The sequence below is a fragment of the Ochlerotatus camptorhynchus genome, unplaced genomic scaffold (assembly GCF_037179485.1).
Source record: "Ochlerotatus camptorhynchus isolate MF236.1 unplaced genomic scaffold, CSIRO-AGI_Acam_v1.1 ptg000018l, whole genome shotgun sequence".
Classification (NCBI taxonomy): domain Eukaryota; kingdom Metazoa; phylum Arthropoda; class Insecta; order Diptera; family Culicidae; genus Ochlerotatus; species Ochlerotatus camptorhynchus.
This window is the reverse complement of record NW_027040510.1, coordinates 211994-284082: the sequence shown is the minus strand read 5'-3', so window position 1 is coordinate 284082 and position 72089 is coordinate 211994. Positions and strand designations below refer to the sequence as shown.

The following is a 72089-nucleotide window of genomic DNA, read 5'->3' as shown; positions in this document are numbered from 1 at the left end:
CCATTCACTTGTCTTTGAATGTAGGTGTTAATCTATGGAAACTTCCGCTACCAGATAAGTATCGTAACTATTATTTGTTGGGAAAATTATAGAATTCCTTCCAACCATTTATCGTCGACGGTTTTACATCCTGGACAGCTACTGTCAGCCAACTGAACAGCTGGAATCCAACAGCCAGCAGAAGAGCCATTTTGGGTAGTCAGCATCCGACAGTTTCACATCTCCCCTTCACCGTTTATCTCTATGCCATGCTCAATTATTTAAATTGCATCACAAAGAACAATGTTATTTTGGCTCTCGGCTACAGCAGCTACAAGGTTATAAAACTATTTGAACTAATATTTGAGTTTAGATAGCATTTCGTCTTGGCAAATGAACTCCAACTCGGCGTGGAAATAGTTGGTTGTCTTCTACTTGAATGAGATGATGATAGTTAAACATGGAATTGACCACGTCTGTTTGAGATTTGATCCAGGCAAAGTTTACGCCACAATGTAATGTGTTCTTGTTTGGACGCAGAATTTCCAACGAAATAGCCCCCCACCGCTTAAACGCATCTGTAGAAGTAATACCAAACTCACAATTAAATCGTTTTTGCTGAAGGGGAAGCTTTCGATACCGATCTCCCACACTGGCATTGGCAGGCAAGCAGATGAAAATCCCACATCCTTTCGAAAGCAGTTTTACGACCGAGCGCATCCATTCAGCTGCGATATGTGCCTTTTGGTTTGTATGTATTTTCTCTCGCTTAAAAGCCTGTCACGTAAACTGGTTGAATTATGTCAGCAATAACCTTCTCCCTGCCCTCGCAAACACCCATCCGAAGCGATCGTTGGAGGAGCACCGCCCAATTCGGTGGAGAAGTTTATATGTTAATCATATTCGGTTGCCCTTATCTTGAGTTCCCTATCTAATTTTGGGACGTGTGAAAAAGGATGATCGGGCGACAATTTGTGTCTTCCCAACAAGCCTATCGTCTTGAGCATCATCGGTACATTTCGTACCCTATGAGGGTTTGATTTTATTAACTTTTGCGATAAAAATATTAACTCACTTTTGTTCACTCGCGATAGGAAATGGAATGGTGTGAAACGATTCAGTTGGATCGTAATTTGAGGCCGCTTTATAGAAGGGTTTCCCAGGCTTCGATTCAATGTTTGACTGTTATTTGAAAAGTTTTATTAAGCATGGCATAAATTTCTCAAACTTTGAGGGCAATTAATGACTATCATCAATCACGCAACTCAACTCCTTAAAGACAATTGGAGATTCGTTTCTGGATTGATGGAAGGTGAGAGCAATATGCACACGTATCTACAGACTTCGATTTGGCTCCCGCATATCGACGGGCGATCCCATTAATTAAGAGATAATTTAAATTCAGAGCTCACCATGGACGAAGTAGCGCGCAATCGTCTGGGTTCAACCGCCCAAGCTGGAATCAATCGACGACGCACAGGGGATTGATTTCGATTGCTGCTTCTTCTCCTTCCCCCTCTGTACCAGTGGCTGATTGCTTTCTGACCAAATTAATCAGGCGCATGATGTGGTATAATCAAAACAAACATCAGAACCGTAACCACACCTCGATTCAAGCCCAACCGCACGTTCACATCGCTTTGTTATTTCATCGCTTTTCAAACCGACGACGACAAGTCGGTTTGTTAATTTGTTTATTTTTTCTGTATTTTCACCCGTACAGGCTACACTCTAAGGTAGGATCGCAGTAGGCTCAACCCACAGACGATTGGGTTTTCATGGGCTGTCTGTCACGAATTTGTCTGTTTTTCCACGGAGTGATTGTTCAAGTTCAAATTAGTTTTTTTTTAATATGTGACAAGTTTTTGATTGGTATTGTAGTGAATCTTATGTGTGCGTGTGCGCCGGTCGGCGAAGTGCTGTCAATATAATTGTGAAAGATTGGACTAGAAAAGGAATTTTGGTCGTTGCCAACTTGAATAGAAGCAGGAAGAATCTTATCATCAAGGCAGTGAGCGGCTGATACAAAACAAGTGAGGAGATGAAAAAGTTTGTGAAGATCAGTCATGCAAACCATCCGTTTTGGTGAGACCGTTTCATTTTATATAATTTGGGAGTTTATTATTTATTATGAAGGATGACGTGTTTGTGCCTTCGCTCCGCGTTTGTTTTTTCATCGATAAAATAAAGTGCTGATGTTTCCGTTAGTTAGTGTGTTAGTGTAACTCATTCTGGAAAAAGTTTGAAACATTATGGTTACTTCAGATATCCCATTTAAGGTCCACATGGTCCATCAAGTCAAGCATAACTTTTCAAAAGGACGTAAGTCGCAAAAATTTTTGACGTAGAACTACGTCTTTGTCGACTATACTGGGGTGCAAATAAAATGTAAAGGGTTGTGTCTTAGACACGACCGCAGTATGACGTAGAACCACACAAAATTGATGTTTTTCATGCATTTTTGACTATTATACTTTATCTTAAAATTTTCAAGTATTTCAATGTTTCGGTTATGGTTGAGTTGAAACAATTTACACATTTTTCTTGAAAAATATCCATGTGAAATTCCACATGATTTTCATTTGACCACACATAAACAGAATCCACTCAGAAGTACACATGAAATTTACACGCAAATGAATAGTATGTGTGGTCACGCATGGTTTTTATATGTACATATATTAAGTATGTGGCCGACACATAGATATATATTTGTCCTGGAATGTAATAAATTATGAAAGTTCAAATGTATGGTCCTAAACAAGCCGTTACATATTTTGGTAACTATTTGAATTTCCATTATATGCAATTGAGTTTTAAAATCAACTCTTTTAATTTTATTTGTGGCCCTTAAAAGGGCCGTTTGATGTTGTGGTTCCGAAAGAACCGTTGGGTGATGTTGATATTCGTCCCTTCTAGGATGGTATGTTTAAAATTAATTTCCCGGAAAAAAGGGATCGTCAAAGTCTGTCTCGCTTTCGGGTTATTTTTTGTTGTGGGGGGGGGGGGGGGGGGGGGCAGTGATGCCACATATGTATACAGATTTATCTGTAATCATACAGATTTTTTTCAATATTTTGATACAGATATCTGTATACACAGATTACAGATTTTTGAAAAATATATAGATTTTTTCAAATAAAGGGAATATATTTTGCATTATTTTTTTTTTATTTTATTAATTCCGACAAATAATCGTTTTTCCATTCTGAGCATCAAACTCTAATCGTATTTTTTACTAAGTAAATTATACTTCAGATGGACTTGGAATCTTTCGAATGGACTTCTGATGTTCAGATGTTCTGATTTCTCGTTGGAAGGAGTATTAGCTTCTTTTTCTATTCCCCCTTCAGATACGAAGTTATTTATATATATATTTTGTCAACTCGGTAAACAAACCATTTTAGAAAACCCCCAAAGTGGTTGATTACAGTTTGTGAGTCGAAGAATCAACTGGATATTTTTATATTTACAAACGTAATTATAGAAATAAAGAATATTGCATGCAATTCGACTTAACTTCCTGTAAAAGTTCTGTGTTATGTCCAATGTCCAGATAAAGGTTTGCGTAATCTGAGACATAAATAAATCAAATTCTAGGGAATTGTGATAGTTACTTCATTAAGGAAATTTTCAGTCGGAAAAAGATTTGTCTCTTACAACTTAAAGTTTTGTATTTTCAGGCAGTAAAAGAGATACGAAACACTACAAAAAATCAAGATTGTAGGATTTCAAGATTTTTAAAATAGACAAATTCTTTAGAAAGCAAACTTTAGTAATTTTTCATGATTCTAAACATTGAACAAACTCCTTCTGAACTATGAATTTGCTCAATGGAGATTTACGTAAATTTGCACTGAGACCATAATATAGAAATTATACAGATTTTTTCAAAGATTTTTGTCAGCCAGATACAGATTAAAAAGATTTTTTGCGATGAAAATACAGATTGAACTTTGAAAAAATGTGGCATCACTGGGGGGCTGTTAGGAGAGGTATTTGAGGAGGGGGGGGGGGGGGGTTAGGAGAGGTATTTGAGGGGGGGGGTAGGAAGGGTTTGATGGTGGAGAGAAGGGTAGGAGAGGTTTGATGGTGGGGGGGGGGGGGGTAGGAGAGGTTGTTGAGGGGGGGCCGAGAGATTGTTGTGAAGGGCGGAGGGGGTTTACATTAATGCTTTTCCTCATTGTGGTCACGCCGTGATCCACCTTAAGCCGCTGATTTGGTCCAGTTTACTGTAGGACCAAGCGCCACGCCGTCCGAAGCGACAATAAGCAAAAGCATGACAGCAGCGCTGTTTTATATCTTTTCAGGTTCAGAACCTGATAGGATTTCCCGCAGTTTTTTTATGAATGGGGTGGAGCAGAAAGTTTATTTTGTTCAGAATATGTAAAATAGGATGGACTTTGGATGTTAATATAATTGCATATATAGAGGCACCAGATATGTTTTACCGTCAGTCATTCGCTGCCAGACTGTTGAGCAGTTCAGTCGATTTGAATTCTCTCTAGTTTCGTTCGTTCGTTCGCAAGTCGAATTAGCTCCGCGTTGTATAGTGACGCTCTCGCTGACCCAGCCATGGGTAAGAAATCGCGCGGTAACGCGAGTGCCGGCTTACCGGGAAAACAGACTCTCCCAGGAGACGGCGCGACCACCGAGCCAGCTCAGAAGAAGCAGAAGAAAACCCCATTGCCCGTCCCGACAGGCGTTGCGGACCCGCAGCCGGGGCCTCCCGGAACTAAACGACCCAGACCTGAAGACATCAGCGCCACCGCATCGGCAGCAAAAAAGCTGCTGAGCAACAATCCGTTCTCCGCCCTGCAGAACGGAGCCCAGCCGCAGTCGGACCCTGAGACGGTGCCTAAAAAAGTTAAGTTGCCACCCTTCTATGTGAAGGGCTTCCCTCCCGGGCTATGGGAGCAGCTGGATTTCTACATTAAGCAGGGCCTTCGCTGCACCATTCAACGGTGCACGGAAGGCTACAAACTGATGGTCTCGGCCGAAAATCACTACAACGCAGTCCAGGCCCTCTTGGACAGGATGAAGCTGGAGTACTTCTCCCACGACGTCGAGGCCACCAAGCCGCTGAAAGTGGTGCTGCGCGGGCTCCACGACATGGACACCACCACCTTAATGGACGAGATTAAGGCGAACGGCCTCAAGCCGGTCGAAATCCACAAGATGACCCGCAGCAAGGCCATCAAGTATCGTGACCAGCTCTACTTGGTCCATCTGCAGAAGAACTCCACAACCGTGAAGGATCTCCATACGACACGCACACTGTTCCACATCGTAGTGAAGTGGGAGCGGTATAAGCCAACCCACCGTGGCGTCACTCAGTGCTCGAACTGCCTATTGTTCGGGCACGGCAGCAGGAACTGCCGCATGGCCAGCCGCTGCATCAAATGCGGCAAAAACCACAAGATCGACGACTGCGACAGCATCGAGGAAGCCGCTCCCACATGCGCCAACTGCGGTGCTGCCCACAAGGCCACGAGTAAGGCCTGTCCGAAGCGGGCCGAATACGCCGAGATCCGGAAGAAGGCCTCGTCCAACAACCAGCCCGGTCGCAAGAAGGTCCCGGAAAACAACGCGCAGAACTTTCCTCCGTTATCACCGGTCCAACCACGGCCAATTCCAGTGTTGGCGCCGCTCCCGCTCAACCAACAGTTGGCTGCTGCCCAGTCGGCTGCCGCTGCAGTACCTAGTCAAGCCTCCGGCCCATCGACGGATCCCCCTGCTCCGGGATTGGCCGGTACAACCGGTGAAGCTACAGACGATTCTCCGCTGTCAACGGATGAGATCGTCACACTGTTGGCCCAGGCCATCATCATCAAGCGCACCTGCGCAACAAGAACACAACAGCTCCAAGCTATCATCTCCTTCGTCGCTAATTATGGACCGTGAACCCATAAAGATCGCCAACTGGAACGCTCGCTCCGTAGGGGCGAAAAACATTGAGCTTGCAGACTTCCTCCGCAAGCACGACATCGACGTGGGCCTCCTCACCGAGACCCACCTCAAGACCGGTGACAGCTTCTGGCTGCCCGACCACAGCATTGTCCGGCTTGATCGCACCAGCTCCAGGGGGGGGCGGTGTCGCGGTCATCATCAAGAAAGGCATCAAGTACTGCACCCTACCCCACTACCGCACTTCCATCATCGAGGCCGTCGGCGTAGAGGTGGAAACATCGACCGGAAACATCCGGTTCATCGCCGCCTACTGTCCCCGGCAATGTACCGTTAGCAATGGTACAGCACAGCAGTTCAAGAACGACCTTGCCATCATAACCCGCACCAATGCCCGCTTCGTAATCGGAGGGGACCTGAACGCCCGGCACGAGGCCTGGCGGAACTACCAGCAGAACCAGAACGGCCGCCTGCTATTCGACCATTCCCAGCATGGTCTCTATTCCGTCTGGTTTCCGGACGAACCAACCTTCACATCACCGACGGGCAACCCATCAACGCTGGACCTGTTCTTGGCAAACACCAGATTAGCCAAGCCGGTTGCCGTCAACGACCTGAGTTCGGACCACCAACCGGTGCTGACCGAGCTGGGCTACAACGTGGCCCCTGCACCGTGCCAGCGGAAGGACTACCATCGAGTCAACTGGGTCCAGTTTCGACGCGTGGTCGACCGCCACATCGACGACAACCCACCGCTCGACACAGTGGAGGACATCGACCGGGCCCTGGAGGGTCTCCATCAAGCCATATCCGTGGCTGACGAAGAGTGCGTTCGACGAGTTCCTGTGAGGGGTAAGTTTCAAGCAATTGATTCCCACACCAAACTCTTGATTCGGCTCAGAAATGTTCGTAGACGCCAGTTTCAGCGGACTGGGGATCTGCAGCGTAAATACGAAATGGTCGATCTGAATCGGCAGATCGCTTCCAGAATGGTCTCAATCCGGAACGAGAGTTTCGGGCGGCTCGTTCAGAACCTGGACGACCGTTCCAGACCATTCTGGAAGGTTGCCAAGGTGCTGAAGTCTCACCCCAAGCCCATTCCACCACTTAGAGTCAATGACGAACGGCTTATCACCAACGAAGAGAAGGCCAATGCGATTGGGGAGCACATTGCCCAGTCGCATTTGCTTGGCTCTAAAATCCCAAGTCCACTCGAGAACCAGGTTGCGCAGTGCGTCCTGACGTTAGATGCCTCCCCTTGTGCCGTCCCTCCAGAAGAACGGATTACAGAGGAACAAATTTGCTCAGCGCTGAAATACAGTAAGAACATGAAGGCTCCCGGGTTTGACGGAATATTCAACCTAGCGTTGAAAAATCTCAGCCCGAGGGTGCACTCGCTGCTAGCTGCCACCTTCAACAGATGCTTGGAGCTGCACTACTTTCCAAGCATCTGGAAGGTGGCAAAAATCATCCCGATCCGCAAACCTGGGAAAGACCCTTCACTACCGTCAAGCTACAGACCGATTAGCCTGCTCTCAGCGCTGAGCAAGCTGTTCGAAAAATTGATCCTCAGCCGACTAAACAAGTTTGTGGAGGAACATGACATTCTTCTTCCGGAACAGTTCGGGTTCCGTAAGGGGCATTCCACCAATCATCAGCTAGTGCGGGTGATGAATAACATCCGGAGTAACAAAGCTGTATCCAAGTCCACAGCCATGGCCTTGTTAGACGTCGAAAAGGCGTTTGACAATGTCTGGCACGACGGACTTATATACAAGCTTTGTAACTCCAACTTTCCACCATACCTTGTGAAAATCACCCGTAACTATCTCCAGCAAAGGTCGTTCAGGGTGTCGTTGAATAGTTCCCTTTCGGGACAATTTCCGATCCCAGCAGGTGTTCCGCAAGGGAGTCTGCTGGGACCACTGCTTTACAGCATCTACACGTCGGACATCCCTCCTCTAGGAGACGGTTGCGTGTTCTTTCTGTTTGCAGATGACACCGCGATAGCCGTCAAGGGTAGGATGCCTCGTGAAATTACGAACAAGCTCCAACGATGCCTTGACACCTTTACTGATTATGCCACCACGTGGAAAATCAAAATCAACGCCTCGAAAACCCAAGCGATCATGTTCCTTCACAGACAATCATTAAAACTTAAACCGTCTCCCTCCTGTACCGTAATAATGGATGGTACAAGGGTCGAGTGGACATTCCTCGTTCTGCTTGCGAATGAGCAACATCAAGGCCTGTTGTCTCGTCACATGGCATAGCTTTAAAAGTGTTTTCACCGCGAAAAGTTTTTTTTCTGAAAGCAGTTTTTGTGCCTCAGGTGACTCGCGCACTACATAAGGAAGCAGCCGATCCTGGCGAAGCCTACGATCGGACTGTCCATCTTTAACCCGCTCGAAGATATCAAATTGATTTTATCGGAGCCATAGTCAGCAGCAAGAGCCGTGTAATACACATCGGCAAACGACAACCACACGGACGGTGTGTACGACTGGAAACAATAACCAGCAGAAAGCAGTGAGCCGCCGCACGGACGGTGTGTACGACCGGCATCTATTGTGGCAGAGCAGCAACAGTATAGCAGTAGAAACGGTAAGGGCAAATAGCAGCACGTATCTGTTTTTGTATTCCCATTCCTCTGACTGTTTGCTTGTGGATCGTCTGTCTCTCCCCCAGTAGAATCGTTCCACATAGGGTGGTTCGTTAATAAAAAAAAAGTCAAATAATAATTACTTTTTGACGACAATTTTTAATTTCTAATGGATGGTTCAAAGGGGGGCAGTAAGCCTCCCAATGATAAACTTAGAAAGCGCCATTATCAGGCGTCTTCTGCCTCGCCTTGGGTTGTCTATTTTCGGCAGAAAGAGAAAGCCCTTAACTTCTTAGGGATTAAAAGAATATTGACGCGTCGTTTCCCGGGGACCGAATTTCATCAGGTCAATCGGAACAAACTGCGTATAACTGCACCTACATATAATATCGCAAATGATATTGCTGACGACGAGGGTTATAACAAAGAGTATTACGTCTACATCCCATCTCGAGATGTGGAGATAGACGGCGTGGTCTCTGCAGTGAGCCTGACGTGTGATGACGTCATGGAAGGTATGGGGCGCCTTCAAAATGCTGCTGCATCTACCGTGGACGTTCTGGGTTGCAGGATATTGTATTCAGCGACCACGGTAGATGGTCAAAAGACTTATTCCCCTTCAGGCTCACTACAGGTGTCTTTCGCTGGATCGGTTCTCCCAAAGTTCTTAGAAATTGAAAATGTTTTTTTCCCGGTACGACTTTTTGTACCAAGGGTATATAATTGTACCAACTGCAAAAAGTTGGGACACACAGCTGCTTTTTGTGACAACAAGCCCCGTTGTGGCAAATGTAGCCAAGACCACATGGAGGGTGCTTGCCAACAGGAAGCAACTAAATGTGCTTACTGTGGCAAAGAACCTCTTCATGCTTTGCAGGACTGCCCCGCGTACAAGAAGCGTACCAACAATGTGAAGCGTTCAATAAAAGAACGCTCCAAGCTGACGTTTGCAGAAATGGTTAAGTTGCAAAATGGATCCTCTGCTTCGTTGGCATCAGCCGCTCAAAATAAAAACACTTTTGAGATTTTGTCTTCCGATGAACTGGACTCTGACATAGCAGATGAGAGTGAGTCTCCGGAGGTACACGCCCCCGGTAAAAGGAAGCCGACTAGCTCCCCGGGAGTGCGCCGGAAAAAAAATAAAACCACTCTCAAAAGCATGCAAAAATCTGAAGGTAGCGGGGATTCATTGAAAAACCCGAACAAATCGGTAATTGCTGCTCCATCTGATCCTTGCTGCAGCTTTTCCACCCCGCCGCTACCTAATAAAGGTAATCGTAAGAGGTTACCAAAAATAAACACCACGTCTACTCGCAATTCAAAGAAAACTCTCCCGTCCAAGCGAGGAAAGATTAAATTTAAGGACATTGTGGATAATATTTTGAATGCCCTCGGCTTTCCCGACGAATCGCCACTTAGAGGGCTTATTGACCTGCTTGTTCCTATAGTCGGAAACTACTTCAAGCAATTGACTGCATCATGGCCCCTCATTGGTGAATTCATATCTTTCGATGGATAATTCGTCGAGTGAGGATCAAGATATGATCACTTTATTACAATGGAACTGTCGTAGTTTAATACCTAAATTAGACTCGTTCAAGTATTTGATTCACAATTCTGAATGTGATATATTTGCACTCTGTGAAACTTGGCTTTCTTCTGAAGATGAACTAAACTTCTACGATTTTAACATTATCCACCTGGACCGAGATGATTCATATGGTGGCGTACTTTTGGGGATCAAAAAGTGCTACCCCTTCTATAAAATCTCAATCCCAATAATTTCAGGCATTGAAATTGTCGCTTGCCAAATAAATGTGAAGAACAAAGATCTTTGCATAGCTTCTGTATATGTCCCTCCAAGGACTTCCATAAACCGCCGTCAGCTTTGGAGTTCAGTTAATATCCTTCCATCTCCAGTTCTAATACTGGGCGATATGAACTCACACGGTACTGGTTGGGGCGAATCATACGATGACAATAGAGCGGGTATTTTCTATGATTTGTGCGACGATTTCAACTTGACTATCTTGAACACTGGTGAAGCAACACGTATAGCAAACCCTCCTGCTCGAGAGAGCCGTCTTGACATTTCTTTGTGCTCTAACTCACTATCATTAGATTGTCTGTGGAAGGTTATCAATGATCCCCATGGTAGTGATCACTTGCCAATTATTATTTCAATCAAAAGTGGTCGTCTAAAAACAGATCAGTCAATTCAAGTTCCTTTTGACCTCACGAGGAACATTGATTGGCAAAAATTTGTATTGGCGGTAACTCTTGGTATTGATTCTACCGATCCTCTACCACCACTGGAAGAGTATCGTTTCTTTACCGAGCTAATCTACAAAAGCGCATTAGAAGCTCAGAAACGACGTGTTCCAAGTGCATCGCTCAAAAGAAGACCCGCCACCCCTGGATGGGATGACGAATGCACAAAGTTGTATCTTGAGAAATCCGATGCCTTTAAAGATTATCGTAGACATGAAAGATCTGAGCTTTTTGAAAAGTATCTAAAGCTTGAAAAAAAGCTTAAAAACTTACTAAAAGCAAAGAAACGAAATTACTGGCGTACTTTTATCGAGGGACTTTCTAGAGAAACCTCGATGACAACGCTTTGGAAAAAGGCTCGCTATATGCGAAACCGCTCATCTTCCAATGAGAGTGAAGAATACTCCTCCCAATGGATATTCGACTTCGCTAAAAAGGTTTGTCCAGATTCTGTTCCAGCACAACCAACTTTACGGGATACAGCCCGAAGTAACGGTTCTCTGGATGAACCATTTACAATGCTGGAATTTTCAATGGCACTTCTTTCATCAAATAACTCTGCTCCGGGAAGCGATATGATCAAATTTGACCTTCTAAAAAACCTCCCCGATATCGCTAAAAGACGATTACTTAACCTATATAATTCATTTATGGAATTCAATATAGTTCCACCAGCATGGAGACAGGTTAAAGTAATAGCTATTCAAAAGCCTGGGAAACCAGCGTCTGATCACAATTCTTACCGTCCGATCTCTATGTTATCATGCCTGAGGAAATTATTAGAAAAAATGATCCTATTAAGACTTGACCATTGGGTTGAATCAAACAATCTACTTTCAAATACGCAATTTGGTTTCCGGAAGAGTAAAGGAACAAACGATTGTCTAGCGATGCTTTCATCTGATATTCAACTGGCCTTTGCGCACAAGGAGCAATTGGCTTCAGTCTTTTTGGATATTAAGGGCGCATTTGATTCGGTTTCCATAGACATACTGTCAGACATTTTTCACAGTAGTGGATTACCCGGTATTTTGAATAATTTTTTGTATAATTTGCTGTCAGAAAAACAAATGACCTTCAATCTAGGTCAACTGACAACTTCTAGAATTAGCTACATGGGCTTACCCCAAGGTTCATGTTTAAGTCCCTTACTTTATAATTTCTATGTCAAAGATATTGATAACTGCTTAGATAATCAATGCACGCTTAGACAGCTTGCAGATGATGCCGTGGTTTCCATGAGAGGTCCACGTGCAGAAATCTTGCAAAGACCATTGCAAAATTCCCTAAATAATCTGTCTCTCTGGGCAAGAAATTTAGGGATCGAGTTTTCACCGCAAAAAACTGAATTGGTAGTGTTTACAAGGAAGCGGTTTCCAGCCCAACTGCGTCTAAACATTTTGGGCAGAGACATTACCCAATCTTTAACCTTCAAATACCTTGGAGTCTGGTTTGATTCCAAATGCACTTGGGGTACCCACATTACGTATTTGAAACAAAAGTGTCAACAAAGGATCAACTTTCTACGATCAATTTCCGGGACATGGTGGGGTGCTCACCCGGAAGACCTCATTAAACTATATAAAACGACTATTCTTTCAGTTCTTGAGTATGGCTCTTTTTGCTTCCACTCGGCAAGAAAAAGCCACCTAATCAAATTGGAACGTATTCAATATCGTTGTTTACGTATTGCCCTTGGCTGTATGCATTCAACACACAATATGAGCCTAGAGGTCCTAGCGGGCGTAAAACCCCTGCAGAACCGATTCTGGGAGCTCTCATTAAGAATATTGATTAAATGTAGTGTCAGTAACAACCTTGTGATTGAAAACTTCGAAGAAATGCTCGAATTGAGCATCCAGTCTAGATTCGTGCGAATCTATCTTAATTATATGTCATCGGATATTAGCCTTCCTTGCTATACCCCCTCTCGTGTATGCTTTACTAACTACAGTTCCCCCATTGACTACGATCTCTCCATGAAACAGGCTATTCAAGGAGTTCCAGATCAACTTCGACCTATCTCAATTCCCCACATTTTTGCTGAAAAGTACCAACAAGTCAATTGCAATAGAAGATTTTTCACTGATGGATCACGCATTGATGGATCCACTGGCTTCGGCGTCTTCAATGAATACTCAACCGCCTTTCGGAAACTTCAGGAACCTTGTTCCGTTTATGTTGCTGAGCTAGCAGCAATTAACTTCGCATTGGGGATGATTTCCGATATGCCCATAGACCATTACTTCATCTTCTCGGATAGTCTCAGTTCGATTGAGGCTATTCGGTCGATGAAACAAGGTAGGCACTCATCTTATTTCCTTTCAAAGGTAAGGGAGCAGATGAGTTTGCTGGTCGAAAGATCATATATGATTACCTTTGTATGGGTCCCCTCACATTGCTCAATCCCAGGCAATGAGAAGGCAGACTCTCTCGCAAAGGTGGGCGCACAACAAGGCGAGATTTATGATAGAAGAATTTCACATGATGAATTTTTCCCATTAGTACGTCAGAGTTCTCTTTTAAGTTGGCAAAACGATTGGACAAATAATTCTCTTGGGCGGTGGTTACATTCCATTATTCCAAATATTTCTTCGAGAGCGTGGTTCAAAGGTCTGGATGTAAGTCGGGGATTCATTCGAGTGATGTCAAGACTTATGTCCAACCACTACTCGCTAGACGCACATCTCTATAGAATAAACCTCGTTGACAGCAATATATGTAGGTGCAGAACCGGTTATGATGACATCGATCACGCAGTTTGGTATTGCCCGGGTAATGACGCCTCCAGAGCACGACTATTGGATACCCTAGTGGCCCGAGGTAGACAACCCTTCCGTGAAGTAAGAGATGTATTGGGAACACGTGATCTTCCCTACATGCAAGCGATCTACGAATTCCTTTGTTTGTCTGATGTTAGAGTTTGATGTGACTATCCCCTCCTTTCCTAACAATTTCCCGCCATTGTGTCCCAGTCTTATTATCCTCCTGTTCCTGTGCTACTTGCCCCTGCCCAGTCAGGATTTGGTCAACCGTCCGAGAGTAGTATCTGAAGGAGGCTTCAGAAACCAGTTTCCTACCTAGATCCTTCCAATTGAAATTGTTACCCATTAACCTCGAGCCCGCCACGAGTAATTGGTACCCAATACTAACCTAGAAATACTGCTATTTAAAATGTAAATCAAACATTACTGATTTTGGCTCCGCAAAGTGTCACACACGACTGAGCCTAATAAATAAACGAACTAGTTAAAAAAAAAAAAAAGGGTCGAGTGGTCCACTGATGTTACTTATCTCGGGATGTTGTTCGATGAGAAGCTCCTGTTCCGCTCGCACATAGAGAAAACCCTAGTTAAGTGCTCCGCCTTGGTTAGGTGTTTGTATCCGCTCATTTGCCGCAGATCCCGCCTCTCAAGGCAAAACAAACTGGCTGTTTACAAACAGATCATAGCCCCCGCGATCTTCTATGCCGCCCCGGTGTGGGAATCGTGCGCTCAGACCCACAGGAACAAAATCCAGGTTGCACAGAATAGAGTGTTGAGGATGATCCTAGATCGTCCATTCGACACAAGAATAGCAGACCTCCATCAAGAGGCAGAAATTCCCAAAGTAGATTCCAAAATTGATGATATGACAACTAAATTTATTCAAAAATGCAATCTTTCTGAACATGCTTTAATAAGCAATTTGTACATAGTAGGTTAAGTGTATATAGTAGAGTAGGTTAGTTTTAAGCTGTAAATAGTAGTATTAAGTAGTTTCTCTTCAAATTCTAAAAACAAAACAAACCAATCCCACCAAGGTGGTCGACCGTGTACTAAGTCTAGGACTAATCCTGTAAAACAAATTTTAAATTTTGCCCATACCTAAAGATGAAGAAAGCAATTAAATCACTTAGTAAAAATTTATATGGTAATCGTCCAAGTTAAACTAAAATAAAGATCATTTAAAAAAAAAAAAAAAATTTACCGTCAGTTGTGTGTAATTCACCAACTGAATGTAATCAAACATGTCTTCAATGCAATTTTTTGTTCAAATTTGGTAAAACTTGGTTTTACTAATGATTGTGGTTTGTTTAAAATTTATTTCCCGGAAAAAAGGGATCGTCAAAGTCTGTCTCGCTTTCAGGTTATTGTTGAGGTGGGGTTAGGAGAGGTATTTGAGGGGGGGGGGGTTTAGGAGTGGTATTGGGGGGGGGGGGTTTAGGAGTGGTATTTGAGGGGGGGGGGTAGGAGAGGTATTTGAGGGGGGGGGGGGGGGTTAAGAGAGGTATTTGAGGGGGGGGTTTAGGAGTGGTATTTGAGGGGGGGGGGTAGGAGGGATTTAATGGTGGGGAGAGGGGTAGGAGAGGTTTGATGGTGGGGAGAGGGGTAGGAGAGGTTTGATGGTGGAAGGGGGGGTAGGAGAGGTTTGATGGTGGGAGGGGGGGGGGGGCGAGAGATTGTTGTAAAGGGCGGAGGGGGTTTACATTATTGCTTTTCCTCATTGTGGTCACGCCGTGATCCACCTTAAACCGCTGATTTGGTCCTGCTTGCTGCAGGACCAAGCGCCACGCCGTCCAAAGCGTTAATGAGCAGTGGCATTTTTTTTTTTTTTTTTTTTTTCCATTTAAATGATCTTTATTTCTTGTGATTGTGTGGTTTACATGTATGAATTTGTTAAGTGATACAGATGCGTCTTTTCAACTTTGGTACATTTGAGATTTTAATTATTATTTACAGTTCCTAGTCCTATCAGGCCTATTTTAAAGTATGACCACCTTGGTGGGATTGGTTTGATTTGAATTGGAAAAAGGAGACTACTTATAACTACTATTTACAACTACAACTAACCTACAACTACTATATACACCTAACCTACTATATACAAATTGCTTATCAAAGCATGTTCTGATAAATTACATTTTTGTGTAAATTTAGTCTTAATTTCGTTAATTTTGGAATCTATTTTGGCAATGCCTGCCTCTTCATGTAAATTTGTTATTTTAGTGTCAAAAGGACGATCAAGAACCATCCTCAGCACTCTATTCTGAGCGACCTGAATTTTGTTCCTGTGAGTCTGTGCACATGATTCCCACACCGGAGCTGCGTAGAGGATCGCAGGTGCTATGATTTGTTTGTAGACGGCCAGTTTGTTCACCCTTGAGAGGCGGGATCTGCGGCAAATCAGCGGATACAGACTCCTAACCAAGGCGGAACACTTGACTACGGTTTTCTCCACATGCGAGCGGAATAGGAGCTTTTCGTCAAACAACATCCCGAGATAGGTTACTTCGGCGGACCACTCAACCCTTGTGCCATCCATGATTACAGTACAAGAGGGAGCCGGTTTTAGTTTGGGTGATTGCCGATGGAGGAACATGATTGTTTGTGTTTTGGAAGCATTGATTTTGATTTTCCACGTGGTGGCATAATCAGCAAAGGCGTTAAGGCATCGTTGAAGTTTGTTCGTTATTTCGCGAGGCATCCTTCCTTTGACGGCTATTGCGGTATCATCTGCGAACAGGAAAAACACGCAACCGTCTCCAAGGGGAGGAATGTCGGAAGTGTAAATGCTGTAAAGCAAGGGTCCCAGCAGACTGCCTTGCGGGACTCCTGCTGGGATGGAAAACGTGTCGGAAAGACAACCATTCAACGATACCTTAAAGGACCTTTGCTGGAGGTAGCTACGGGTGATTTTAACCAGATGTAATGGAAAGTTGAAGTTACAAAGCTTGTATACAAGCCCATTGTGCCAGACATTATCAAACGCTTTCTCAACGTCTAACAAGGCCATGGCTGTGGACTTGGATACAGCTTTGTTACTTCGGATGTTATTCATCACCCGCACTAGCTGGTGATTGGTGGAGTGCCCCTTTCTGAACCCAAACTGTTCCGGAAGGAGAATGTTATTTTCCTCGACAAACTTGAGCAAACAATTGAGAATGAGTTTCTCGAACAATTTGCTCAGCGCTGAAAGGAGGCTGATTGGTCTGTAGCTTGAAGCTAGCGTTGGGTCCTTCCCGGGTTTGCGGATAGGTATGATTTTCGCTGTCTTCCAGATACTTGGAAAGTAGTGCAGTTCCAAGCATCTGTTGAAGACAGCAGCCAGCAGAGAGTGAACCTTCATGCTGAGATTTTTCAATACTAGGTTGAATATACCGTCAAACCCGGGGGCCTTCATGTTCTTGGTGCATTTCAGCGTTGAGCAAATCTGTTCCACTGTGATTCTATCCACCGGAGGGATGGCACAAGGGGAGGAATCAAGGTTGAGTACGCATTGCTCAACCTGAGCTTCGAGCGGACTTTGGATGTTGAAGCCAAGCAAGTGCGATTTGGCAATATGCTCACCAATCGCATTTGCTTTCTCCTGAGGGGTGATTATGAGCCGATCGTCATCATTTTCATCTTTGAGTGGAGGAATTGGTTTGGGGTGCGTCTTTAGGACCTTGGCTACCTTTCAGAATGATCTGGAGTGGTCTTCCAGATTCTGGACAACACGCCCGAAACTTTCGTTCCGGAGTGAGACCATTCTGGAAGCAATCTCCTTGTTCAAATCGGCCATTTCACGTTTCCACGCTAGATCTCCGGTTCTTTGGACCTGGCGTTTACGAACATTTCTCAGTCGAATCAATAGTTGGGTGTGGGAATCAATGGCAATAAACTTACCCCTCACAGGAACTCGTCGGACGCACGCCTCGTCAGCCACGGTTATGGCATGGTGGAGTCCTTCCAACGCTCGGTCGATGTCCTCCACGGAGTCAAGCGGCGGGTTGTCGATGATGTGCCTGTCTACCACGCGTCCAAACTGGGCCCAGTTTACGCGATGGTAGTCCTTGCGCAGACTTGGAGCAGGAGCTACGTTGTATCCCAGTTCAGCCACCACCGGTTGATGGTCGGAGCTGAGTTCGTTTAAGGCTACCGGCTTAGACAAGCCGGTATTTGAAAGAAACAGGTCTAGCGTCGATGGGTTGCCTGCCGGTGAGATGAATGTAGGCTCGTCCGAGGACCAAACGGAGTACAGCCCATGCTGCGAGTGGTCGAACAGCAGACGACCGTTCTGGTTCTGCTGGTAGTTTCGCCAGGCCTCATGGCGAGCATTCAGATCTCCTCCCACAACGAAGCGGGAACCGGTACGGGTGATGGTGGACAGGTCCTTCTTAAATTTAGCCGCTAGTCCACTGCTGGCGGCACACTGTCGAGGGCAGTAGACGGCGATGAACTGGACGTATCCAGTCGACGACTCCACCTCCACACCAAGGGCCTCGATGATAGAGGTGCGGATATGGGACAGAGTGTGGTATTTTATTCCTTTCTTGACGACGACCGCAACACCACCCCCCCCTGGAGCTGGTGCGATCAAGCCGGATAATATTGTGGTCAGGCAACCAGAAGCTGTCGCCGGACTTTAGATGGGTCTCGGTTAGAAGGCCCACGTCGATGCTGTGCTTGCGGAGGAAGTCGGCAAGCTCAATCCTTTTTGCTCTTAGGGAGCAAGCGTTCCAGGTGACGATAGTTAGCGGTTTAGACGCCATACTGGATGATGAACTTACCGAGCACTTGGATCTGTTCGGGCTTATTGCGGCACTTACGAAGAGCACCGGACATGTTGACGAAAATTTCCATCAGTTCATCCGCTGAGAACAGATCGGGGTTGTTGTTTTGCGTTGTTGGTTGTCTCCAGAATCCAGGGGGGGATGGAGAGCTTTGGCCAGCAGAATCACCGGAAGCTTCTTGAGGAGGGGCGGGTTGCACCCGCGAATTCGCTTGCCTTTGCTGGGGAGCACGAAGAGGCGGAAAATCCTCCGTCCTGAATGCTGGGGTTTTGTCCTTCTTGCGTCCTGGTTGATTGTTGCTTGACGCCTGCTTTCGGATGCGTTTGAAGTCCTCGCGTTTGGAGCACTGTCTGTCGGAACCTTGATGTGCACCACCACAGTTGGCGCATTTTAACGCCACGGCTCCATCCGCAGGGCGTGGAAGTGGCGTGTTCTTGAGCGCAGTTGCTGCAGCGTGGCTTGATGTTGCAGTTGCGGGTACCGTGACCAAAATTGAGGCACCGCTGGCACTGCGTTACGTCACGATGGCCGCCACGGTATGGCTCCCATCGTACGATGATGGAGTAGATCGATCGGATGGCTTGCAGCGCATTGAGAGTCACCGTCCCTTTCTGGAAGTGCACCAGGAAGAGGCAATCCGGGTACGTCTTCACGTTTTCGTCTCTCCTTGTCATTCGGAATACAGCGATTGGGGCTAGCTTGTACCGGTTGATTTCAGCTTCGACCATCTTGGGGTCGAAATTTGGTAGACCCCTGATGACTACCTTGAAGGGCTTCTCACCGGGGATGTCATGCGTGAAGAATTCCGCCTTGGTATCCTTCAGATATTTCACGGCCACTTCGTACTCCGCTTTTGTTCGCAGCATCACCTTGGTGCCGATCCTGCCGAGCTTAAACTCAGCGGCAACACCCAGCGATGAGAGATCGCCAATCAGCGTGTTGAGTGGTACTTGCTTCACCACCAGTGGAGGAAGCTTGATTTTCACCGCACTCGGGCCGGCAGAATTCTCGGTTTCGACGGCGTCGCCGAAATCACCGATGTCGCTGGCGTTCGTCGCGGTAACATCGTCGCGTCCGCTCGTACCATCGGACTGTCCTTGGTTCTTCTTCCTCTTTTTCGTCCGCTTCACCGGGACTGGGTTGGTATTTCCAACATCGGTGGGCAGGGTAGCGTACCTATTTGAGGTAGGTACCGAGCTACCCTCACCACTGTTCTTCTTCTCCGCTTGGTCACGAAGTCTGCTCCGAGAGCGCTGTCTTCCCATCACGCTATGCGACCGACACTACTGACGACGCGACGTGCAGTATATCTGCGAACGTTTGTAACAAACTATAGGTTAATCGAACAACTCGACAGAGCGAGCAAAGACCGAACTGTACTGCTTGACGTTCAAGCAGCTAATGATGATGAGCAGTGGCATGAGAGCAGCGCTAATTTATATCTTTTCAGGTTCAAGCAGAATGATATGCAACCAAGTGGTATTCGTTTATGATGACTGGGTTTGGGAAAAAGGCTTATTTCATGAAATCAGTGATAACATTATCATTTGTACATTTTCAAAAGTTTAATTACAGAAAAATTGGAAAAAAATATTTATTTCAACAGGTTCGTAATGTAATATCCTATCGATTGGCGTATTTGGATTTTAATTTCATTTATAAATGACAAAGTTACAAGCGTTCAAAACCTAACACTCCTCAGGTAATTAAATATTTTCTCAATTTTGCACAAAAAACATTTGAAAAATGTAAAAATGATAATTTTATCTCTGTTTTCATGAAATAAACGATTTTCCCTAACCCAGTCGTCATAATCGAGTACCATTTGGTTGTACATCGTTCTGCTTGAAACTGAATAGATATAAAACAGCGCTGCTAACGTTCTTTTGCTCTCATAATTCGTTGCTAGACCGTCTAGCAGTATAGTTCATTCGTTCGTTCGTTCGCTTCGCTTTCGAGTTTTTTCTAGTTCGTTTTACGTTCGCGTCGTGGAAGTGCCGTCATCGACAGGCGCATTGGCAAGTCTAATTGCACTTGCCAATAAACAAAGCATGATACGCAAGCGTACTACTGCTCATGGGAAGGCCCTAGCAAGAAGGCCCAAACGGATCCCAGCGCTGCTTCGGATGACGCAGCAAATTGGCTGCTACAGAGCAACCAATTCTCGGTGCTGGCAGCAGAAAATGGCGGTGGTGACGCCGCTGAAATTACGAAAAAGGAGCGGATTCCCCCGCTGTCTACCCCGATGAAGGACGTCGCCCAGCTTAGGTATGAGCTGCCAAACGCAAATTGTTCCCGCGATTCAAAATCTGTAGCGTTGGAACAAATATCATGTGCTCCAGCCTACAGCAGTACAAGTCGGTCGGTGACCTGCTGAAGAACAGCACAGTGGAGTTTTACACTCACGATTTGCCTTCGATGAAACTATTGAAGGTTGTTTTACGAGGTCTGCCGTCGTACGAAGTGGCTACCGTAAAAAAAGGAGCTGGTGAGGCTCGGATTGAAACCAGAGGCAGTCCACCCAATGAATTGACGGCCTATGCCCAATACCAACTATCGTGATCAACTGTTTCTGGTCCACCTCACGAAGGGCTCCACCACCCTTGCTGCGCTCAAGAGCAACATACGTGACCTGTTTCAGGTCATTATCGGCTGTCATATGAAACCACGCTGCGACAAGTGTGCTATGGCCCACTCGACGGTGACCTGTGCTCAAGTTGATGACACCGACCCGAAGTGCGTGAATTGCGGCGGAACTCACCGTGTCCCAAGCGAACGGAATTCATCACCATGAGGAAGAAGGTGGCTACTAACAACCAGCCAGGCCGGCATCGAAATAAACGTGCATCACCAGCCATCACGGACGAACAATACCCGGCAATCCATCCTCGTCGTCTGGTCCCAAATCTTCCACCGCTACCTCTCAACAACAGTCAACGAGCCGCCCCATCAGCTCAGCATCGCCTCACTGCTGCTGCAGCTCTACCAAATCAAGCTTCTGCCTCGGAGCCTGGACTATCCTATCCCCCTCTTCCCTCATGTGACTCAGTTGACGAATCTCCGTTAACATCAGAGGAACTAGTAACGCTAGTTGCAGAGGTAATCGTCATTCTGCGCACCTGCAAGACTCGATCTGAACAGCTTCATGCTGCCTTGTCACTCGTCACCAAGTATGGACCGTGAAGCTATAAAAATTGCAAATTGGAACGCTTGCTCACTGACGAACAAGCATAGAGAGCTACTCGATTTCCTCAACACCAAGGAGGTCGACATTGCTATCATCACCGAGACGCATCTGAAGCCCGAACTGAACGTATTCCTTCCCGACTTCCGGCTCGTCAGACTTGATCGCACCTGCTCTGGAGGTGGAGGAGTGGCCATCGCTGCAAGACGGAACATCAGTTGCCGGCTGCTACCAAACTTCCAGCTGAAAACAATTGAAGCCATCGGAGTGGAGGTGAGCACATCACTTGGCCCAATCACCATCATCGCGGCCTACTGCCCCAATCAAACCAACATCAGGGACGGGTCGTCAGTGGCCCTCCGCAAAGACATCATCAAACTCACCCGGAGGAGCGGGAACTTTATCATCGCTGGCGATCTGAACGCAAAACATCAAGCTTGGGGCAACGGTCGGAGCAATAGAAACGGCATCATCCTCAATGAAGACCTGCAAGAGGGCCACTATACCATCTTGGCCCCGGACTCTCCCACCCGGTTGAGTCGACATCTTCATAAGCAACATGGGACACAATGTCTCGCAACCTGTGGCATTCCAGGAGCTGAGCTCGGACCACTACCCGGTGGTGGTCGAAGTTGGATCCTCGGTAAACCGATTCGAAGCTTCCCGGCGCAACTACCATCGAGTCAACTGGGCGCAATATCAACACTGCCTCGACACAACCATCGACTACGATGTCCAACCGGGGACGTCGGAAGATGTTGACCGGTGTCTACAAACCATCGAGGAGGCGATTTTCCAGGCCAGGGAACAACACGTGCCAGTATCCAGACAGGTGAGTAACACTCTGAACCTTGACAGCCCTACCAAAGATCTCATTAGACTCCGTAACACCATTCGTAGGCAGTACCAGCGTACTGGCCTGCCTAACTTGAAGACCAATTGTAATCGATTAACAAAGATCATTCAGGCCAGGATGGTGGATCTTCTTCAGATTCCTAACATTTTTACAGAGGAATCCGAGATTACGGCTGACGAACTGTTGGCCTATATCAAATCATCTAAAAACATGAAGGCCCCAGGTTTCGACAACATCCTGAATCTGGAACTCAAACACTGGAGTTCCAGTTTCTATAACCATCTGGCACTGATTTTTAAACTGTGCCTCCGACTTGGCTACTTCCCCTCGTGTTGGAAGTCAGCTAAAGTCATACTCATCCGGAAACCTGGGAAGGATCCGTCCTCTCCTTCAAGTTATCGACCAATCAGCCTTTTCTCAGGGTTATCAAAACTGTTCGAAAGAGCACTGGAACACTCTGCCGATGAAAACAACTTGTTACTCGAGGAACAGTTTGGTTTTCGGAAGGGTCGTTCGACCGTCCACCAGCTTACTCGAGTAACAAACATTCTCAGATGGAACAAGTCTGTTTCGAAAACATCTGCCATGGCGTTGTTGGACGTTGAAAAAGCGTTCGACAATGTCTGGCATGATGGTCTGGTGTTCAAATTGCAGCAGTACGGTCTTCCAATCTTCCTAGTGAAGATCATAAACAACGATCTATCAGACAGGAGTCTCTCTGAATGGCATCACATCGGATGCTTTTAACATCGGTGCCGGGGTTCCACCAGGAAGCATCCTTGGCCCCATCCTATTCAACCTGTTCACCTCCGATATGCCGGCTCTCCCTGATGGTGGATCGTTGTCTTTGTCCGCAGATGACACATCCATCGTCTACAAGAGTAGGGTCATCGGAGCTCTGACTGCCAAACTTCATAGAGGCCTGGACGTCCTGTCTGAATACTTCAACAGCTGGAAGATCCGTGTCAACGCGGCAAAGACCCAGGTCATTATCTTTCCACACTCTAAATCTCCTAGACTTGTTCCGTCGGAGAATAACAAGATCTGCCTGAACCGCACAGTGGTGGAATGGTCCAAAGAGGTCGTGTACCTTGGGCTAACACTAGACAGCAAGCTTCTTTTCAGGGCGCACGTTGACAAATCAAAAACCATGTGCAACATCTTGATAAGATAGTTGTATCCACTTATCAACAGGAAGTCAACCCTGTCCCTGAAAAATAAGCTTGCTGTCTACAAACAAAAAATCCTTCCTGTAATCGAGTACGGTATGCCAATCTGGGAGAGTTGCGCAAAATGCCATCACCTTAAACTCCAAAGGATCCAGAACAAGATCCTTAGGATGGTCCTAAACAGTCCCCCGCGGACTAGAAATTCTGAGATCCACTTCCTGGCTGGAATTCAGACATTAGAAGAGTGGTAGTTACGAAAAAAGAAAGCAGCGACCGAAGGAGGCCTCCATTTGTGAGTTTTCATAGCAATTTTTCTGAACTCGGAAAAATTGACCAGTTTTGGTGCGATCTTTCCATTTTTATCTATAATTTAGTAATTTGGCTAAAATTGGAGGCAGTTGGTGAGATCTTTCCATTACGCTATGTTATATAAATCAGTCCTCTCATCTCATATTATTGTTACATTCACTCTTACATAACTCGGAGCGTTTGGTACGGTATGTCTAAAGGGTGTCCACGATGAAATTGCCACACACAAAATTGATTCGCAAACTTCGAGTTTTCATCCGATTGCCATCAAATTTTCAGGGATTGAGAAATAACTATTAAACTTCATTTTACCATTTTACTCGTATTTTATTTACAGTCCATACGCAAATGTCCGCACCTTGGCCTTAACCCCGGCCATAAGATTCTGCACAACCTGTGAATCAACCGTTTTTTGCATGTAAACCCATACTTTCTTCAGTTCCTCGACTGTCTTCACTACCTTAGGTCGTTTAAGAAGGTGCTGCTTCATAATCGCCCAGTACTTCTCGATGGGGCGGAGCTCCGGAGTGTTGGGAGGGTTGAACATTTTCGGCACGAAATTGACCTTATTGTCCGCATACCACTTCAGCACGTCCTTGGAGTAGTGGCATGAGGCCAAATCCGGCCAGAAGATTGTTGGGACGTTGTGGGCCTTCAGGAGAGGAAGCAGCCGCTTCTGGAGGCACTCTTTTATGTACACCTGTCCGTTCATCGTGTCCTGGGTCACGAAAGGTGCACTCCGCTTCCCGCACGTGCAGATGGCTTGCCAAACCAGGAATTTTTTCGCAAATTTGGACATCTTCTGAGTGCGGACATGCTTCGGAACGCTGAACTTATCCTTGGCCGTGAAAAACAGGTTGCCGGGGATCTGTTTGAAGTCGGCCTTCACATATGTTTCGTCGTCCATGATGCAGCATTCAACTTTTGTCAGCATGTTGAGGTACAACTTCCTGGCACGGGTTTGGCGGACTTGTTCTGCTTCTCGTCGCGATTAGGGGCCTTTTGTACCTTGAACGTTCGAAGCCCAGCCTTAGTTTTGGCCTTCTGGACAAAACTTCGGCTTAGGTGCAGCTTCTCAGCCACATCCCTAACGGAGGCGTTCGGATTTCGGTTGAAGGCCCCAACTACGCGGTTGTGATTTTTGGTGTTGTACGGAATACTTTTTCCTTCACTTCTGGGCTTCCGATCGGTGGTCAACCGTTCCTCGAACCGCTTAATCACTCGCGACACCGTGGAATTCGCGATTCCCAACGTTTTAGCGATGGAACGATGCGAGAGATCCTTGTTCTCGTGATGAATGCGCAAGATTTTATCACGCACGAGCTGTTCTTTCGACTCCATTTCCGCGAGTTTTGATCACAGGACTTTAAAACTTGCAGGATGTAAATAATGCACTATGAACTAAATCCACCCAAATTTTCATTAAATTCTCCCAACGGTTAAAAAGTTAGAGCAATTTCATAGTGTGGCAATTTCATCGTGAACACCCTTTACGCATCCTTCCACCCCAAGGGGGAATCAACTCTGCACACTGATGATATGATGATAGTGGTTTACCATGTCTATTGTAGCACGGAAACTAAGCCCGACAGCAGTGGGCTCTCTTCTCTGTTTGTCGTGATGGGGCAAAACACCGGTACAGCACCGGTACGGATTTCTAAATCATAACCAATGTGCTGAGTGTTTGGTGCTGCTTTCGTTCGGTTTGGTAGTTGCAAGCAACACCGCACCGTGTTCACCAGTTCGCTGCACACGGTGCGGTTCTGATTTTCCAGTACCGGTGTTCCTGTTCACAAGGATGATGTTTTGAATTCAAGAACCGATCCGGTACTGTTGTATGTTTATATGCGTGGTACGCATTATCCAGAATTGCCAGTGATGGCAGATAACTAAACAGAATTTGTATTTGATGAATAAAATTTTTCAGTGTCAAGTCGAAATAGCGGTTTTTGAATACAGAAAAATTGTGAATTCAAATGATGACCGGAAATCATCGACCAACGCCATCTTGAAATCCAAGATGGCGGCGTCCGGTTATAGAAAAAAAAATGAACACTGTCAAATACCTTTCAATATGGTTATTTCCGGAATCGGGGTGACGTATTGAGACCGGAAATCAATGTCTGACGCCATTTTGAAACCCAAGATGGCGGCTTTCTGTTATAGGAAAACTGGGAAATACTAGCAAATACCCTTCAATATGGGTATTTTCGGAATCGGGATGACGTATATAGACAGGATATCAATGTCAGACGCCATCTTGAAATCCAAGATGGCGGCTTCCGGTTATAGAAAAACTGGGAAATAATCCCAAATATCATTCAATATGGGTATTTCCGGAATCGGGGTAATATTTCGATTACCGGAAGCCGCCATATTGGATTTCAAGATGGCGTCAGACATTGATTTGCGGTCTTTATACGTCATCCCGATTCCAAAAATACCCATGTTGAAGGGTATTTGACAGTATTTCTCAGTTTATCTGCAACCGGAAGCCACCATATTGGATTTCAAGAAGGTATAGGTTATCGATTTCCAGACTATAGCCGTCACCCGGAATCCAAAAATACCCATATCGAAGGGTATGTGTCAGACTTCAAAATGATTTCCAGTTCCTTCAAAATATTTGACAATTGAATTAACAACTTTTGGGAGCACTGCTATTTAATTCTTGCCTATGTTCTGAACCAAGAACGGTATACCCGATCATCATTTTTTTTTTGTCAAACAATACGGAACGCTGACTAAAACGTGCAGTTTTTAATCCTCTCCGAGTAACCTACAGATCTAACAGAGTACTGACTGAGTACGTACTGAGATAGTTTTTTGTCACGACGTAAATGAAAGAGGACTGTCTTGGTACGGAATTTGCCATGCGCTGTTTGGAGTGCGACGAAGATAGTAATACAATATTTTTCATCACTGACTTTGCTCTCTCTACGTTGATGCAAGACAACCCTGCCCCCAAACAGGAAGATGACCCAATGAGTGGGGAGAAGAGCCTGCCCTTTATCCACGAAATTTTATCAACAGGGAGTTGGCATTCCCACTCTCCCCGTCCTTATTGCTTCAATCGGGTGCCCTGTTGGACCGTCCCTTCCCTTTTATATATGTATTTCAATGTATATACGAGTTGATTGTTATGATTGTTGTCAATAATACTTACATTTCGATGAAGATCGTGCTACTTATTTTACCTTTTTTGTGATACTCCTCATCACAGAATCCAACCTTGAATCGTAGATTAGGTCAATCAACAATATACAATACACCAGGATTAGTTTTTTAACGTAAAAGTCATCTGAATACCCAACTAACCATATCTCAGTGACATTGTCTCACTCTGAATCTAAAGTTATTTTGTGATTATATGGTACCAAAGTACCAAACTCACATGAAATGTTGTGCAAGTACCACAGTTCAACAACGCCCAACTATGGGCAGCTTAATGTTAATACCATTTACTCTTTGAATCAGCGTACACCAACATGATAATCTCCTAAGAAACACCTAAGAATGTATAGAGATAAAGCTCAAAAATACAGTTTTAACTGATGGTACTTTATAAACATCAAACTGTTCAATATTGGACCCTGCCAACACACGGTTCCTGCACGGTAATGTGGGCCGTCAGAATGGTTCATCGGTTGCGAAGTGAAGTGCTTCTAGAACTGAAGCGATACATTTCTCAATTTTTCAACGTTATCCTAACGTAAACTTAATATTATTACCCATATGCCCGTCCACGCCTGAAACCCATCCACCACACAAAATCAAATTAAAATGTGTCTGTATGACAAACACGTCCATACATACAAATATGGGTGTATATCTTCTTCACTGTAACAACAACGGGTAATCATCGAAAGTACTTGCATTTTACTCAGACACTTTTGAGCAAACTACACACTAAGATTATTTTACCAAAATCTGTGAAATTTTACCGAAATCTCAACAGCTGAACGTTCGGTTAATAGTTCGGCGATTTTTCACAGATTTCTTGTAATTTTTCAACGAATATCTGTGAAAAATCACAGACAATCTGTGAAAAATCACCGAACTGTTTACCGAACGATCAGCTGTTGAGATTTTGGTAAAATTTCACAGATTTCGGTAAAATAATCTTAGTGTGCACAATCACTCTCTCATACTCGAAATGTGCCACGACCAAATTGTCACAACGACGCGCTATACTCTATCTGACCAAAGCGCAGGGGGAATCAACTCTGCACACTGTGCCGAAACACAGTATGACACTCTGCTCGGCAAGTTAAGGCACACGCTGATACGCATGACACGAACAATATTATATTAAACGGCAACACTGTTGAGCACTGAAGTTTTTCTAATCGATTTACCCGTTGCTAAGGTTTGTTTACTCCAAATGAAAATATCGGTCAATACTGGTGTAACAGTGATTTATCCTAGAATTATAAAAGTTTACTGAGATGTACCAAGTGTGGTGCCGGAAGAGACATCGGATGAGGTAAGCATTGTCAAAAGAACTGCTCGATTGACAAACTATTAAATAAAATATACAAACTCAACTTTTGAGCGTACTTTTGGAAACAGTTGGAGCTGGAGTATGGCCAAATGAATCTCCACATTAAGCATATTAAAAACACAAAAATAAAAGTTTGAATAAAGTAGAGCTCTACACCGGGGGAATCGGGAGGGCCCCCACCAGGCAGAGATGTCCAAACAGCCGAAAAGAATTTTAAAAAGCCTAAAATGGACAAAAATTTCTTCGCATTTCAAGCATAGGGGCTTATTACGGATGTCACTTCACGGTGAAAACTTGTCACTTGTCGCATCTAATTTGTACGGCAATCACGGCTCTAATTCTGAGTATAACTTCTTTATCACCGTGTAGTGACACCCGTAATAATGCCCATAGTGCTTATCGCATATAAGCTTATTGTGAGCTCTCAACATAGTGTTCTATATGCACTTGTACAGTTATTAATGGAGAGCTGTATACCATTTTTGCATTCAGTATAATTGTGTGTTAAGTACAATCATATACTCTATGTCCAGGGAAGTCAAGAAAGTCTCCAACCCGACAAATTCCTAGACCGGACCACGAATCGAACCCACCTCCAGCATGGTCTTGCTTTGTAGCTTCAACTTTACCGACTGAGGTTAGGTCACTTACGTTTACTGAATTGATGAATACCGGTTCATCAGTGCATGAGGTGCTCACGTGTATTCCGAAATGAGTCAAATTCTGCTAAACTTCCAATTTCTGCTTTATGAAAGAAAAAGTAGAAAGGTCTGTGTCTAGGGGTACGAATGGAAGCTTGACGTAGGACCGCTAGTGAACGGAACAAATGTGAAGAGCATTTAGTTCTTTTAATTGAACGATCATCTATTATCTCAACTCTTTCCGTTTTTGAATTGTAGACGTACGAATTTTGTAGTAATTTATTTCAAAGAGAAAGTTGATAAAGAGAATCGATCAAAATAACTTGCACTCCTGCTTTCAAGTTTGGCTACAAGATTACAACTCTGGAGAGCATTTTGTGTGGTCGTTGGGGGCGTGTGGTTCTGAATATGGACAAACAGGCACAGATAAATTCTATTCCAACTCTTTACTGCAATAAGCTTGTTGGCCCTGAAAAGGGTTTGTTTTGTAGTCAAAGTTGGTGATGATTTAAATTCCGAAACCGTACATAGTGCGTCTCTGTCGCTTCAATGCATAGATAACATCCATGGTCGCTTACGTTTGATGTGTGCAGTGTAGGTGACAGCATCACGGATCTCATTTTCCAGGAACACCTTCAGCACACCTCGTAGATCAGACCGGAGATACGTTTGATACCGCCACGGCGAGCCAGACGGATGGCGGTTATTACGAAGAACCTTGCGATGACGCTTGGTGCCTCCTATACCAAGTCCTTTTCCTCCTTTGCAACGACAAGTCATTGTTGCTTGTTGGGTAGAAGAGTGGACTACCTAACCTGCCACCACCTTCCTACTGCTGCTATTGATGCTTTTGCTGCATGCTCACCACGCTGTCCGAAGCGAAAATGAGGCTGAGGCTAGACAGCAGCGCTCTTTTATATCTTTTCAGGTTAAAGCAGAATAATGTGTAACCAAGTGGTACTCGATTATGACGACTGGGTTTGGGAAGAACAGTGATAAAATTATCACTTTTAATTTGTACATTGGACAATGCTTGTCATTACCACTTTTTCAATGGTTTCTTGTTGAAAATCATCAGTACGTAGAAATATTTCTGATCGATTGTTGATAAAATTATCAAAATTGGTCCTGGGGCAGCTGAGTTATTAATGTTGAAAATCTTTCATAATTTTGTTACATGTTCCATTTTCGGTTTTCACAAAGTGTACACCCATATAGAAATCACAGACGTAGTCCTACGTAAAAAAAACGTGAATGGGACCGACTTGCGGCTAGTGCCAGTAATACAACAATCGATGACCAGCGAAAAGAATACCAGCAATATAAACTCACTCAACTCCACCCACGCCGTACCGCAACGCATTCGATTCTCTGGCGATGAAAACCGCAGGGAGCACCTCGAAAACCAATCCAAACAATCCGAACCATTCAGAAGTCCTCTGTCGGTCGGCTATCTAGCTACATGAAAGAAGGTGTGAACACGAGACTGCCTACTGTGCGCGTTCAAACTGTTTTCTTGCTCCGTACCGGAAGGAAAGCGAAAACAAACAAAAAGAGGAAGGAGAACTTTAAAAAAAAAACATTCCGGGCAACGAGAACCCGGGAGTTTGTATCAATCGAGAAAAATTGGCACGGCCGGTGCGGCGTGTGTGACTGTCAGTTTCGACCCGGCCGCGTCGTCATCGGTTGTGAAGTGTTATTTTACTCCACGCACGCTTGTGGCCAGTGAGCTCGCGGAAAAATGCAATAAATTATTAATTGTTGCGGTTATCATTGTTGGAAATTTTTCTGCCCCTGTTGGTACTGAGATTATTTTTCAAACAATTTTTCGTACTGTAGTTGATTGGATAAAAAAAAATCGTCAGGTTCGGCATCGATTAATTCCTGCGTGAAAAGTGGTTGAAATACAAGTTTTTTTTTGTTTCATGATACTCGTTTGCAGAACTTATCACGTTGAATTTGGAGAGTTGGTGGTATTTATTCTCGCCATCGAAGGCTGGTGCATGTGGCGGGGGAAGAACTAATTCGATTTATTATTAATTAGTTGCGATTAAAACTGCTGCGTGGGGCCAGGAACTAGGAAACTGCGTGGCCATTTCGTGATCAGTGGTGACGGGACGGAACCACTAAATATTAATTAAATGTGTGCCATACGTGATGGATTGCAATTCTGTGGTTGGACGCGTATAGATTCCGAAAAGAAAACATATTGGATGTGGGTAAATTGGGCATGTACAACAAAATACATATTAATATAATTTGAGTTGCGGACGGTAGAATCCATACAGAAATTTCCAAATAATTTGGCAGCATGGTTTAAAAGCTACAGCTGATTATGTGTGGGCATTTATTTTGTTTGGGATATCTTTAGAGCTAAGTAGTGATTACCATATCTGATCCCGCCTAGGGAAGTAAAGCCGTTGGTCTCCGGTTCATGAGTTGATGGGTCGATAAGTATGGTCCAGGTGTGGGAGCTACCTCCCTGGCGTCGGTTGCATTGGTGCTCAGCACGGAAAACAAGATCGACGGAAAACAAATCAAGGAAAAAAATCTTTAGAGCTAAGTGTTCCAAAAATCATGAAAAGTTATGCGATTGCCATTGTATGCTCTATGATAGAAGTTTTGTTCTTGAAGTAATTATTCAGTGTAAACGGCCGTTAAATCTGACTCAAATTTGAGTTCCGTTTCTTTACTTTCGCTGAATCCTAGACTGAGTTAAAATTAGGAAGAATTCCATGTGAATTTTTACGAGAAGCAGTCAACATAAATCTCAAAATAAATAGTTTATTCAGACTATAAATCCCAAAATAATTATTTTTAATTCTAAACAAAATGAACTGACTTCAGTAAAGTCTAATTTGAATTTCAAGATAGTTTTGAGTAAAATTCAATTGCAGTGCTGAGGAGTACTCGTTGGTTGTAACTATGGGGAGAGTTCGGTGAAGAGTTTCAATATCAATTTCGTGGAGTATTCTTAAGAAATTTCAAGGCAACTCAAACGAGAATTCTATGAATATGCAGTGGAGAATTTTGGCAAGAACTCCGAAGTTAATTTCAATATTGTGGTGGCGTTGCGTAACCTCACTTTTTATCTGTGCACCAACTTTATAAATGGGATATCCAGCAATAATTACATTCAAATCAATTGCAAAATACATACACGAAACGAACATTAATTATTTTATTCATGCGTTTCACTTATACATTTTTGCCAAAACTTCAGCCTTAAAGATTCCATAAGACAAATCACATAGTTCCTGTAAGGATACATAAACGGTGTACATTTTATTTGACACATGATCTTCATTCACTTTTTTGCAAGGCGTTTGCTTATAAGTTCATTCCTTTATTTAACGTCGTCTGGTGCCAATCACCGACGGACATCGCTTGCCATCCATTGACGGCAATAGAATGTGCAGCAAGGCAGCTTCCACACCTGCTCATGATATCGCACACATTTAACACACATGGGCCGGGACCAACTTGTTGCCCGAAGGAAGACAGAGATTCTTATGCCTCAGAAAAATCCCACCGATCTCGGCTGGGATTGAAACCAGACTCATTAGGGCGAGAACTGTTCATTAGTTGACTTATACATGTAAAACTGGTCTTTACGACATGAGAGACGCGCTATCCTCTTTTCAGCAGCATGCATAAGCAGTAAGTAGCTTAGCAGGTTAGCAGCTTAGTTGCGCACTCCTCGATCTAAATAGCACCGCAGCGGACCTGCGACAGAGTGCAATGAAATAAAAAGGATATCAACTCATTACAACTACCTATTTCTCTCCCTTCCGCTCACAGGATTGGTTACAAGAAATGACTAGGCACTTTAAGATGTCGGTCTTTTCCACACGGACGCCTGAACAATCTTCCACTGGAATTTGGCCTCTCCAATATTTGCCAATCATTATCATTCTCCCTCTTTTCGCACAACCATTTTTTGCGAGATGTTGTTTAGGGGAAACAGTCCTATTGTTGCGGTACGTTAGCAGCGTTAGAAGCCTATTGTTATGTATGGAGGTCTCCATACACAACAATAGGCTTCTAACGCTGCTAACGTACCGCAACAATAGGGTTGTTTCCCCTAATCGTTTTTTTTTTTTTTTATCTTCTGTAAAGTTATTGTTCTTTCTAGCAGCACAAGCCCTCTTGCTCTTGTGTGTGTCTAGTGCTTTAGGTTTAACAAAAGTGAATTTTCCCAACCAACAATAACTCTTATGGTGGTAAGCTCCAACCGGTATTATCCTCGGATTAAATCCCGATCAAGAATGTCCGGCTGGTTTGATGTCGACATCAGAGTTAATCAATATAACTCTGAGCAAACATTTTTCAGATCATACAAACAGGGACGGTATTAAAAGTTAATCCGAGTCTGAGCTTACCGCCATTACAGACGAAAATCCACGGATTGTAACCAACTGGTTACAAATGAATCGATGAATGGTTTGGGTAATATTTAATCCTGCTGTTTTCCGAGAAATAAATCGGAATGCGGAGTGTGGACAGCATTTGCGATCATAATATTACAATATTTCCTCCGCAAAAAAACTAGACTAACTGACAGTTCGTTTGGCAACATTCTACTTTGCCTCCGCTTATCTATGGAATCTATAGCATCTATAGGCTGCATAATATGAAGCAAATTTAATTCGTGCATCCATAAAAAGTCACCCACATTAGATCCGGATCTGACGCGTTGTGGCAAAGTGACAGCTAAATCTATTTTCTAACTGTCAAATTTACGTCAACGTAACGCAAACGGATCTAATGTGGGTGACCCTTAATACGGTTCCGGGTCATTTAGCCGAATACCGTTTCACCGAATGCCACTTGGTCGAATGCCATTTGACCGAATGGGTCCTTTGGTCGAATGCCGAACAACAAAACTAAAAAAAAACTGCTCGTGTTTGAAGGGAGGAAAAATTTCCTATTTTTTTTTTAATTCTGATTTGTCATAATTTTATGACAAGCTTCGTTTACTGTGCAAAAAATAACAAGATCATTAAAACTCCAAATAGCTGCTCATGTTAAAAAGGGTGGCTAAAAAAAGACCAATACATAGCTAAAAACTGTTCAAAATTGGACCAAACAACCCATTCGGCCAAATGGCCAAACAACCCATTCGGTCAAATGGCTAGACACCCTTAATACTTAGCAATTTTACGGTTCGTCAGGCAAACCTTGGTGATCAGTCTTTGGACGCTTCCCTTGCTGGTGTGGAGTATAACGACGTGGATCAGTCCGTAGCTTCGGTGCAACAAATTGAGGTGGTAATTGCAGGCTGGTAGCTATCAATGCTGTCAAAAATAGTGATTTTAATGACCATGTGAAGAGATAAGTGACAAAATAATGACTTATAGTTGAAAAAAAATGGCTAAAAAGTGACCTAAGGGAAGAAAATTAGTAATTCTGATGGCATACCAAATAAATGTTTGATGTTTTAGACATATTTAATTAGATTCTCATAAACAATTAATCATGTACGATAGGAACCTTTAAAGCGAAAGATTTAATAGAAAGTTTATGATTTAACCTTCAAGCTTCTACTAGGGTAAATGACGGCTTCGGCAATACCTTAACCTATTACAGTTAAGGGGTAAACAACGTCCTTGAAAGCTCAATTTTGTGTTTTGTGTTTCAGAGCATCTATTGGCCAAATTTGAGTGCTCTAGTGCTTTGTTTACCCCCTGACGAGAATAGGTTAAGGTATTGCCGAAGCCGAAATTTCCCCTGCCTAAAAAAACCTTCAAAACTGGCAAATCGCAGGGAATTTAATTTTTCATGAAAATACCTGGAAGTATCTGGGAATCTTATCATTACTCAGGAAATTTAATAATTTTCCTACTAAGAATGCATTTTAAAATAAAAACATTTAATATTCCTTGTTATTTCCATTTACACATTGAACTTTATAGATCCAGAATGGACTTATATTCAGTAACAAATACATTTTTTTTAATTCAGAGGCTTAAAATGTGTTTTTTTGGTATAAGTCTCATCATTTTTTTTAACTTCTCAAAACTTTTCCGGACTTCCTAAAATTTCCACAATTTTCCTAACGATCATGAATCTTCTCTAAAATTTTAACAATTCACTGAATTTCTCGAAACTTTTTGAAACTTTATGTAATTTCCCTGCTCAGAAATATCTCTGCTCTGATGATATCTGTTCTTTCTTGAAGTTTATTTTTTGCTTAGAGTTTTATTAGCGTTATCAATATTTTCCTCGAAGCTCTCGAAACTTCTCTAAAGTGTTTGCCGTTCTCATGAAGCTTGTTGTACTACCATGAATTAAATTGAACTGTTGTAAAAATGTTTAAGCTTGTGTGAACTTATGGACTTATGTTATCTCTAAATTTCTCTGAAAATTTGGGAACTTCTTGAAATTTCTCGCTAATTTAGTGAAACTAATGGAACTGAACTCCCCTGAAATTCGCTTTGTTAGTAAGGCTCCACTACACTTATTTGAGATGCTCCCGAAATGTCCATAAAAGTTCCTGAAGTTTTCGGATCTTCCCTTAAGTTCCATAGACTTTTATGAAGTTCTCGAAATGTTTCTGAAGATTTCTGTACTTCTGTGACGTTTTCGACATTATTCTGAAATTTCAGGAACTTCATTAGGCTTCCGCAGCGAAATAATTAATATAGTTCTATGAATTTCACTGAAGTTCTCAAGATTTGTATGAAGTTGCCCAAAATATTTCACAATTTCCTTTAAATTCTCTAGACTACTCTGCCTTAGTATTTTTTTTTTAAGAATCCACATTTTACTGGTACTGATTTAATTGCCTTTAAGTTCTACAATTTTTCTTAAGTCTTATTAAGTTTATAAATGCTCACGGAACTTTGCCTTAAATCACTAATTTTCCCTGCAAGAATTTTTCAATGATTATCTTAATTTCTCTAAATTGATCAAATGTTTCGGTTAATTTTCTGATTTATATTTATAATTCTCTGAAGTTTCTAAAGTTTTCAGATCAATCATTGAATTCTCGGAATATCCCATAATTCTAAGGAACTCCTTGTAAGTCGCTGCGAAGTTCCTTAAGTTAATGTGATTTTTCTGATTTTCTGGAATTTCTTGAAGTTCTCTGGAATTAAGAAGTTCTCTGGAATTTCTTGAAAATATTGGTGCTTGCTAAAAGTTCTCGTCTTTTTTTAATTAAGGGAACATCGTTGATGTTCCCTATTCAACTTAGCTAATTATTCGAATTTACTTTAGATCTTGAAATTTTCATGATATAAAAATAAATACTCTCACATTTTCCGGGTGTTCACATAATTTTTATTGCGTTCCAGAAATTTTATCTGAGCGAACCAAGATTCCGGAAATTCTTATTTCAGCTATCTCCTTGCATTTTTTTTAACTGCTCCTTAATTCTCTCATCTGTCTTGCCGTCTTGATGTTCTCGGAGCTTCCCTGAATCTCTCAACAATAATGAAGATCTAGGGTTCTGCTTTAAAATAAATAGAATTTTCGCAAACACATTTAAACTTCCTTGGAACTTTCTGGATATCCGTGAAGTAATATGTAATATTTCTGAAGTTTTCGTAAATGTTCTGAAGGTCTCTGTACAGAATCTTTTGGAACATTTTATGGGTTCTTGATTTTATTTCAGCACCTCATGGAACTATCTTGAATTTGTCTAAACTCACGCATATAGATTTTTTAACCAAATTCAATAGGCTGGGCTAAAAAGTGACTCGCTACCAACCCTGTATTTGGTAGCAACAGCACGAGCAGGATGGGGTGCTTGGTAGGGTAAGGCTGCTCGGAGAATGCCAAATTCATGAATTCTTCGAGGAACAAGTTTCAGGCGAGACTGTTGCTGTTGCACGTTTCAGGTGTGTTCTACGACTGCGGCCGTAGATTTAAGTAAAAGTAAGTTCTAATTAATTAAAACATTTAAGCAAAGCATCAAAAATATCTCCAAATGACAAAATGACAAGCGATCAATGAACCGAATGATAATGCTATGTCAGGAGTAGAAAGTAATAATTCAGTGTCAACATTTAAAAGGGGCGTAAGTGCTTTTGTAAACAATGGCTTTAGTCGTCGATTTTTCGCAAATAAAAGCCCACCCCTCCAAATTACCAATGCTAGCTGAGACAGGAAACATTCATCTACCAGCTGGTGTCATTCAATTCCATGAGTTAGGGGATGAGTACTTAAGGGGGTTAGATTTTGATAAGTTCTTTAGTCGGAATGACACTGATGAAGACTGCACATTGTAGTTGAAATACGTATCTGTCATGGATACCAAAATTAATTAAGTGGAATTAAATGGAAGATAACCTTTTTTGCTGTTTTAAAGGAGTACCGATAATTTCTAGCTCATTCCGGAAATAATTTCTGGATAATACTTAGGAAATTCTTCTGAAATTCTAAGGGAATTTCAGTTCCAAGGTGGTCTGTGTAAAAGTCAAGAAGAGTTCTAAAAATAATTCCATAGGACTTCTGAGAAGAATTTTAAAATAGTTCATAGAGTTCTACAAACTTCGAAAAGAACCTCAAGGAATTCTGAGGATGGACTTTTTCGCAACTGTACAAAGTTTAAAGACAGCTTTTGGATTCCCTATTTGTAAAGAAGGTATTAGTTTTCCAATAAACCCTGGTCGATTGTTGTCTCACTAAAAATTCGTGTAAGAATCTTCTCTGAAAATTTCAAGCAGTAATGCAAAATATCATAACACTCAGGTGGCACTCGTCTTCGCATCAACCGACTATCGCTGACAGATCGTTTTGTCACGTAGTAAGAGTTAGAGCCATGGCATACAACAGTCACCAGTAATGGTCGCTGCTCACAAGCAAAACGTAAACTCGTTGCTGATAATGAAAAGCACAACGAAAACAGTGAAGACTTCTGCAGTACGATCATGAGAAAAAGCGAAACTACAAAAGAAAATGAAAACAATGCCTACGCATTCCAAGTTCGTCTCGGCAGGCGCGAGTGTGTGAGTTACAAACAAAGCAGGCAACATTAAACGGAAGCTTTTGAGCTCACTCACCAACACACTCACATAAGCAAGCAAAGCAGCAACTGCTTCAAAACGAGCACAGATGAGTGTCGTGATTGTCAGTAATGACCAGATCGGTGATGGATCACAACAGAAGACGACATTCACCAGTTGCTTTTTACTTCTTTCGTCAACTTGATGGATGGTCATGGAGAGAGCTTCGACGAGCACATTGATAGGAATGTGCAAAGCGTTACTATCATCAGCTGTTTGAGGATCGTGATTGTGATAGGTCGCAACTCTGTTACAAGTCATTTGTTACAGAGGTTAAAAATTTACAGCTGTTTATGTGCGTTGCAATAAATTCGGGTTTGTCCTTTATATCATCGCTAAAATTTGTTGAATGTTCGGCATCATTTTCTGTCACCCCAACTGGTGGAACTTAGAGACAGGGTTGACATGCTCAATCCTTCGCACATGTCGTCATTCCGTTAACAATCCTGTACTCGCTTGTCAAACTAGTTTTGTGCGCTTTCGTTCCAATTGTTACATGTTTTTTTAACCTTTTTAATGGTCCTATTAGCCTTGGCATTTGGTCAAAATTTGAAAAAATTAAAACTCCAATTTTCGCTGAAAATGGCCAAGTTTAACGTACTCGCAACGGTCATAGTAAAGTGTAACTACAACAGCATATAAGGGCTTAAAAAACCTTGACCTTGACCTTGTCAAAAATAAACTGTAACGATGCCTTCAAAATATAGAAAAACGTACTGCACAAAATTTCAGAAAGGTAACTGAATAAAAGATGATACCAGTACCTTGCAGAATATATTTTCTTTGGTTTATATTTTTAGCCTGTAAAGAAGACCATGACGCAAAATATTATTACAACATATTTCATTCAAAATATTAATGGAACTGTAACTTCCAAGAAATCTTTAAAAACTATTTTGAAAGATATTCTGGATTTTCGAAGCCAATTATAACACAAAAACATTATGCTGCCGATCTTTTCGGGCAATCCAAGCTGTCTGATTCCTACAGGGTTCAAAAATTGGAAGAAACCGACCGAGTTGCTGGACAAACACAATGGCAGTGATACCCATGTTGGTAGCATGGAAGCGTGGAAGATTTTCAAAACCAGGAAGGGTATCGCATTGGACCACCAAAAACAGCTATGATTGCTGCTAGAGAGGCAAAGTGGCTACAGAATCGCTCTATAATGGAACGTTTCATCGATATTGTGCGCATACTTTGCAAAGGTGGCCGACCACTTCGTGGACATTCGGTAGGAGCGGAAAGTGTCACCCAGTTGGTGGCTATCTAAGATCCTGTGCTGGAAAAACACTTGGCGGAAGGTGCCTAAAATAACCAGTACACAAGTACCGTATTCAAAATGACATGATTACGTCATTGCACAATGTAATGACGAACCGATCTTCATCGATATCGTCGATTGGATTAAATTGCCAATTTCCATTGGCTGTCTGAGGGTAGTTTGCATTGAAGAAGATGAACCACCACCGGAGCAAAAAATAAATAAAATAAGCTAGATTGAACAGCAGGGAAATAGTGGGAGGTGGACACTATACACCACGCACTTTGGAGTACTTCCCATTTTTTTGACAATCTCTCCGAAACGTGTGAAATATCGATAAATTTCGTGCTGTTGTTTGCTGTAATCAACACGTCATCCTCGCATCATCGAATCCCGACCCGTCTCCATATTTTCACTGTGCAGCTCCGTCAAAGCAGAATGGACCAAAAACAATGCGGAGAATGTCAGCTCGTTATCAACGACCTCGAGCCGCTGCGCTGTGGTTTTTGCGAAACATTCTACCACATCAGCCAGCAGTGTTGCGGTATTAATATCCGCGATCGAAGGAACCATTATCAGCTGGAAAGATACTCTTCGTTTGCAATTCCTGTCGTGGGGTTCTACAGGGCCGCTCTATCCGCTGTTTCATCGACGATCCGCAGCAACAACAAATGCAACCCCCCTCGCTTGCTTCGTTGCCAGATCAGGTTCGGCAACTGCATGATGCCGTGGCTGAGCTAAGTAAAAAAGTCGACAATTTCTCTGCTAAGCCACAACGCAACCCGTCACTGAGTGCTACACCAGTTTGGCCCAAACCGAATGCAAAACGCCGTCGTGAAGACCGATCTGATATTGACGTGCCAACCGTAAATGGAACGAAAACAATTGACTTGAGTGGTCTTTCCGTTCCCTCTATTGCTCCTAGTGCACCTCCGGAGAAATTCTGGCTATATCTTTCTCGCCTGAACCCGCTCATCACCGATAACGACGAGCAGAGTATTGTGTCACGCTGCTTGAGCTTAACTGAACCTGTCGATGTGGTGCGTTTGGTTCCCAGAGGAAAAGTCGTATCCAGTATGACATTTGTGTCATTCAAGATCGGTTTGGATCCTTGTTTGAAAGATGCTGCGCTCGATCCGGATTCCTGGCCTGCCGGATTACAGTTTCGCGAGTTTATTGATTCGGCAAAAAACTAGCGTGCTACGTTTCTCCAACTGTTGACACCATCGCCACAACTTCATCGGATCCGGGACACCCTAGAACAGGCACTAAGGAAGCTCCCGAGCCCCCCGACCCAGTCGCGCTTGCTGCTGACATCCGCTATCGTCATCGTCCCGGTCCTGTGGTCGGTGGTGGTATCGGGGGCTTCCGGCCTGCAACTCCAGGCGAGTATAATTGCGATTTCGAACTTTCGGTACCTGATTTCCCTTCAACTTCCAGTTCGCGTAGTGGCATCTTGAGTGGTCTCCGGATTTACTACCAAAATGTGCGTGGGCTGCGGACTAAAATCGACCCGTTTTTCCTGGCTGTCTCGGAGGCTGAGTACGATTTGATTGTTCTGACAGAAACGTGGCTGGATGACCGGATTTACTCACCACAGCTGTTTGGATCGCATTATTCCGTCTTCAGAACCGACCGCTCTCCCCTAAACAGTAAAAAATTGCGTGGTGGTGGGGTTCTGATCGCCGTCACAACGAAACTGACCAGCTATGTAAGTACCTCGCCCATTTCAAGTCTGCTAGAGCAAATCTGGATTGTTGTGGATCTGCCAAGAACCAAGCTCAGTGTAGGCGCAGTATACCTACCCCCCGAACGAAAAAACGACTGCACGATCATCCATGAGCACGTTAATTCGTTGGGCTCGATTTCGTCTCAATTGTGCCGCAATTCTCCCGCTCTCCTATTTGGCGACTACAACCAAGCTGGTTTACAGTGGCGTTTCTCTGACAGTGGCACACCATTCATTGATCCTCTGCTATCGCATATGCCGGTTGCTTGCTGTGAACTTCTGGACGGATTTAACATTCATGGGTTCACTCAGGCGAACATTTTTCCCAACCGTAATGGACGTTTGTTAGATCTTGTTCTGATAAATGACTCAGCATTACCAGACACTTCTGTTTCTCTACCGGTCGAGCCACTGATCGATCTAGATGCCGACCATCCCGCTCTCGTCGTGTCACTAAGTTTATCCACTCCAATTGAATAGATACCGTTTTCCGAGTGCTGCTTTCTGGACTTTCGCCGGGCCGATTACACTGCATTGAACAATGCGCTTGCGGAAATAGATTGGCACTGTATCGAAACGGCCGCTAGTGTCAATGATGCTGTGGATTGGTTCAGCTCTGCGCTGGAAGAAGTTATTTTCCGCACTGTCCCAGCAAGACGTCCCCCGCAGAAGCCTCCATGGTCGAACCCACGCCTACGTAAACTAAAACGTCAGCGCTCCGCCGCACTCCGAAGGTACTTCAGCTCTCGCTCACCGTTCTACAAGCAACAGTTTAATTTCGCAAGTCGTCGCTATCGAAACTACAACCACTTACTCTATAATCGGCACGTGAGACGCACGGAAGCGAACCTTCGGTCGAACCCGAAAGTTTTTTGGTCGTTTGTAAATTCAAAACGGAAAGAATCCGGGCTCCGTGTTCCATGTTCCTCGGAGATGATACGGCCTGCAGCGAAAGTGAAAAATGCAGCTTGTTTGCTCGTCAATTCAAACCAGTCTTCTACGATTTTTCCGCTTCACCGACACAGGTGTTGGTCGCAACCTCCGGGATGCCACGTGATGTTTTTAGTTTTGGCATACCTCACATCACTGAAGACATGGTGATAGCCACAACACGCAAAATGAAGAACTCATTCGCCGCTGGTCCTGACGGAATTCTCTCGTCAGTTTTAAAACGATGTGCAGTCAACCTCTGCCTTCCACTTGCGCGACTTTTTAATTTCTCGGCACAGCAAAGTGAATTCCCCTCCCGCTGGAAGCTTCCTATCTAATAATCGTGGGATTTCCTCCATGTGCGCCTGCTCTAAACTTTTCGAGATTATTTTAAATGATGCTCTGTTTATGTGCTGTAAAAATTATATCGATACGGACCAACATGGTTTTAACCCCAAGCGATCGGTTTCCATGAACCTGGTGCAGTTTACCTCTGACTGTCTGCTGGATGGCAAGTTGATGCTGCATACATGGACTTAAAAGCCACTTTTGACAGGGTGGATCATGAAATCCTGCTTGCTAAGTTGGAGATACTAGGTGTCTCATCTACGGCTGTGAAATGGTTCAGATCGTACTTAGTGAATCGCTCTGTACGAGTCAAGATTGGCGCGACGGAATCAAATGTTTTCTCAAACAACTCGGGGGTCCCGCAAGGCAGCAACCTGGAACCTCTGCTGTTTTCGATCTTTTTAAACGACATCGCTCTGTTGTTGCCATCTGGATGCCGTCTTTTCTACGCAGATGACGCCAAAATCTACAAAATTATCAAAAGCCTCTCGGACTGTTGAAATCTCCGGCATATGCTATGTATTTTCGCTGACTGGTGCACGAGAAATTTGATAGGCCTGAGCATCGAAAAATGCAACGTCATCTCCTATCACCGTAAAAACGAACCAATTATGTATGACTATGTGCTCTTTGGACGTTGCATTGCCCGTGTAGAACAAAAAAAAAGGATCTCGGTGTTACTCTGGACTGCGGGCTCACCTTCAAAATCCATTATAACGACATCATTTCCCGAGCCAATCGCCTACTGGGTTTTATTTTCAAAATTGCCGATGAATTCCGGGACCCGTTATGCCTCAGATCACTTTACTGCTCACTTGTGCGGTCTATATTAGAATCAAGTGCAGTTGTATGGTGCCCTTTCCAAGCCACTTGGATCGCTAGAATCGAATCTGTTCAATGAAAGTTTGTGAGATATGCTCTTCGTTTCTTGAACTGGCGTGACTCATCGAACCTGCCACCGTACGAGGAGCGTTGCCGTCTTCTGGGCACCGAACCGCTAGTGGTGCGACGGACGGTCGCTCAAGCTATCTTTGCTGGAAAGCTTCTCACGGGTGACATCGACTGTTCAACGTTGCTGGCCCAGCTAAATATGTATGCTCCTGAGAGACCTCTTCGTCAACGCGAATTTCTGTTTTTGGAGCCACGAGGCAGAAATTATACGCAGAATGAGCCAATTCGTGCAATCAGCCGACAATTTAACTACTTTTATTGCGAATTTGACTTTAACGTATCAGCAAATGTGTTTCGTCACCGGTTACTTGACCGTTTTCGCTTCGTTGACCATAACTATTTAGACTAAGTTTTATTCATTAAGACATTAATTGTCAGTTGAATTATTAAATAAACAAATAAACAAAATAAACAAATCCCCAGATTAAATGCCCCATAGAAAAAAAAATGCCCCTCCTTAACAAGATTCCTGTGCACGCTAGTGTTCAGCATTGTTTGTAGAGAATAGTGCAATGCAAATATTTAAGGGGGTATTCCCGATCTTTTTTTTCAAAAAATCAAATTTTTTTTTTTCACGTTTTTTTTGTACTTTAGACTATATACTTTCATCCCCCCAAGCCGTTTTCCGATCAGCGAATTCGGTGTCCAGGCATAGCTGACTAATGGTAAGAACCACCAAATGGTTTTAACTAAAGTCAAAACTTTAAACGCGTTTTTCTCGAAACCACATTTTTTTATCGGGCGAAGATTTTTCTCAGAAACTATAAGAGATATTGACTTGAATCTTTGCGCATTTTGTTCCTTATTAAATTCTTTGGAGCTTCTCCCACTTTCAGCCAAAAATATTAACATTTAACATTGTTTGAAGCACCTTAAAGTTGCAAAAAAGCGGGCTAAAAATCGCCTGTTTTTTCATATGGCCGCAATTTTGTTAATTTGCAAGATTTTTTGCTGCCAACGGGAGAAGCTCCAGAGAATCTTATGCAGATTATTAATTTCATCACGAAATCTGTTTCAGATGAAGCCGTTCCAGAGAAAAGTCTTCGCCCGTCCAGGCGTTTGCGGCGAACAGGGGTCTGTTTGTCGCCATTTTGTGACGTCAATAATGTCTTTTTTTATGTCGAAAAAAATTTATTTGTAAACTTTAATGTTCAATAAACAAGAATCCCAAAGAGTTAGGCGCATTACTATTCATTTTCCTTGAAAAAAAGTTAATTGAAAAACAGGCCGAAAAAAGGCAAAAGATTGGGAATACCCCCTTAATGTTCGAATGAAACAGTGTTTAAAGCTACCCGATATGAACGATACACATTCTGCATATGCCAATACGGAAAAATAATTGAATACTAATTGTGTACATTTTTTCCATCTATTTTTTTTTCTACCAGGTCATCAAAAAGTGCAATAAATTAACTCGCTTGTATTTTAATCATAAAAAAACACAACCATTTCTGGAAAGCTTCAACTGTGCACCGACGTGTCTACGCGCACAATAAAAATGTCATTTCTATTAAAACATTGGTTTAATATCGGAAATATTTACCAAACAGTTCAACCGGCGTGTCGCAGTATGAAATGGTTTGGCTTCATGCCCTTCACGATGGTGGCAACCGGAAACGACAAAAACAGCGGCGGAACAACGCCACCCACCCCCGTCACTCTCACGGTGAAACGAACCGATGCCCTGCTGTTGCTCGGTTGGCAAATCTACATCCTCTCGATGTGCAACTCCGATTGGATTTCCGCCCTGTCCAATGCACCCATGTCGAAAATCATGATTTACTTCACCATTTTGATGTACGTCATCGAGGCGATCTTTTGCAGCACCATCCAGCTGCGAACGGCACTCTGCCGGAGCAAGATAGACGAGGTTCTTCGACTGGTCAAGTTTACGGATGATATGGTAACGGCAACAGTGCCATTGGCGATGGTGCGTTCGATTGTTTCAGCAGTTTTCATTTTTTTTGGGTTTTGGTTCTTTTCAGCTTGCAAAACTCGGAATCGCAGTCAATCATCGGCGGCACCATCTGGGACTGGTTTTGCTGATCTCAGCCACGATAGTCGGTGCTATTTTAGTGACGGTGACGGAACTCACGCTTTCATTTTCCTTCCATGATCGGATTTCCCCCATTTGGAAACAATTGGTTTCTACCGGAGCAATGTTTTACTACCACGCACTTCGAACTGCCCAAATTTGTCCGCTGGCGGTTTTCCTTGGTGCTATGGTGGCGTTCAGGTCCCGGTTTAGAATGCTGAACGAATCGTTTCGGTGGGAATTCTCAGTGCTGGCTCGGACAAATTGTACATTTACTCTCTTGCAGGTCGTATTTCGACAAAAATTTTGGCCATTTCGACGACGAGGAAGTACAAGAGCATCTGAAGCTGATTGCCATTGGACATGATGTGCTGACTGATGCGGTGGATCTGTTCAACGATATATTCAGTATTCAAGTAATGTCAACATTCAATCTATGTTCCATTCATTTCAGCTAGAATCATTCCTTTCTAGATGGTCTTCGCCTGCTTTACCTACGTGGAGTTTTCCATCTTCAGCATGTTCTCCGTTGGAGCCCTCTTTTCAGGCCATTCCACCGATGTCCTGTTTCTATCCTTGATCTATTCAATTGCTTTCTTGTTCTACTCCCTGTACATCATCCCAATCATAAAAATAAGTGCTGACGTCCAAAACGAGGTAATTAGCTTACCACATGTAATAACAATAATCCAACACGGATCGATAAAATAAGCAATTTTTCGTACTCTCACCCAAAACCAACGTGACCCAAGGGCAAACGGATGGCCGTCCTGGTTCATAAGGCCATAAATCAATCACCACTTTCGGCCTGCTCCATCAAACGGGTAAGTGTTGGCTACGTTCGATATGTGATGGGATATACTTTTGCCCCCCCCTTCTGCTGGCCAGAAGTCTATTTCGTCGAACGAAATCAATACACTACTGCCACTAACTGACTGCAATAAAGTCTAGCATGACACACGTTCCTCAGCAACCCAGCACCAGGCCAGTGTGATGATGGTGACCAAGTTCGGACAGTAATCCGCTTATTTATGTATCGTACCATCATAATCGCCCATAATCCTTGAGTAAATATTACTCCACAATTTGCCGGGTGGATGTTTTTCTTTCAAAGTGCCTTAGGACGAGAGCTTCCTGTATTACATTGAAGACGATGTCGGCACGATGTAGCTCGATATTCCAATCATCTCCCAGTTGCAAAGTATATCCGTACTTGGAAAATGCAAAATTCGATCATCCTCTTCATTGGATCGTCTTGGCAGGTTTCATTGGATTGAATGGGCTACTTTGGACACTTTCATGTTTGCTGGAATAGATAAATAAGATTAACGAATCGATTGAGTGTTTATATACAACTTGATGAGGGGACTGCTGGATCGTATAGCACATTTAATTGATTTCATTGGTAAGCTCTCGAGATTAACCGAGAAAGTTCAACAAACCGAAACTGCTGAAATGTAAGAATGTTGGTCTCGCTATTAAACACGGGTGACAAGTGTCTCTCCTGTATAATATTATTGAATATTGACATTTGCTCCATGTCAGCCTTTGGCCACTATCCCAAGGACACCCGAAAAATGTGCCTCCCTTAGCTCAGTCAGTAAATGCGCAGCTACAAAGCAAGGCTATGCTCGAGATGACTGGGTTCGGTGTAGGAAGTTTTCGGGTTGGAAAATTTCTTGACTTCCCTTGGCATAGAATATGATTGTACTTGACACACAATTATAGCAATGCAAAAATGTTACAGGCATCGAAAGCTCTCAATTAATAACTGCGGAAGTGCATCTATAATATTTACTAAGTTGAGTGCACGTAATAAGCTAATTTGTGATAGGTAATAAGCTTGGAATGAGAAGAAGAATAAGAAGAAGGAGAAGATGAAAATAATAAGAAAAACAAGGATAAGAAAATTGATATTACATTTCAAATGATTTAGCCTAGGGCAAGCTGATCATAATAAAAAATGATCTGACTCATAGCAATCATTGAACTTCGTTCAAAAAGTTTGCATAGCTCTTGAACTTGAAGTGCTTCCATAGAACTTGAACTTGATGTTCTTCCATAGAACTGGAACGGCATTCATGAACCGATATTAGGAAAAGCTGACAGCCATTTCTTCATGGGATTATTTGAAGTTTTACGAACTGTGGCAAGTTGAAACTTCGCATTCAAACTTTGACTAAAGACTGTACTCGAAAAAAGTGAGACACATTGATTAGTTTGTAACTTTTTTGCGTGTCGGTAAAAATTTATGAAATTTTGGCAGAAATTCATCATAATCTGTCAAGTGGTTATTGAGATGGCATGGTAGCAAGATCAGATCCGCCAACAAATCTTATGCGCCACGTCGTGGAAAATCCGACTGCGTCCCACAGATGCATCATTTGACTATTTCCCGGGTGGTGAAGGAGACCCAGACGACCCAGCGGCGGGCAGACTGTGGCAGTAAACCGAAGACAGCTGATCCGGTGAAGGCCAGGAAGGTGTTGAGTTTGCCCACTTCTACAAGGTCCGGAATGCACTGAACCGGAACGAAAAGCACAATACATGCCGAAGTGCCTGAAACATACACCAAGCGAAAGGTATTTTCGGAAATTGGGAGGCTATTTGATCCATTGGGTTTTGTCTCTCCCGTCGTTGTGGTAGCAAAGATCTTGATGCAGAAATTGTGGACCGCTGGTTTTTCTTGGGACGAAAATCTTGAAGGAGAACTTCTGCTTTCTTGGTTGAAGTTTCGCGATGCTCTGCCGCAAATGTGTGAGATGAAAATTCCTCGACGTGTCATTCTTTCAAACACCGTTGCTATGGAAATCCACGGGTTTTCTGATGCCTCGATTTCTGCGTACGGTGCAATTGTGTATGTGAGGAATGTTTTTCCTGATGGCAGAGCCGAGTTGCGACTCTTGTGTAGCAAATCAAATAGCGAATTCGTTTATTATTCAGTTCCAACCTGGATCGGGTATCAGGATTGGGTCTGCTTGTTTTCTGACAAACGTCAGTTTGCTCGTTTGTTTTTAAAACCTAGCTCAGGTTGAGGTTCGCACTGACAAAAAGTTCGGTTTCGCACTGGGTTGGAACTGGTTCCAACCCCGATAATAAACGAATTCGCTAAAAGGTCGCCCCAATAGCTGAATTGAGCATTCCTCGGAAGGAGTTGTTAGCGGCCCGACTGTTGTCCCGATTGGTTGTGAAGGTGATTGATTCGATGAAGATGAAATTTGACGATGTTACTCTCTGGTCTGACAGCCAGATAGTACTGGCTTGGCTACGCAAGCCATTAAGCTCACTCCAAGTATTTGTACGGAACCGAGTTGCTGAGATCATCACTGAGACCAAAGGCTACACCTGGAAATATGTCCCTACCAAGGAGAACCCAGCGGATATTGTGTCAAGAGGATCGCTGCCCAAAGTCTTGATATCCAATGAATTGTGGTGGAAGGGTCCCCTTTTCCTACGATCCGCAAACTACGAAACTGAACAACCAAATCAGCTATCGGATGAAAAATTGCCGGAATTGAAATTGACAGCCTTCGTTTCTGCAGCCGCATACAATGCTGATAATCTTCCCGTTTTTGCCAAGTTCAGCTCCTTTCGGAAGCTGCAGAGAGTGATCGCATATGTACGGCGTTTCATCTCAAACTGTAAAATCAAGGACTCGAGTCTTCGTAACTTGAAGTGTCACCTCACAGTTCCTGAATTACGAGGATCGATGGATGTAATCATCAAGGTAGTTCAACATGAAATTTTAGGAGACGAAATAAGCCGTATCGAGAACAAGGAGCCATGTAAAAGAATTGCTTCTCTGAATCCTGTGTACCAGGATGGACTGCTGAGAGTAGGTGGAAGATTGACGAATTCGCCTATATTGACCATGACTAAACATTCGTATATAAATATTGCCGAATCATCCCATTGTCGATCTTCTGATAAGAGCGTACCATCTCGAGAATATGCACGTTGGACCGTCAAGTTTGCTCGTGATAATTCGAGGCAGATTTTGGTTAACAGGAGGTAGATCTGCAGTAAGGAAAATTACGAGGAATTGCGTCACTTGTTTCCATATCAGACCAACGAAGGCAAGTCAGCTAATGGGAAATTTGCCTTCTTGCCGTGTGACTCCTGCTAACCCGTTTGAAGTGACTGGTGTGGATTATGCGGGCCCCGTGTTTGTAAAACAAGGACGACGAAAGCCAATTGTGGAGAAAGCGTATATAGCCGTATTCGTGTGCATGGTAACACGAGCTGTGCACTTGGAATTAGTGTCGGATATGACCACAGATGCATTCATTGGCGCATTACAACGATTTACGAGCAGAAGGGGACTGCCTCGAGAAATGCACTCTGATAACGGCTCCAACTTCCGAGGAGCAAAGGCGGAACTCAACGAGCTGTACAAACTGTTTCGGTCTCAATCAGCCGTTGGAAAAATCGAGGGTTTTTGTCAACCGAAGGAAATCGCTTGGTTTTTTATTCCACCTGAGGCACCAAACTTTGATGGTATCTGGGAGGCCGCCGTTAAAAGTGCCAAATACCATTTGAAACGCACCTTGAAGGACACTCATTTGACATTTGAGGAATACGTGACAGTTCTGACACAGGTCGAGGCTATATTAAATTCCCGGCCGCTCTATGCTACCTCACCTGATCCTGATGATCCCGAGGTACTCACTCCTGGTCATTTTTTGATCGGGCGTCCGCTTACTGCCATCACGGAGCCGAGTTACCAAGACATTTCTGTCAATCGTCTTGGCCGTTGGCAATTTTTGCAAAGACTACGGGAAAACTTTTGGAGAAAGTGGAAAAATGATTACCTGCAAACCTTGCAACAACGAACCAAGGACCAAATCAAGAAACACAATTTGCAGCCAGGAATGATTGTGCTCCTAGAAGAACAGAATTTGCCACCCATGAACTGGAAATTGGGAAGGATTGTTCGAACCTATCCAGGATCCGATGAATTAGTTCGTACGGTCGACGTTAAGGTTGGTAGCACTGTTTGCAAGCGTCCAGCAACAAGGATTGCAGTGCTTCCTATCAAGGACAATAAACAATCGTTGGGTCATCGTTCCGAGAATACTTCTCAGCCCGGGGGAGAATGTTCACGCCCAAACGCGAACGATAGTCAGTGACCGTCGTAAGCCCCACCCATTTGTTAAATTTCTCTCAACCAACGATCGAGCAAGGCGAAACCAGAAGATGAAGAAGAAGCAGTACGATAGTATATAAGCAGCGAAGCTAGTGGCATTAGTATTAGTATGGTTTTAGTTGTCAAATGTATACAACAAGAGAAAAATAAATAAGTGAAACTATCCTAGTTTTTTTACAACATCCTCTGATCCGGCATTGTGTTCAACTGAGGAGGAGCAGTACACCGTTTTTAAATACAGTCCACCGCTGGTTGAGTGCTTGCTGTCGACGGGCTTGCGGAATCCCAACCGTCCATATCAGGGCAGGAAGAGTTTTTTGTTATCCCAAGCGCCTGAGCAGAACACTCATTTTACGAAGACTTCCTGTTTGAGCGGCACCCTTTCCCTTTCCTGTCTTGTCAGGACACGATTAGTTTTGCCGCAAGAGAACTAGGAAGTCCCACCATTCCCTTCATTGGAGTCTGGTACGGCTCCGACAAACTCGTTGTCCTTTTCTGAATCGCTGCTAGTTGCTACTAGTCTCCCATGTTAGTTCTGATGTGTTCTACGACATTCAGACGTCCATTATCTCTGAATGATGGTCTTGAGTTCCTTTTTGCGTCTTATAAAACCGTAACACTAGTGCGAAAAATAGACAGTGTCTCCTGGTATTTTCTTAATGATCGTCACTCCATTCTCGTATCGCATGTGCTCCATTTTGCAGCTCATCATTCACTTTTACTTTGTTTACTCCATGAAAACGGAAAAGATATAGATAGCTATATACATAATTAGCAATGCTGTAATATAACTACAACGGGATGGCCGTTCAGAATGGTTCAACAGATGTGATACGAGGGAACATTTAAATTAAGTATTAACTTGTGTTTTATACAATTAGTATCAATGTTCCGTCATATCTTATATTTGTTTAAAAATCTTAAAAATGCACTTATTTAGTAATTGACGATGTTTATAAGTTTTTGACGCAAATTTGTAATTTTTTTTTCAGCGTGTGTTATTTTCGGAAAAGGCAATCCACTTTCGTACAATTTTGTCTCAGACATCATTTGGATTTAGCGGCACCAGTGATGTAGTGATAAGGGTGAATACCTCTCACTCCAGCAGGTCTGGGTTCAATCTCAATCGGCTCCACTGGGAAGTAAAGTTGATCCCCGGTTCATGAGTTGATGGATCAATAGGTAGGGTCCAAGTGTGGGTACCATTGGTGCTCAACACGGACAACAAGATCGACGAAAAAAATCATTTGGATTGGATGATCAGTTTTCGTTTTATGATTTATTGAAACATATCGAATACGCCATTTTTAAAAATAAGGCGTGAGTGAAAATGATCTAATTCCATCCCAAACTTTGTTCATTGCCCCTAGCGTAACATTATACGAAAAATTATGGAATTCTGAGAGGTAAAACCTAAAATTTGTTTATTTTTCGTTATTTCTAAGGACTTCATTCCAAGGAAGTTCTTAGGGGTTAAATCTTTGAGAAAAATATCCAGTTATATCAGGTTTCAAGGTTATTCTGAAGAATTTTAGATTGAAACCTGAGATAGTATTGAGTAGAATTTCAAGAATACCCTAAATTGAATTCAAAGTAAATTTTAATGAAAACTTATTGCAATTTTTGGTGAGCGGAGTTTCAGAGGACAATTTCAAGGACATTCTGAAAATAATGTCATGATGTTTGTGGGAGGAAATTAATCCAAATTATTTATTTAGGGTGAGGGTGAGGATGAATCCAAATTAAGGGTGAGGGAGATGCTAAATGGAGGATTACAATTGAATCTGAGAACAAATTCAGGAGGTCTTCAAATGAATTCAGAAAAGAGAAATTTGTGAAGAGAAATAAATGCAAATGAATTCCTGGGAGACTTTCGATGTGCCTAGAATTTCAAGGGAAGGAGTGAGATTCAAAAGGAAATCTGAAATGAATACAAATAAAACTCTGAGAATGGATTCCACTGCGTCCTAGCAAGAAGTACGGTCGACTTAGTTCGCGCTCCGCTATTTTGGAAGTTTTCTCGCTATTCGCTTGATTTAAATTGTCAGTTTTTTCTCGCTTAGAGTTCCCAGCTAAATAATTAACTAAAAGTGAGTTTTTTTTCTGAGAAGAAAGTGTGTTTTCGGCATCATCGGAAGGAAAATTGTTTTTACGATTGCCAATTCGCCAACCATTTTGCGCACCATCGGTGCGTGGTAACGCATACCTGCACACGGATCATCGTCATCGAGTGTCAGCATCTGCCTTCGCATTTACACCGCTCATCTATCATCGTGTGTTCAGCTGAGTGCCGACCCTCACATAAGCACACACCAACGAAGACCGCCCGCACACGCTGATCGAAGATCATCCACGCTGCGCGTCGCTCCGCTGCTGCCGTTTAAACGCTCGGTGGTAGTAGTATAGGATTATCAGATAAGTTTTTATTCTTGTTTCTCTCTTTCGCCCACCAGTTAAATTTTAAGTTTGTGTTCTGTGTTTGTAGTTTTTTTTTGTGTATTGTGTCCGAGTGATTATCGTTCAGTGGTAGAGCGTTTTTTGCTCCCACTAGTACGGCAAAATGGACATTTTGTCGCAAGACGAAATGGACGTTTTGTCGGAAGATGACACCACTTTGCCACGCGATGGCAAGAAGGGTCGAAAACGTACGTCATCTCTCCCTGGTTCATCGTCTCAGTCTGGCAAAGGACAGGCTCAGATAAACCCCCGATCGCGAGCCTATCCAGATGACTCGACTGGCCCATGGGTTGTCTACTTTCAGCCCAGAAACAAACCTTTGAATGTAATGCAAATTACTAATGATCTGACGAAGCGATACTCGGCCGTGACTGAAATCACGAAGGTTAGGCACAATAAACTTCGTGTCTCCGTCTCTAACCTGAAGCAGGCTAACGAGATTGCTGCCTCCCAGCTCTTCACGCTCGAGTACAGAGTTTACATCCCAGCTCGTGATGTGGAGATCGAAGGTGTGGTCACCGAAGCGAGTCTGACCCCTGAGATCTTGGAGAAGCAGGCGGTTGGCCGTTTCAAGAACCGTTTGCTTCCTCCGGTGAAGATACTGGATGTCAAAAAACTGGGCTCAGTATCTGTCAGCGAGGGTAAAAAGAGTTTTACCCCCACAGACTCGTTCCGTGTGACCTTTTCTGGTTCAGCCCTTCCTCACTACATCGAGCTGGGAAAACTTCGACTACCTGTGCGTTTGTTCGTTCCCCGGGTCATGAACTGCCAAAACTGTAAGCAGTTGGGACATACGGCCTCCCACTGTGGCAGCAAGGCACGCTGTTCCAAATGCGGAGAGAAGCATGGGGATGACACCTGTGCAGCTACCGTACCAAAATGCGTGTACTGTAAGGGAACTCCTCATGGTATCTCGTCATGCCCGGTGTACAAACAACGCGGGGAGAAATTACAACGCTCACTTAAGGAACGTTCCCGGCAGTCTTTTGCAGAAATGCTTAAGACGGCCACGCCATCGACCAACGACAAAAATCCCTTTTCTCTTTTGTCAGATGACGAGACTGACTCTGACTTGGCTGAGGAGGGAACTTCTTTCTGTTTTTCAGCACGGAAACGAAAACGCATCCGTTCGCGGAAAGTTGAGAATGAAGAACCCCAAATCAGCTTGCCCAAATCAAGGAGTGGTGGAAAAAAGGAAGTTTCTACTCCTCCTGGATTCAGAAGAACTGACTATACCCAGGATTTTCCACCTCTCCCGGGGACATCCAAAACCCCTGATGTCCCATTTTTAAGAACAGAAGCCCCTTCTTCATCTGGGTTGTTCTCATTTGATAAAATTGTGGACGATATTCTCAAGTACCTGAATATTTCTGATCCTCTCAAAAGCATTGTTCTGGCAATGCTTCCTACTGTGAAGACCCTCTTGAAGCAATTGACATTGAAGTGGCCCCTCATTGCAGCAATCATTTCCTTCGATGGATAATTTTCCAAACGAGGTCGGGGATTTGATCACTGTTCTACAGTGGAATTGTCGAAGTCTTATTCCTAAATTAGACTCTTTTAAGTTTTTAGTTCACAATAATGATTGTGATGCATTTGCTCTTTGTGAAACTTGGCTCTCTTCAGATATAGATCTTCCTTTTTATGATTTTAACATTATTCGACTGGATCGTGAGGATTCGCGTGGAGGAGGGGTACTTTTGGGGATCAAAAAGTGCCATTCTTTCTATAGAGTGAATCTTCAACAATTTCCAGGTATTGAAGTTGTCGCATGTCAGGCTATTATTAAAGGTAAGAGCCTTTGTATTGCTTCTGTTTATATTCCTCCTAGAGCCGTTGTTAATCGAAAACAACTTTCAGATATCTGTTCGGTACTTCCTGCTCCACGGTTGATTATGGGAGATTTTAATTCCCACGGTACAGGCTGGGGGGAACTGTATGATGACAACCGTTCTACTTTTATATATGACCTCTGTGATAACTTCAATATGACAATTCTTAACAATGGAGAAGTAACACGTTTGGTTGGACCATCTTCGAATGGAAGTAAATTAGACCTCACACTTTGCTCTAACTCATTATCGTTGGATTGCACGTGGAATGTGATCCAGGATCCCCACGGTAGTGATCACTTACCGATCAAAATTTCGATTGCCAGTGGGTTCAATCCGTCGGAATCCGTTAACGTCGCGTACGACCTTACCCGTAATATCGATTGGACAACGTTCAAGACCGCGATAGATGAAGCCGTGTCGTCGGTAGAAGAGCTTCCACCGTTGGAGGAATATAACTTCCTCTCCAATCTGATCTTGGACAGCGCGCTTCGAGCTCAAACTCGGCCGGTTCCTGGAACGTCTTTTCGTAGGAAACCTCCTACCCCTTGGTGGGACCACCAATGCACTGAGGTTTATCGTAAAAAGTCCGACGCGTATAAGCTTTTCCGGAAACGTGGAACACCCGTACATTTCGAAGCGTACTCGGCTCTTGAACGCGAACTCAAGAGCCTCATCAAAGCCAAGAAACGCGGATACTGGCGGCAATTCGTGGACGGATTATCGCGCGAAACGTCGATGAATACGCTTTGGAACGCGGCGCGAAGGATGCGTAACCGATCTTCGAACAACGAGAGCGAGGAGTACTCAGATCGTTGGATTCTCAAGTTCGCGCGAAAAGTATGTCCTGATTCCGTGCCGGCACAGATGATTCCTCGCGAAACGACGAATTCTGTAGACGAGATCAGCCAGCCTTTTTCAATGCTGGAACTCTCACTCGCGCTCCTTTCGTGTGGCAATTCGGCTCCGGGGGCTGATAGAATCAAGTTCAACTTGTTGAAGAACCTCCCAGACGTCGCTAAGAGGCGCATGTTGAACTTGTTTTGTCAGTTCCTGGAGCTCAATATTGTTCCGGATGATTGGAGGCAAGTGAGAGTTATAGCCATTAAAAAGCCTGGAAAACCCGCTTCAGATCATAACTCGTATCGTCCCATCGCGATGTTATCGTGCATTCGAAAATTGTTGGAGAAAATGATCCTTTTTCGCTTGGACAAATGGGTTGAGACGAACCACCTACTCTCAGATACTCAATTTGGATTCCATAGGGGCAAGGGAACGAACGACTGTCTCGCGTTGCTTTCCACAGAAATTCAGTTGGCTTTTGCTAAAAAAGAGCAAATGGCTTCTGTATTCTTGGATATCAAGGGGGCTTTTGATTCAGTATCCGTTGAAGTCCTTTCAGACAAACTCCACGCTTGTGGCCTTTCTCCATTAATAAATAACTTTTTGTACAATTTGCTGTCAGAGAAACATATGAGCTTTTCTCATGGAAACTCTACAGCTTCTCGATTTAGTTACATGGGTCTCCCCCAGGGCTCATGTTTAAGCCCCCTTTTGTATAATTTCTACGTCAGAGAAATTGACAATTGTCTAAGGGACAACTGCACGTTGAGACAACTTGCAGATGACGGAGTAGTGTCTATGACAGGGCCCACAGGGGTCAACCTGCAAGGACCCTTACAGGATACCTTAGACAATTTGTCTACTTGGGCTATCCAGCTAGGTATCGAATTCTCCACGGAGAAAACTGAGTTGGTCGTTTTTTCTAGGAAGCATAGCCCAGCACAACCGAAGCTTCAACTTTTGGGTAAGCCGATCACTCATTCCATGTCTTTCAAATATCTTGGGGTCTGGTTCGATTCCAAATGCACCTGGAGATCCCACATTGAGTATCTGAGACGAAAATGCCAACAAAGGATCAATTTTCTCCGAACAATTACCGGAACGTGGTGGGGAGCTCATCCGCAAGATCTTCTAACGTTGTACCGGACAACGATTTTATCGGTTTTGGAGTACGGTAGTTTTTGCTTCCAGTCGGCGGCTAAAACTCACATCATCAAACTGGAACGTATCCAGTATCGTTGTCTTCGTATCGCGTTAGGATGCATGCACTCGACTCATACGATGAGTCTCGAAGTGTTGGCGGGCATGTTGCCACTATCGGATCGGTTTTCGGAATTGTCCCTCAGGCTCCTCACCCGTTGTGAAGTTATGAACCCACTGGTAATCGAAAACTTTGAGAAACTTCTTGAGCTGAACCCTCAAACTCGTTTTATGTCATTGTACTACGTGTACATAACTCAGGATGTCAGCCCTTCACAGCATAATCCCCATCGTGTATGCTTCTCCGACTTCGGCAATTCAGTTAGTTTTGATTTATCTATGACGCGGGAGATTCGTGGAATCCCAGAACATCATCGTTCCATGATTGTTCCGTCAATTTACGCTGCAAAGTTTGGCCAAGTTGATTCTGCAAGATCGTTCTTCACAGATGGATCACTAATAGAGTCGTCCGCTGGTTTTGGTATTTATAACGAATTTCATAGCGCCTCTCGAATGCTTCAAGCTCCTTGTTCTGTATATGTTGCTGAACTGGCGGCAATATACTATACGCTAGAAACGATCGCCTCACTTGCACCAGATCACTATTTTATTTTTACGGATAGTCTCAGTTCTGTCGAGGCTATTCGATCCATGAGGCCGGTAAAGCACTCCTCGTATTTTCTCATGAAAATACGAGAGCTTCTGAGTGCTTTATCTTTAAGATCTTTTGTCATCACCTTTGCATGGGTCCCATCTCATTGCTCGATTCCGGGCAATGAGAAGGCGGACTCACTTGCTAAGGTGGGCGCTATGCAAGGCGATATTTACGATCGACAAATCGCCTACAATGAATTTTTCTTCATTTATCGTCAACAGTCGCTCGTCAGCTGGCAGAATAAGTGGAGTGAAGGGAGTTTGGGACGATGGCTATATTCGATCATCCCTAAGGTGTCGAAGAGTTCTTGGTTCAAGGGGTTGGATGTGGGTCGAGACTTCATTCGTATGATGTCTCGCCTCATGTCCAATCACTATTCGTTAAACGCTCACTTGTTCCGTGTTGGGCTGAAGGACAGCAATCTCTGTGAATGTGGACAAGGTTACCAGGACGCAGATCACATTATTTGGTCTTGTGCTGAGTATCGCAGAGTCAGATCTGAACTGTACGATTCCCTTCGGGCTCGAGGTAGACAACCTAATGTTCCAGTTCGGGATATTTTGGCTAGACGCGATCTGGAGTTTATGAAACTCATATATGTTTACTTTAAGAATATTAACATTAGATTGTAAGTTTTATTAACCTTGTGTTTAGTTTGTATTTTGTACGTGTGGGTTTTTTTTTATGCTTGTTTTCAAGATGAATAGAAATTAGTTCATGTTTTAGGATTAATTAAATATTTGTATCGTAAACCACATTTCAAACCTCCCTCTCCCTTTTCCCATCCAAAAAAAAAATGTAAATCCCCACTAACCTCGAGACAACCGCGAGTATCCGGTCCAGCTCCTTTAACTTTAAATATAAGAAATCAATAATGTATAACAAAAATGATAACTCGGCTCTGTAAAGTTTATTCGATTGAGCCTGTACAAATAAAGTAATTAATAAAAAAAAAAAAAAACTCTGAGAATCTTTTCAATGGGTTTTTCACTGAGGAGTATTTGAAGGTATTTCCGAGGAAAACGGAAAGAAAATTGAATTTTGATAATAGTTTTAACGACATTTTTATGAAAACTTCAAGGGAATTGCTAAAATTCTAAATATATGCTTGTGATATTGCTTAGAGAATTCAGAGCAGCGTTTCAAGCGAATTTCTAAAATAATTCCATAAGAGCTTCGTGAGAATACAAAGCAGATGCTCGAGAGCACTACAAGTAAATATCCATTAGAAATGTCCGTTGAATATGAAATGGACTATTCTGAGGTCTTCAGAACTAAAGAGTTGAAAGTTTCCTGAAGTTAATGAAACTGCCTTGAACTTCTTTTATAGTTTGATAAACAAGCCTGATGCTCACAATACTTCTCATACAAATTTTTAAATTCCCTGAACGTTTTCGGACTTCCCAAAGTTTCATCAAAACGATCATGGATCTTCTCTAAAGTTTTAACAATTCGCTGAAGCTCTCGAAACTTCGAAAAACATTTATGAAATTTCTCTAATGTCAACAGAACTGCTCTGAGGATCTCAAAACTTCTCTAAAGCTCTCATGGAGTTATTGTACTGCTTGGAATTCAATTACACTGTCCTAAAATGTTTTAAACTTCCGTGAACTTCTGAACTTCTGTGATGACCTCAACTATTTTCTAAACATCTCTGAAGTTCTCTGAAAATCGATTTCTTAAAATTTCCCACCAATTTTCAGAAACTAAGGTAACTGAACTCCCCCTATTTTATGAGCGTACTAAACTTCTTTGCAACGCTTCCGCAATTTGCAAATGTTCATGAAAGTTTCTGAAGTTCTATGATCTTCCCTTAAGTTCCATAGCCTACTATGATGTGCTCGAAATGTTTCTGAATGTCTCTGCACTTCTGTGAAGTTTTCGAAGTTTTCTGAAATTGAACTTCTTTAAGCTCCCGCAATTTTTTTGGAATCAAATGAAAATAATTCATATAGTTCTATGGTTTTCAAATTTTTCTGAAGTTCAACACTAATTCGTAGCTCCTTCAATAGTCAACTTTTGCTAATGTTATTAAACTGCCCAAAAGACTTATGAAATTCCTATCAGTTGTCTAGACGGCCCTGATTTTCTCAGTATTCATAGAATAAGAACCCAAAATTTAACTGAAATAAATAGAATTTTCTTGAAGTTTCCACAATTTACAAACAATTTTATAATCGCTCACGGAACTTTACCTTAAATCGATAATTTTCCCTGAACTTATCTAGACATCCCTTAAGTATTCGATGCTTACCTGAAGATCTCTAAATTTGTTTAATGTTCTCGGTTGTGCAATATTTAATGTATATTTAGCATTCAACAGAGGCCAAAGGGGTCACTAGGTTAAATAGGGTCATTACTAAGACTGCACTATATTTCCTGGGACAAATTATGTTTAAACTACTTTGAAAATTTACTCACGAATGAATATTCTCAAGCATGTCCCTTGGAATCATAGAGTTTGTTTCAGAATTCTTCTAAAATGAAATTTATTTTTTAATTTTTTGTGGAATTTTACAGCTTTTTCCTAAATACAATGATGTTTCCTTGAATATTTGGGCTACAAAATGGTGAGTTGACAACCTGGAAGGAGCGGAATACCTAGCTCTGGTCCTCACAAGTTCCTATTTCACGCCTCCCCGAGTAATATGATAACAAAAGACTACCAGCTGAAACATGGACACAGCTAGGTGGCGTAGCCTGGGCAATGTTGCCAGTCCGGCAATAGCAAAGTGAAGATGTGCGACGGGAGCACTGCCGCGATAACCATAGTACGGTGATAGAGGAAATACTTCACCAAACCCGAGCGTCAGTTCACCATGGAGGTGCGGCTCAAAACGACTGATCACCGTCCTAGTTCCAACGTGGGACTCTGAACAGAACTGTGCACGATGGTCCCCCGGCGAGATAGGGAGTTGGGGCAGGCCCAACATACCGCCCTGGAAAAAACATAATGTTGCAAATACTGAAGAAAGAAATACGGATCGGAACAATTGGCACAGACCGACGTGACGAAATAAGGACTACGACTGGAAACTCGGAACATGAAACTGCAAATCGCTCGGCTTCCCGGGCTGCGATAGGTTAATCTATGACGAACTTCAACCACGGAACTTCGAAGTCGTAGCACTGCAGGTACTTTGCTGGACGAGACAAAAGGTATGGAGAAGCGGTCATCGAGCAGCTACTTTCTACCAGAGCTGTGGCATCACCAACGAGCTGGGAACCGGCTTTGTAGTGCTGGGTAAGATGCGCCAACGTGTGGCAGCCGATCAACGCGAGGATGTGCAAGTTGAGGATTAAGGGCCGTTTCTTCAACTACAGCATCATCAACGTGCATTACCCACACGAAGGGAGACCCGACGACGAGAAAGAAGCGTTCTATGCGCAGCTGGAGCAGGTGTTCGCAACAGGACGTCAAAATCGTCATCGGCGACATGAACGCTCAGGTAGGAAGGGAGGCAATGTATAGACCGGCAATCGGGCCAAACAGCCTGCATGCCGTATCGAACGACAACGGACAACGATGCGTGAACTTTGCAGCCTCTCGGGGTATGGTAGTTCGAAGTACCTTTTTCCCCCGCAAGGATATCCACAAAGCAACCTGGAGATCACTGGACCAACACACAGAAAACCAAATTGATCACGTTCTAATTGACGGGAAATTCTTATCCGACATTATCATCCTCAGCACGTACCGCTGTGCGAACATAGATTCGGACCACTACCTAGTTGCAGTATGCATGCGCTCTAAACTCTCGACGGTTCATAACACACGTCGAAGTCGAACGCCGCGACCCAACATTGAGCAACTACGGGACGCCGGAGGTGCCCAGGATTGTGCGCAGCAGCTGGAAGTTGCACTACCCACGGAAGAACAGCTTGGCGCAGCTTATCTTGAAGATGGCTGGAGGGACATCCGTTCAGCCATAGGTAGTACTGCTGCAGCGGCACTATGTACTGCAATCCCGGATCGAAGACATGACTGGTTTGACGGCGAATGCAAACTGCTAGTAAAGAAGAAGAATGCAGCACGGGCGAGAATGCTGCAACACCGCACGAGATTGAATGTGGAGCGATACAGACAAGCGCGGAACAGACAAAACTTGGTTTTCCGAAGAAGCGTCAGCAGGAAGACCGAGATCGCGAGACGATGGAAAATCTGTACCGCGTAAACGACACACGGAAGTTCTATGAGAAGCTAAATAGTTCGCGCAAAGGCTACGTGCCGCAAGCTGATATGTGCAAGGACTTGGACGGTAACCTTCTGATGAACGAGTGTGAGGTGATTGAGAGGTGGAAGCAGTACCGAGCACCTCAACGGTGAAGCAGCAGAAAACGAAGGTGGCACGGCAACAGACCTTGGAGCACGCGCAGAAGACGACAGGCTACCGGTCCCTGATCTTTAAGAAATTAAGGAGGAGATCGGTCGGCTGAAGAACAACAAAGCAACTGGTGTAGATCAACTACCAAGTGAGCTATTAAAATACTGTGGTGAGCACTGCACTGGGTAATTACCAAGATTTGGGAGGATGAGATATAACCAGAGGAGTGGATGGAAGGTGTCGTATGCCCAATCTACAAACAGGGCGACAAGTTGGATTGCTGCAACTACCGCGCAATCACACTGCTGAGCGCCGCCTACAAGGTACTCTCCCAAATTCTATGCCACCGCCTGTCACTATTTGCAAGAGAGTTCGTGGGGCAATACCAGGCAGGAGTCATGAGTTATGGCAGATTATACACGAGTACGGATTTCCTTATATAGCCACCCACGATTTGTACAATCGCATATGCTATGCTATGCTATGCTATTATACACGAGTACGGATTTCCGGATAAAAGTGACGATGGATCGAGTGATGTTCGTTGTTGAAGTATCGCGAACACTCTCAAGTCCCTTTGAATCTCGAAGGGGGTTACGGCAAGGTGATGGACTTTCGTGTCTGCTGTTCAACATCGCGTTAGAAGGTGTGATCAGAAGAGCTGGGATAGACACGAGTGGCACGATATTCAGGAAGTCCATCCAAATTAACGGTGACGAAATCGAGGTGTCCAATGGGTTTCTGTATTTGGGCTCACTGGTGACCGCCGAAAATGATACCAGCAGAGAAATTCAACGACGCATTATGGCAGGGAATCGTGCCTACTTTGGACTCCGGGGGACGTTCCAGTCGAACGAAACGCTGATTTGACCGGTGGTTCTCTACGGCCACGAGACCTGGACTATGCTCGTGAAAGACCAACGCGCCCTTAGTGTTTTCGAACGAAAGGTCTTGCGTACCATCTACGGTGGAGTGCAGATGGATGATGGAAGGTGGAGGAGGCGAATGAACCACGAATTGCACCAGCTTCTGGGAGAACCATCCATCGTCCACATTGCGAAAATTGGGCGACTACGGTATGCTGGACACGTCGTAACAATGCCGGAGGACGACTCAGTGAAAATGGTTCTAGAAAGCGACCCACAACAGGAACAAGAAGAAGAGGTGCGCAGCGGGCAAGGTGGATTGACCAAGTAGAAGGTGACCTGCGGACCCTTCGCAGACTACGAGGCTGGCGAAGTGTGGCCATGGATCGAGTAGAGTGGAGACGACTAAATTCCTAAAATTAAAATTCGTATTAATTGCCTTAAACTGTTATTCAAATTTACAAATTTACATTTACAATTTACAATACACACATTTACATTTACAATTTGCAATATGCATGAATTCAGTGCGACTCGCACAAGCTATTGCTCGTTCTGATGATGTACGCCTGTGAGTGAGTGGTAAATGCAAAATGATTTTTTCCATGCTTGGTTATGACTCCGGATAATCGAACCCCCGAATAATCGAGTTCGGCCTTCATTCGAAAAATATTAGCGTTTTTAAACTTCTTTCCCATACCTTGCTGTGGAATATTTTGAAATCTGCATCATCAAGCCATTTTTCAAAATGGCCGCGAGAGGCCTAGTTTTCATTGCCTCATTGCTTTACGGTCAAAGATAGCTACACATAGAAATCCAAACAACATCACCTAAACATCACTTAGATACCGTTTTGTACCACACAAAACCTCATCAATTTTTATCTAATAGATGTTCTTTCTGCTTTTCCCCATGTTCCACAAAAACTGCCAACTCAAAACAGCTCCTGCTCTTCTCGCAACAACTGCAACAACAGACGCCAGCCGTTTCCAGCGGGATGTTTTCTTTCGATTGGACACTCTGCTTTTCGGTAAGTACCTACAACCATTCGCCGGTCTTCTACAACTCTCATCTAGAGTAGGTCGTAGTTACACGGTGATGGGATAACATTGCATTTCGGAGGAGAAGAAAGGAAGTGATGCACATCGACACGCTTAAAACGAACACTTCTTTTTTTTTTTGGGTGGGGAAGCCAATTACCGTCATCGTTACCGAAGAACAACGATTCAACTGACTGCTTGCAAGAACCGATTCGTTCATTTATTGCTGCCAGTCCGGCGGGAAAGGTCCAGTAATGATGCTACGGAAAAGTACTTTTTTTTAATTCTCAAGATTTTGACAATTTAAAAATATTTACGCAAAATTCGTAAATGTTCCTGAACAGCAATATCGCAGTTTCCAACCGATCCACATTCAAGCCCTAAAAGAGTACATCGAATCGTACATCCCTGGGACTGCAGCACTACCTCCGCAATGGGGAAACATGTGTTCCTAAGAGGTATACTACGTCTATAATGGGTCTCCCTCTCTGGGCAATGGCAATCAAACCGATTCCGGTCCCCAACACGAAACGTGCGACGCACGTATGGCAATGGTTTTACCACCAAATGGCAGAGAGCACACTCCAATATGCAGGATCAACCCAGCGACTACCACCGTCCAAACTATTCGCCGGCACTTGCGCTCCTATGGTGCCTGGTACCCTTAGGAACGGGATATGTTGCGTGCAACGTTTGTTGGTGCAATGAAATTTTACTGTCTCCGGCGAAAATTGCAATCCAGACTATACCTATTGTTTGAACGACGGAAATGGCTCCACCGGATGTAACATCGATTCAGGGTACTTATGTTTAGTTTTACTGCACCGGCGGCGGCGACGGTGGTAAATAGGTTCTGCACTAATCGGACCAACTGACCGGAAGCCAATTGATTGTTATCCCCTCCTTGTGACGCTGCAATAAAAAGAAAGCTGTATTGACTCTGTTCGATTGGTATTTGCAGTGATCTCATTATCAAATTGATTTCGATTATTTCCAGATCCTGTCAACGGTGGCCACTTACACCATGATTATGGTACAGTTCGAGCTGGAAGTGCCAAAGTTTTTCCTCAATGCTCTGGTGAGTTCGACGATGGAAAGAGACATGGGCAATGTGACGCTTCCGATGGGGGTCGCTTCGAACAGCAATGCAAACCTCGACGTTTAACAAGTAGTAAGAAAATTATGAATAAATATTACATCCAATGGCATGACTTCCAAATGACTTTAAATGCTATAAAATGTACCATTAATAGTCTTACTCTCATTGAATACAGCTGCATCTATCTTATTACAATTCATTAAAAAAAAAGATCATGAAATGAGCCGATTCCCATCGTGGCTGCTTTTATAAACCTCACTTCATTTACATCAAACAAGCTGATGCACATCGTAAAACAGTTTGCTACAAAATTCATGCTCCGCGTGCTTAATTACCCGTCAGAGTGATGGACCGTCAGTAACCCGCGAAAAAAATTACGACTTCGTCCTGAGAGCTGTTTGTAGTTCCAGTCCCGAGCCACACTTTCTTTTTTTTTTCCTCGCAAACCGAGAATGACTCGCAAACTTTTCTGATTATAATTAATGGGGCCAGTATTGAGTGTCGCCCGTTTCCCATGTTAATTATTCATAGGTTAAAAATGGAACACTATGCTCGAGAGCAAACAGCGCTTCCTGGTTGGTAACACGCACACAGAGTTGGTCCCTTTTTCCACGGGAGTTGACTTTCTGTAATGACATAAAACGTCAACGCAGACCCAGTCCAGTACTGATGAACATGGACGAAATTTGTCGTCGTCGTCATCGCTTCATCATCGTCATCCCCAGACCGACGGCAGGGATTAATATTTCACGAAGCACTCTTTCATCATCGGCTTCGGGTTTAGAGTTCTGATCCTTGATCCCATCTGCCTTGCCCACGAAACCAAATGGACGTTTAATTAAACAAAAGAACAACGGTTTTCCTGCCCCGGTCCTACAGCACTCACCTTTTGCCTCCTGGGAAAACGCACAAGTTTGTGACATCTGATTGACATCTGTTTCTACGGTTGAAGTTTGTCCGACATCCAACGACTGGACTGAGGAAAAGTTGTCTTATCGGTTGAAGCTCGTTATGGGATTCTCCTTCCGAGAAAAATCTGATAGTCTTTTTGCTCGTGACGGAACGGAATACGCAATTACATTTTCTGCTCGAAAACTGGTATTGGTTGGGGTGCTCTTTCAGGTTCAGGTTCACGGTTGATTAGAGGAAATGCTCCGGTAGTGACCATTTCGACAAGGTCACATATGGTTTGAAGCGGCGGGAATTCAATCATCCTTCAATCAGTTTGCAATGATTGCATGGAATGTTCCGCTCGGCAGAATTGTAGCTTTTTGTGGGATGAGGAAAACACATGAACATTTCAGGATGGTTTCAAGCTTAATTTCTGGGCTGAGTTTCACTATCAATTGAATAGGCTTCTGCGTTAACGATTATACGTATTATCAAGAAAACTCGTCTTATTTGCCGTGAATTATGCTATGTTTAATTAGACGAGATATAGGTTGGTTGGTTGTCTTTATTAAGGAGATTTTCAGCCAGACGCTGGTTCATCTCCGGAGGGACGAGACAGACATTTCCGCGGATAGAAAGTATATTCGTTATGAGTAGTTATTGCCTTTTTCACGACTGCTTAGATTTCTGTGATAATCGTGCACTGCCCTGTTTCGAATTTTGCACTGTCAAAGTGACAGATATGTGACTTTTGCGTTTGACTGAGGAATTTGTTTATGTTCAAGCAATTTTTGGTAAACCTGTGTAATAAAGGGTGATACGGTCAAAATTTGGTCAATATCAACTTGACGTATTTCTTTCAATTTTGCATTTAAAAAACCTGAACACCCCTCATTTTGAAGGTGTGTGTGTGTAGAATGTTGCTCCTGTTTTGATTTTGGAATTCACTCTTCAGTTGTCAAAATGCCGTCCAAGCAAGAAGAGCAGCGTATCAAAATTTTGCTCGCGCATCGCGAAAATCCGAGCTACTCGCACGCAAAGTTGACAAAATCGCTAAAAGTTGCCAAATCAACCGTTACAAATGTAATTAAAGTGTTTGGGGAACGTTTGTCGACAGCCAGGAAGTCTGGATCGGGGGAAAATCGAAAACCGGAAGCCGCTGAGACGACAAAGAGAGTTGCCGGTAGTTTCAAGCGAAACCCTAACCTCTCTCTCCGAGATGCCGCAAATAAGCTGGGTGTATCGTCTACAACCGTGCATCGAGCCAAAAAACGAGCCGGACTATCGACTTACAAGAAGGTAGTGACTCCAAATCGCGATGATAAACAAAATACGACGGCCAAAGCGCGATCCCGGAGGTTGTACACGACGATGCTGACGAAGTTTGACTGCGTGGTAATGGACGACGAAACCTACGTCAAAGCCGACTACAAGCAGCTTCCGGGACAGGAGTTTTATACGGCAAAAGGAAGGGGAAAGGTAGCAGATGTTTTCAAGCACATGAAACTGTCAAAGTTTGCAAAGAAATATCTGGTTTGGCAAGCCATCTGTACCTGTGGCTTGAAAAGCAGCATTTTCATAGCTTCCGGGACTGTCAACCAAGAAATTTACGTGAAAGAGTGTTTGAATAAACGTCTGCTGCCTTTCCTGAAGAAACACGGTTGTTCCGTACTGTTTTGGCCGGATTTGGCATCTTGCCATTACGGTAAAAAGGCCATGGAGTGGTACGCCGCCAACAACGTGCAGGTGGTTCCCAAGGACAAGAACCCTCCCAACACGCCAGAGCTCCGCCCAATTGAGAAATACTGGGCTATTGTCAAGCGGAACCTAAAGAAGACCAAAAAACTGCTAAGGGCGAGCAGCAGTTCAAGGCAAACTGGCTTTCTGCGGCGAAGAAGGCGGACAAGGTGGCTGTACAAAATCTGATGGCAGGGGTCAAGCGTAAGGCCCGGCAATTCGGATTTGGAAAAGCGGAAGCCTAACTGAATATTTTTCCTGAATTTTATACTAATTGAACTTGAAAAAGAAATTTAATTTGATTTTTTAAATAAACGATTTCACCGATTTACACGCGTTTTACCTTGACCAAATTTTGACCGTATCACCCTTTATAAATGCGTGTGCTCTCGTAATATTTATTTGAATTTTTGTAGTGGAGTCCGGCATGGCCAATATCATAGCAGAATTGAAGAACCGGCGAGCTTCGACTAACACAGTCTATCATTTGTTGTACGGCTATTACTTTTTAGGTCTAAGCAGAACTCAACTCGCCAAAATTTAGAGATTTAAAGATTTGTAGAATCCTTCATCACGAGAGAATGACGTGGAAAGCTTTTGAACGCAGAGCTATACAGATAAAGGAGGATGATGTTCTCAGATATTATCATGAAATGTCAGCTTTCGAGTGGGACTACTACAATCTTCTCTTCCTAGATGAAGTCAGCTTTGACAATAAAGCTATGCTGTGAACGAAAGGATTTGGTGTTTGAGAGAAACGACTACTTTTCAAAGGTGAGTTCGTCAGAAAACCTCGGGAATCCCTACTGTGCTTCGCTGGACAGGAAGGTATGGCAAACTTCCACTTGCCACACAGAAGGAACGTTCACGAGATCGAATTTTTTTGACTGCTGTAAGCGATTTGCACTCACCAGTGGACACGTACAACATCATCCAGGATTACTTTCCGTGTGGATCCTACACAGAGCTCGGATCCACTGCGACCCCAACTTGGTGTACTATTTCAGGACACTGGGTATTTATCTGATTTTTCTACCTGCTTACTGTCCTCACATGAACCCGATCGAAGTGCTGTTTGGATTGTGCAAAAAGCGCCTCCAGCGAGAGTACGATCAAAACGACAAAACAAAACTGAAGTTCACATTTTTCAAACTACAATATGAACAATTTGTTCAAAAAATGTGGCTACCTCAAAGGTGGAAAATTTTATCCCACGTCAAATGACTGTTAATTAAAAGAGAACCACAAGAAGTGTAGCGCATACCAGCGAAAGCATTAATCGGATTGTACGGAAAAAGAATAGTCAAAACCTCGCTTCATGTTGTTTTACTTATGTTATTTTCGGATATTGCACAACAAATTCAAATTCTTGTGCACATTTTCTTACCATTTAACTTTAGATGTGGTCAACGGCTTCCTTAACGCTAGATGCAATGAACGCCGAAGACTCGCTCTCACGTGCATCTAAGGCTGATTCAGCAGAACTCATGAACGATTCTCCAATTTGACTTCTCAAAACCAAGTTTTCGATGTGCCTTTCCAGCACAGCAAGTTTCAAAGCTTGTTGTTGAAAAATAGGGACGACTCATCATCTTCATCAATAGAAGCATCGAGTTTTTCAGGACCATTCAATGATTTGGCATCGGTGGCAACATTTGCTTCCGTTTCCAACTCCATTGCAGTATCATCCTCTCCCGAAAGCTCGTCAGAATCTATCAATCTTTCCTCTGCATATCTGGCTTCCTCCTCAAGCTCTACAGGATCAAAATCACCGAAGAGATCTTCCATTTTTGAATATTTATCTGCAAATTAAAAATTTAAATTAAAGGTTTCAAATTCTCCTTTGGAATTTTCATGATTTATGTTTCCTTACCGTTTAACTGGAGAAAATGATGTGCCTTTGAAATAACAACAGATTTCCGTAACAGTGCTTCTAATCAATTTTTAACTGTAAACAAAAACAAACCGTATGGTGTTGGCTCTCGCTCTCGACTGAGCAGCTGACAGGTACTTCAAGGCGTTCAAAACGGCACTTTTTATAGAAATATCAGCTAACCTTAATCTTTAAGTATGTTTTTTTTTCTCTGATTTGTTTGCCGTGCTGAGCACCAAATAAGCTTCAAAATTGCATTTTTTTTATCAAATGTTAAATTCAGTCCTCTATATCCGTAATACGCGCGGGTAGCTCAAACCTTTGTAGACAACTTTTTTTTTAAATTAATCTACTATTAAATCAAATATTAAAAACCCATCATCACCATCGTGGCGAACAGAAATAGATTTTGAAGTGCTACAATAATTATTGAAAAAGTCGTTATGACAGCTATCCATATAAAATAATCCGTTAGGGATAACTTCGTCAAGATACATTAAATCTAGAAAGTCACTTCCTCTTTCAAATCGATCACACAAATATCGAAGCAGCAAACCGATAACTACTTTAAACATGAACACCATAGTCAAATAAACAAGTCTTTGCTTCACCGACAACCATTGTAAGGTGTCTAGCATCAAAGTTGAGGAAGTGAATCTATTACATCTCAAAATCAAACGCATTATTTATTCTGCAAGCTCTGTAATCTCGATATTTGTGTTGCATTGGCCAGAAATAAAATGGAAAGGCAAAAGTCTAGATGAGGAGCGATGATTGATTTGTATAGCTGTATTTTACTGGCAATAGTTAAATCGTTTTTAAGTCGACATAGAATTCCATACTTCTCGGAAATTTTCTTGATGACATTGTCAATGTGAGAGTTGAAATAAAGTGTGTCATCAATAATCACAAGATATTTAAACTCCCGAATGTGAACAATAGTCTCATCATCAATTACATCAGAGACGTTCTCATTTAATCGATTCCACGAAATTACCATGAATTAAGTTTTACTTGTATTCAATTTCAACTGCTTATACTTCAACCATCTACTTAGAAAACGCAAATCTTCATTCAAGTGTGAAACGGCATAATCTAAACATAGCTGCAATGAATAACACAGTATCATCTGTAAAATGATTAATGTCGCAAAATCGTAAAACATGTCGCAAGTCATTAATATACATAATAAATAACAGGGGCCCTAATACACTTTCCCGGGGCACTCCAAGGTTATTCCCCGCGGGACTGGAAACAGAATCATTAAAAACAGTCCGATGAGTTCTGTCAGACAAATAGCTTTCAAACCATTTATATGCAGTACTCATAATTCAATAGCGCTTGATTGCACTTAACAATAAGGGCCTAGAAATTGTTTCAAAAGCGCGCTTCAGATCAAAAAAACAGCAACCGTCGTATCTTTACGCTCCAAGTTGTCTTTCCACTTTGCTAATTCAAAGCAATAATGACCGTCCCGATAGGCTCTTTTCGACGTGTTGAACGCTGGGCGGCTGCCAGCTTCGTGTTTCGCGATTTTATCGAGTGGAAAGTAAAGCCCTACAGTAAAAGTATGGACGACTGTCACCACAAAACTGAAAAAAGCTGCTCCAACCCAACAAACATTGAAAGCTGAAGAAGAGCTTATTCGGGCAAAAATTTGCTTCTTCAGCTAAAAAATGGCTTATTCAGCTTTTAATAAGCTCAAATTGTTTGTTGTGAATCGAGCAAAGCAGTGCATTTTGACGGTTCGATTGGAACAACTTTTGACAGACGTCCATACTTTTACTGTAGGTCTTTAGTGGAAAGTACCTCAGAACTTCCGGAAAAGTGTCGCAAAATGTGCCCGATAAGCAATCTATGCCGATTTGATGTTTTCCGTGGAAAAATCCGTCGAAAATGGTGGTAATTCGGTGAAAAAAGGTACGGACTTTGTTTTCTTTTGCTTGTTGGTGCTCTTCCTGCTGGAGGAGGGAGTTCGTTTTTTTTTGCCCTGTGTGCAACGTAACGAGTGAACGAGAGATAATCTGCTCGTATATATATTTTGTTTTGGTGGTGAAGAGAGAAGAGTGCCGTTGCCGCAGGTCGAGAATGAGTTTTTGTGCGTGGGTGCGTGAGCAAATCGAATGGTGAGATTTTTTTTTCGTGTGGGATGAGACGCGAATAGTGGGAGAGTGAATATTCATCAAGCACATACACAAACAGCACAGTGGAAACCGTTTGAACGGTTAGAATCAACAAAAACAATTCTCGCGTCACTTTTCAAATAGACCAATGTAACAAATGTAAACAAATCGAGTTAAGCGGTACAAACTATTGCTCTTCTATCATTGAAGTGACAAAGGACCGCGGCAACGAGAGGAAGGATTTAATTTTCTTTTTGTTTTTTTTCCGTTCTGATGACGTACGCTGCGTTTGAGTTTCTGCAAGTTCCGTAGATGAGTTACCCTACATAGTACACGCCTATATGGGCGCCCAAAATAGTATGCCGCAAATAAGTATATCACCAAAACAACTCAAGATCCAGAAATAAAAACAGATGGCGCTGCAGAATATTGAGGTAACTTCTACAACGTACTGTAATTTGTACAATAATACTCATATTACTCATATTACTTTAAACAATCGTCACGACGGTCATAGCTTGTTATGATTGCCTGAACAATGCGTAAAGCGCAAATCGAAACATTGAACGTCGCGTGATAGTGGAGTTTAATCAAGGCCTAAATAGTTTTTCGTAGCCTTTTGTTTTCGGATTTTTTTTTTTTTTTTTTTTTTTATATCTTTTTTAATGAGACTTTCAGCCGTTGGCTGGCTCGTCTCCGAGACTGTTTTCGGATTTGAAAGATCGTTGGTTGCAGTGGCTTGCTTAATGAGCAAAAAAACGCGGTCCCAGATCCTTTC

General features: G+C 43.3%; 1 protein-coding gene across 1 annotated transcript; it reads left to right on the top strand.

Moving 5' to 3' along the window:
- The first annotated feature begins 44686 nt into the window (after nucleotides 1–44686).
- LOC135702733 (uncharacterized) lies at nucleotides 44687–64753 on the top strand. Its single transcript, XM_065223789.1, has 7 exons — nucleotides 44687–45092; nucleotides 45175–45458; nucleotides 45511–45640; nucleotides 45699–45881; nucleotides 45977–46048; nucleotides 63492–63578; nucleotides 64586–64753. Exons 1-7 carry the CDS (start codon nucleotides 44688–44690, stop codon nucleotides 64751–64753), a joined length of 1329 nt encoding a protein of 442 aa, XP_065079861.1. The 5' UTR covers nucleotide 44687.
- Nucleotides 64754–72089: the final 7336 nt, after the last annotated feature.

Bases quoted from the DNA above. Each gene is read 5' to 3' on its own strand.
- LOC135702733 (XM_065223789.1), top strand. From the start codon at position 44,688: ATGTCATTTCTATTAAAACATTGGTTTAATATCGGAAATATTTACCAA. The intron at 45,093-45,174 runs GTAACGGCAACA...GGTTCTTTTCAG, and splicing joins TCAAGTTTACGGATGATATG to CTTGCAAAACTCGGAATCGC. The intron at 45,641-45,698 runs GTAATGTCAACA...ATTCCTTTCTAG, and splicing joins ACGATATATTCAGTATTCAA to ATGGTCTTCGCCTGCTTTAC.